Below are 72,089 nucleotides of genomic sequence, written 5' to 3'. Positions count from 1 at the left end.
AGTATCATCCTAGCCAAGTTTCATCTTAAGAAGAGAAGGATAGGGCTTTCAAAAGAAGTCTAAGGATAACCAGAAAGAGATATGATCTGCAGTGAGTTATTCTATGTCTATTACTTAGCCGTTCTTTATTTAAGATCTCATTGAATCTTGTCTGAATTATGAGGGCAGGGCAAAGAGGAGGAGACAACTTAAAAGGTATGTTTAACTAAAATCCTTCCAAAGAGGGTTTTGCATGTGTTATCCAACATAAACATATTCCTTGCTCTGTGCCCACACTTTCTGCAGTGGTAATAGGGACATCAGATGCTCTGTAGGTATTGCACTTCCAGCTTTGGGCATCAGCGTTCTTCTCAGTGCTGACATTAGTGGCCCTATCACCCTGGACAGGAGCATCATTATCATTACTAGAGACATCAAAAGCCTTAGCAGTAGATGCCATCACTTTGCTTTGTTCATTCAATTCTTCTCATATTAAAAGAGCATCCACCATAGGTTAGGCACTTGCAAGATGTTGATGATGGCCTCTGCCTCACTATTTTATAATTATGAGAGTGGGTAGAGACAAACAGTTGATAACAGTACAGGATGGGTGATGTTAGTGGCTATGCAGGGTACAGTGGGAACACTCAGGAGGCACACTTTGCCCAATCTTGGCAGTTGGTGGTGGGGATGGAGGTGGGTTCCTAGAGCAACTTACTTTAAGGTAAAATCTAAGGATTTTAGAATTTTAGGCTATTCTAGATGGAAGAAGACAATGGGCACTGGTACAAAATGAAGAAAGAACATAGCACTTCTAGGCAACTGAAAGGATTTCATTATAGCCAGAAAATGGGTTGTCCTTTGGTGACTTGATGAGAGTTCAGACTGGCAGAGCAACCAGGGGCCCAAAAATTTGAACTCTATCCTCAGGGAAACAGGGCACCACTAAACAGCTTTAAGAATATGTGTGAAATAATCAGAACTGTGTGTTAGAAAAATTTGTATCAATGCCATATGAAAAGAACAGATTGAAGAACAATCTATAAGGGACTGTTGTAGTCATCAAATTGAGAGGTTCCCATTTACAGGTTATTGCTGTAGGCAGGACACAGGAAATGATGACTTGGAACAGAATTGTGGCAGTGATGGTTGGGTAAATAATTATTTTATTGTATATACTTTAAAGTCAAAACTGATAAGATTGGCTGATGAGTTTAATGTGGGGTGTGAAGGAAACCTAAGCATCAAGGTAGATACTGAAGATTGGAGTCAACTTTTTAGATGAGGTTATTGGGAAGATAAGAGTTGGAATGATGAACTAAGGAATATGACTAGATCAGGAAGAAAGTAATGGCAAGAGGGAGATTATAGATGTGATGGAGCTAAAGATCTTAAGGGTTTTAAAACTCTCATGAAAAGGTTACAACCAGAGCTTGGAGGTGGAAGGGAGAAATTGAGATCAACTATAAGGTGCTAGTTGCAAGTAACTGAGCATGTCATTATATGTTAGTTGCACATCAGGGATTTTCAGAAGTACCTGGGGTGGGGGGATATGTAATTGAAAAAGAATATATGAAGTTCCTCTGATTGTGCATTGAGGCAGAGCCAGAGAAAATTGGTTCTTATTATCATGGTCCTCTTTTGAACCCTCTTCTGGAATGACAACAGAACACAGTTATCCATAAGTAAGTTTTCTAGTACAGATGATCCTCTCTTCCTACTCTTTCCCTGATAAGGCACAGGTCAAGGCTAGGGATTCAGGAGGTAATCAATAGAGCATTTTGGTAAATAACTGTTTGATTGATTTATAGACAGAAATGAGCCTGTGTTTTTATGGTTCAAGAAAGGGATAGATTCTTTCAATCTGCTATTTTGATTGCTGTCAAAGAAATAGTTTGATGAAATTTTTTAACCCTCATAGAGAAGGCACTTGAAAGGAAGTTTACAAACACATTATTGCTGAGATGTGGAAATCTGAGTAGGTATCGGTTTTATTTTAGAGATCTTCAACTCAAAAGTGTCTCTGTCTGCAGGTTAAATATCAAGACACTGAAACAGAAGCCAACTCAGACTACTACCCCACACTCCCCAATTACATCTAAAGTATCGAAAGGATTAAAAACAATTCAAAACGAAATAATGCAAAAAATGAGAAAACATCTTAAGCTATTTTTTAAGATTCTAGGAAGGGAAAGAAATTCTAAACACAAATGTGCACCTGCACACACACACACACACACACACACACACACACACACAATCTCTAAAATAAATTCAAGGTAACTTAAAAAGAAACCCCTATCTCAAATGCTGAAAGTTTGGTAAAGAAAGAGTGTGTTTTTAGCTTCGAGATTTTACTTTATGTCAGATTCTCTAAGGATGGGAGATGACCTCAGGCATGGATTCTGAGATAGTGTTCAGCACTGCTTTTTGGGTTTGTTTTTCTTGTTTGATTTTTTTCTGTGCCAGCCCATCTCACTCCTGGGTCCTTTAACTGATACTACTTTGCCACTTAATGACATTTCTTCTGCATAGGGAAGTTAGTGAGGAATAGATGGAATCAACTAAATACTGCATTATAGAAAGCATGTAAATTTTTCCAATGGATATAGAATAGTGATACTAGTAATATTTTTGATCACATATTATCTGTCAAACACAAGTCTAGGTGTTTGGTATAGATCTTCTCATTTAATCCTCACAACTGCATAATTAGGTAGGTGGTGTCATTCCTTCCATTTTACAGGTGAAAATCTGAGGCACAGTGCTTGTAAATCCCTCCCCCAAAGGCCCATAGCTAGCATGATGTATTAGCCAGGGTTCTCTAGAGAAACAGAACCAATAGGAGGTAACTGTAAATAAGAGATTTATTAAAGTGTTTCACACAATGGTGGGGAGGCAAGAGTCCAAAATCCGTAGTGCAGGCCTGGTAATACCGATGAAGTTCTTCGATGAACTCCACACGAGAGGCTGGTTGACATGTGAATGTAAGAGTACAAAATCCATAGGGAAGGCTGAGAGGCTGGTAGAAGAGGTGAAAATTCTCTCTTCTCCTTTAAAAGTCTTTAACTGATTGAACTAAATCCAGCTGATTGGATTTTCTCCTTGTAAGAAGACAAACCCTTAGATGATTGTAGATGTAATCAGCCACAGTTGCAATCAACTGATTGGTAATTTAATAAATCAGCCTTCTGGTTTATCAACCAGCCACAAAGTATTCTTGCAGTAACCTTAAGTCAGTGCTTGCCTGACCAGACAAGTGGGCACCATCACCTGGTCAAGTTGACATCTGAACCTAACCATCACAGATGGGTAGCATCAAAGTCAGTACTGACTAGAGCTCGACTCCTCTCTGCTTTTCTCTCCTAAAAGAGCATCTCCTAAGTGAAGGCACTACTAACTTGGATATGTTTGAAACATGGGTTCTTATGTCTCAAGAGCTTTCTGGGTGGACTGATGACATGTACTCATTATAAGACTCAACTGTCATACTCACACTCAGTATTTCTGAAGTTCCTAAAACCTGAGTGACATTGTCTCTACCTTTTCAGAAGCTAGGTGGCTAAGAGCACAAACTTTAAAGTAAGACATACTTGATTTTGAGCCCATGGATCTATTATCATCGAACTATGGGATGCCATTACCTTTTCTTATTAAGCCAAAATGATTTCATCCTTAAACAATATCTAGCAATACAAACCACAGAATGTTTTGTAAGGATTAAATGATAAATATATTTATATAGAGAACATTTTGAATGATATCTGACTTTTTGAAAACTATAGGTTATATTATTATCATTGTTGTGTTGTTTATATTTCTAAAAATATAAGCAATAGTACAAGGCATTGTCTGATAAGTTCCAAGCTAGTGGTATGAACAGTGTATGCTCCAGGAAGCTGAGATCTAATCCTCTCCCTTTCACAAAGCTCTCCCTGAGGGAGTCCATGGTACAATTTACAAAACACTCCCCATGTGATGTGTTCCTCTAATCTCCAACTTGTATCTATTTAATGCCCATACTGTTTTCTTCTTTTTAGATTTAGAGATATGTTTTCAACATGGTTTATCTTGTATGGTATTTTAATCTCTGATTGTTATTTAACTGCTCATCTATTTAGTTATTGTCTCCCAATGATTTGCTGGTTCCCCAAAGGAAGGGACCACATTATTTTCATCTTTGTATCCTTTATAATGTTTAGCACATGAGAATGCATTTTAGCATATGACAATGCACAAAACAATGTATTTGCTACTTTTGATTCTATTTGAGTTCATTTTCCTAGATTTGATTTTATTGTAGGTCTGGGAAGGGTTTCATACACAAGAAATGCCTCCCATTCTTCTGTGAGCATGATTATACAATCCTGTATATCGTTCCCACTGAAGATTTAGAAGATGTGACTTGTTCTAGAAATAAACTAACAGGCTTATAGAACACAGGAATGCATATTTGAATAGATGATCACCTACTGTAAAAAGAAAACAACAGAACAATCTAATATCTAAAAAATATTTGTTTTATATCTATCCAGTCTAAGATATTGTAAAAAGAACCATTTTGAAGACTTAAAAAATTCTAATATAAAATACTTGGTAGAAATAAATACCTGATGCTTTGTCCAACCTGGTAGAAAAACACTTCACTCTGCTCATTTATTCAATGGACTGGACCTGAGGCTGTGTCTACATAGGAAGAAAAACAAAGACACTCCCCAGCAAAATAACTCAGGACAGAACATTCACCTCTATAATTTAACCTAAATGAACTTGGTTTTCTTTGATCGTTTTTATTACTAGCATTTTTTTTTTTGGCATTAGCAATCATTTAACACATAATCCCCTTCTCAATATCTATGATAATCCTATTATAGACAGGAGGGTGGAAGGAGGCAGGCATGGAAACAGGAGATGCACAACTTGGAGCTGACCTCAGCATTTACAGTCAAATTGAGGAGGTGCCTTATGGGACAGAGCCATGTATGCTTATGCTTGATGAAGAAATTGTGAGTTATGAGATGTTTAATTGAGGTAAGATCCTTCTGTGTGTAGACTATCAGGCAGTGTTCCTTAGAAATACCTACTTGGCACAGTTAAGAAATGAACTGAGCTTTGTTAAAGTAATTAGACATGACGTTAACTGGATTGGCAAAAGAGACTGAAGCCAAACCTACCCAACCAAAAAGATTGCTCTGTTTCCTGTATAGCCCACAAACAGAGATTTTCCCATTTATTTGCCATTAAAACAGTCTACAACAAATTGAAAGGAAGGGGAGTTTTAATTCTTTACCCAATTTATCCAAACTGCATAGACACTTAGCTTTTCAGAGTAATGGTTCCTTAGACTATTTCATTAACTCAAAAGGGTACTGAACTGTTTCAGTATGAACCTGGGGAGAAGTTGTGCTGCTTATGGGGATTTTCTATTTGTCATGTAAACAAGATGCACAAAAGGAAGCGAACCCCACTAGGTGGTGGTCCTGGTGTTACAATGCCCACATGCCCATGCAATTGAAAGTGCGTTGTGGCATGTGCACTGGTGTTTTTGTTATCACAATCATATGAGGACAAGCTTCTTATGGCCCTTCCCACTCTGTTAATAAGGAACATTTCCCAATAATTAGGGTTTGAAAAGGGCAAAATTATCAATGTAGAACACACACACAGAGCATGTTTTTACGTTTTTTGGTTTATTTGTTTAATTACCATAGTTGGATAAAGAGGCTAACTTTGAATAAGCATGAACTCTATGTTGATCACAGCACATTGACTCTGGCTCTAGGAATAGGTCCCTCTGCTTGTTTTAAAGGGGACAGAGAGGTAGTAATATGCCTGAGATTCCATGGCTGGTTAGTATTAGTGCTGAGATCTGGACCTAATCCTGGGGCCCTTATCCTTTCTAAGATGCTCTTTCTTTTCTCAAGTTATTCATAAGTAAAGCAAGGAAATTAAATTCCAGCCAAAATACAGATAACAAATAAACATGGCATTGCTTATGTTCTGTTAGAGAACAAGAGGAGAGTATATAGTTTGAGGCTGAAGTGCTCTGGAAAGTGAAGACTTAAATTTTGAATTCCAGAAACATTAGAGTTACCAATTTCTACAATAGACCACCATGCCAGAAAGTTTAAGTGTTTCATTCCTTCTCACCTCCTTTTGGGATCATTAACAATTATTGGTAGAATTTATTTTTCGTACCATAAGGGCTCTACCATCAAGTGGATTAACTATGGAGAAGACAAGTATGAATATAAATTGGAATGGGAGAAGTCAATGGGAATTTGGAAACTGGAATCAGCACTTTATCTTGTCTCCACTGAATTCAGATCAAAATAAGTAAGCACATCCAGCATCTCCATTTCTCTGCATGCTCTCGTAGCAACATAAATACTAATTGGTTGCTATGGTGATCTCAAGCTTGTAGCTAAAACTGAGGTATCTAGGTAACAGTGTCTGAAGGTGAGAATGATGAATGTTTTCACTGTGGAGTTTTGTAGGGATATGGTGCTGTAGTATGAAAACTGGCAAATGTAGCCTCAGCTCCAAAAGATTGGAAAATTTGTTAATTTTACTCTCATCATTTCTGACTAGTTCAATTCATCTACCTATAGAGAGGCTGGATTGCCTTCATATAGTTGGTCTCTGCAGTTGACAACTTCCATAAACTTGCAGTCAATGAGAAACACCAGTTATGGGCAGAATTTAGCACTTAATACACTTTTTATTTTATTGCTGAAAAGGGTTCAGCAGCACTAAGATGATTTAAGCCATCAATGAGATGCAGTGGAAACAGCCTAGTAAAATCACAGTTAGTTCCTGCCTGTTCTCCATGACTCATGGGTTTATTAAGGAATCTCATTCTTTAGGGCCCAAAGGATGAACAACATTCCTCTAAGTCAAGACCCTTTCATTTTTAGTGGTGGCTGCCACCAATCAGCCACATAGTGTGTCACACAATCTTTCCAAGCCTCCGCTTCCTCATTTATAAAGGGAATGAAAACTGGGCGTCACTCCCAGAGCTGTTATGGGGATTAAGGATTGAATTATTCTAAAGCACTTTGCAAATACAAGTGTTATATAAATGCTAAATACTAACCTATGGCTTTGATTTCATTAGCTCTTCACATTTGAAAGTTATGAGGAGAGCTCAGTAGTTATAAAGGTTCAACAAAGAACTCTCCCTTATAAAAATGAAATGCATGTGCATAGACATAGGTATATTTATATATGCATATCAAGGTATAATATTTATATGTTTGATTCTTGATTTAGGTAGGGATGATCAGGAATGGAATGGAACTTCTCTGTTATCCTAGAGAACTGGCAAGTGACCTCAAGAGGAATGACAGTGTCATTATGTACTGAAAAATTAGGAGTTTAGAGACTCCCCCAGGCCTTATTTAGAAGCAGGAGAAGGAAATCTGCCATCCCCATATCACATCTCCTACTCTCCCCTTCCTGTCCATCCTCAGCCTTATAGGAGAGAGAGAGGAAGAAGAAGAGAGGCCTTTCTAGGATGTGGGTTAAGAAGAGTACAGTGGCTCTTCTGCCCCTATCTTAAATCAGAGGAGATGAGAGGGCAAACATCTACCTCACCGGAGCTAAGAATGGTACTGAAGGATTCCCCCCACACCCCCCACCCCCGATTCTTACAGTGGAACATGGAAGCAACAGGAGACTTTTTTTATTTTTTTAACATTGTTAGATACCTATGTGAGCCAGGAAATGTTTGTCTCCTGCTGCTATTTGTACCGGGGAGAATAGAATGTTAGGGGAAAAGGTGAGAGAAAGGACCTTACTGAACAGCCTGTCATTCTATTATTTCACTCAGCAAAGATGAGTTTCCCTTCCCTAAAGTGGATAGATAAAAAGTAGCCAGGTATGAGCCATCTTGCCAGTAATTGACCCAAAAGAGCAGGCCCCTGGGGAAGGGGATTAAGCAGCAAGAGGCTCTGGGCAACTTCCAAGGACTGGAGCAGGGGAAGTTTGGTGAAGTTATATCACACTGACTAATTCAAAACTGTGAATCATTCAGTGAAGAGCTCCAGCGAGATGCCCCAAAACACTCATACTGAAGTCCCACAGGAGAATGAGTATGTGAATGTCCCTATAGAGAGGGCATTGGTGCCAGTAATTAACCATCACCAGACAGGTCATGTATTATTGATATTTTCTGTTTCTCCTCTCCCTCCTCTTCACGTTTGAGCAGTAGAAACCAAGAAGGCAGAAATGTGGAGGAGACAAGTATCCTAGAAGCAGACACTTCCATGATCCCAGTTGTTAGGTCTCTCATCAGCCCACCTGAGGGAGAATGGGAGGAAATGAGCATTAAAATAGATAGGAAATTGAACATTTAAGCTGGATGGAACTGAACTTTTTAGACCTTAAATGCTTAGAAGGCAATGAGATCTTCCAGAAACATGATGGTAATGATGGGGATGGGATATTTGGCAAATGTGCAACAAAGTCAGTGATTGGAAAAATAAACCTGGATTCTGACAAATGAATATGCCATGTGCATAAATAGAGAAGTTGAGAGATTCTTCATACCAAGCATATGGGCCAGCATAATTTCTGGTTGTTGCACAGCTCAATTCTGTTTTACAAACCAAAATAAACATAATGGGCCTCAACAAGCAAGCACTGCCTTTGTGAGTTCACTGTGTGCGATTCACAGTCAGCCTTATAATGTGTACTCAGCTCTTATAAGAATAGGGCTTAGAAGAAAACAGACACAGTTATGAGCCTGAGATAAGAGGAAAATTCCAAACACAAGTTTAGTCCCCTTTTTCAAATTAAAATATACATGATAAAATATAAGAAACAAATCCATGGTTACATACTCTGAAAAATAATTGGGACTTATTAGGTCCTTTTAAACAAAGTTAGTGTTGGTCTAGGTGGTATTTCTGTAGATTTAAAGTGACATATGAAATGAAAACCTTTAAAAACTGGACTGAGTACTGCAAGGAAGGATATGTGACAAACCAGTAAATTATATATATATATATATATATATATATATATATATACAATTTATTCTTACTAAATTATATATAATATATATTCATTATATATATATTATTCCTACTATAATGAAATTAATATTTTGAAATAATGCTGACCAATTATTAAGACTGGTACTTTCATTTCTTGGTGTTTAATTGGCTTGATGATCTTCATTAGATCACTGAGAAATAAAATGGTCAGTTAACTGTATATAAACAAAAATAATGAAAATAGATAATGTTGAATGCTTACTATGTGATGGATGCTTTGTTAAGACCTTTATATATATTGCACTATTGAATGCTCTCAAAAAAGCCTGTGAAATGGGAACTATTTTTCTCATGTCATAGAGGAGCAAACTGAAGACCTAGAAGTTTAAGTGACTTACCCAGATCACAGGGAATAAGAAGTATGACAGGTTTACTGGTTTGGTTGTCTAATTGAATAGACCTTTTTGAATTCCATTGTTCAAGAGCAGATGACTGAAATAGAGACATTACTTTGCTTTTTCCCAAGGCCTATGACTTTGGACACTCCTCACTAATGTATGGCTTATCTCTCTTCCTTTACCCCAAGGCAGCTGATGCTACTGAGTAAATCAAAATTACCCATCAAGACAGATTGGGACCGCTATAAATTTATGAACACAGAACCTCATCTGGGCTCTCAATGCTGCCCCTAAAGCCTGAAATGACTTGTAAAAATAATTTAATACCTAAAAAACAAGACTGTTAATGACTTTTAAAGTTCGTCAAAACCTGTTTTCCTCCATAACTTGGGAAGATTCAGGACTTTTGCAAATGTGCTGTTACCTCTATACCAGTATCAGGGAGTTTGAGCAGGGTTTTTCAGGAGAAATGAGTACAGAACACTGAGAAGCTGCTATGTAGCCCTCATCCTTCTAAGACAGATGCCATTCTGCCCTCTTGTATCCTGTATATTGTGTGTGAGTAACTTTAAATCCACACCTTTAATTTGTAATTGTACAGATAGAGATACAAAATACCCATTTGGGTATTACCCAGGAAAAGATGAGTGAATTTTGTCCTTACCTTTTTTGGTATATATGTTTGCATATATACATGTATATACTGTGTGTATGTGCCTAAAGATATTTTCGAACTTTGAAGAGTTCTCTCCCATGTGTCCTTTCCCAGGGACAAGGCTATACCACAGCTCTGGATTTAGTGGCAATGAACCTAGGGAGGGAGAAATTAGTGAAGGCAATAACTGAAGACTTTGAGAAGGGCTTTTTTGGGGGGATATCACCAGTTGAGAGTCTTTACCATGTTAATTTGAACTGTAATTTCTCTTATTGGAAAACAATTTTTTTTTTATCATTACAATGCATTTCTTTAGTATGATACCATAGTTGAAAAATAGTCTCAAAAATATTTCCCAATCTGTTTCTCTGAAGTTCAAGCAATAAACAGGTTCATCAGCAATGCCAGGTTTAGAAAATTTAAGCAGGCTTCTTTATTACAGGTCATCTCGGAATGTTTACAATGCTAATATGCATTTTGAGTCTTCTGGATGGGATATGACATATCACGATATGTATCTTGTTCTTTTCTTTTTCATTCAGCAAATAAAGTGTTGAGTGTCTATTCCATACAAGGTCCTACCCTGGGCACTGGGATACAATAAGAAGCAAGACAGACAGACTCTGCCTCAAGAAACACCGTCTAGTGTTGAAAGATGTCCAACCAACAGAGAAGGCCTCCAGGGCAGGTGGTTATCTTTCTGTATTGTTTCAAGCCACAGAAGATGTTAACTAGAAAAACATTTGTGAACTGAAGAGTGGCATTATCACCAGGAAGCCAGGCCTCTGCCTACCTTTCTCCTTTCTGATAATTAACTATCATCTCTGCACTTTCTCATCTTCTTTGTATTGATCTTTCATCATATAATGGCCACAAATAGTAAAAGGAAGGCTTAATAACAAACATTAAAATGAATAAATAATTACAGTCACTAATCTTCCTCAACCAACTGATTATTTGTTCAGTGATATTATTACATAAAACGAGGTTTGCATAATTTAAAAGGACATCAGCATTCAGTTTTTATAGCTTTTCCCTATCTGTTCTTGCTTCTGATACCCTTTAAGAAGGAACATAAAGATATGATTATTGCTGCATAAGTAGGGACAGAAGCAATGGTTCTATATAGACAGGGGCATAATGTAAAGCTCAAATACTTATTAATTTGGGATACTGGATGCAATCTTTACATTTTAAATTTCTATATTTTAACCCACATTATAATGAGGGTGATGATGACCTCTGTAACTGGTTATGATCTTATCACAAAATACCATGTTTCTGTCTAAATTTGATACTATCCTATAATCAATCTTTCATTGGCATATGGCTATTTAATGTTGCAATTTTTTTGGTATTATAAGACTAAAATTATTCAAACAGGAAATTTGTGACTTTCTATTTCAACAAGTGGAGCAAATTGCATATGATCTTCTTGTAGCATATTTAAAAAAATAATTTCCACATACTCCCCTTTAAGAATTGTTTTTGTGTTTCCTGAAGTAGAGCCTGAAGGGCAGAAATGGTGCCCTGCATTTCCCATATTCAACTTGAACTGGTTATGTTTACATGAGCAGGATCAAGGGAAAAAAAAACTGTTGAACTGTTTCAAAATACATGGTAAGAGTCATTTTTTTGAGATGACTGGCTTAAGGATCCCAGAGTTCACTTTTGCAAGATACATGAAATAGTCACTGAAAAACCTATGAGTAATGGACAGCATTAAAAAACAAAACAAAACAGACATTTGTTGATTACCTAAAATGTGTCAGGTATTTTCTCTATTTCTCTTTCTCTACCTTTGCATAGCCATGTTTCCCTTTCTCCTTCTTTGGCCAGCCACCTTTGATATCCCATAGCCAGCATTCTTATATAACACTGGATGATTAGGGCAATCCATCTTGGCTTTTCTATAGTCCCAAATTTACATGACCTGCTAGCAAAATTACACAGCTAAGTGTCCTGATTCTCCTATTTCTAAATTCTTGCTGGAGAAATTTGATTGGAGTAACTCTAGCTTCTGGTCCTGTTCATAGACCCCAAATCTGGCTAACCCATGATACACTTATCCCTTATTATGGCTGGAGACCAATCCCAATGGCCAGGGATTCTCCTAGGAAAGGGTGTAAGTTAACAAGAGTCAATTGGCATGTTTGGGTTACAACTAACAGGAAGACTTCTGGCAAATTGGCTCTGCCATCAGGCGATAGCAAAATGGCTAGGCTTTATATCTAGTAACAACAACACAAAGAGGAAGGACCATCTTTATCATGTAACTCTTTTTTAGGGGCAAGAATAGCTTTGCCTAAAGCACCCCACCAGATTTTTTCCTATGTCTCATTAACCAGAGATGGGTCAGAAGCACACTTTTTAACTCACCACCCACATGGAAATACCAATTACCATACCAATTACTGTGCCAATTACTGTGATTGGCTGACAATTCACAATATATTCCTGGGCTGAGGGAGGTGTTTCATAACCATTACTCTTTTGAGGGAGAGGTGGGTGCAAACAACATTGGAATTCTATTAGAACAGGAATCCTGAAATAAATCTAGTACTCTTTGCCATGTCATTCCACCATTAAATTTTCTACTACTAAGACTTAATATCAAGGCACTACTTGGTGAATTCCCCTGGTTGACTGAGAGCCATAGATGTTAGCCCAAGAAGAGATAACCCAAGCTTAATAATGTTACACTGAGGTGACTAGATTTTATAGAAAATGAGGCTTATTGTGAGAGTGTATGAATTTGTGTATAGCATGTTTGTGTGCTTATTTAACAATCTAGAGACCTTGGGCAATGCACTCTACCACTCCTGAAAGACTCATTTGCCAAGTGGGGGATATCAATTGCTCAAATCCTCCCCCGGAATGTTATTAGGAGGGAGGAAGATTACAGAAGAACTTTAAAGGTGTGAAGTAGCATGCAAATGTAGGGCATTATCATGCCCATTTCTCATTAACACGCTGAAATGCTTCACACAGATACAAAATGTCCACAGGAAAAAAATAGTTTCATAAAAATAAATAAATATATGTAAAATAATGGTTTGAATAAAAACTGGCTGGTTTGAGATTTGGTCTTATTTTGAAATGAGGTCAGCCTGGTTGGGTTTTGAATTTCAATAGGGAAATTTTGCATGGCTCTCTGAGTTACACAAAGATGTTTTAAATGTTGGGAAGAGAAAAGCCCCTCACAGATAGCAGCAGGAATCACACTGGCAGTCTTAAAGGAAGTAGAGAAATAAATGCAAAGTGAGGAGAACAAATACATATTTTCTCTCAGGGTGTTCAAAGAGTGTGAGAATAAAGGAGATGGTCATAGAAGATGGCTAGCATTGCTCCCCCAGGAACAGCAGGGCTCCCTGCTGAAATGAAAGAGAAAGGAGCTGGGTACGGGAAGGGTGCTCAGATAATTCAGGACCAGTGTGGAGCAGTGACAGGAACTCTGTGCCAAGAATCTGATCTATGAGCATTTTGTCTTGACCTTGCTGTTATGGATTCTTTTGACTTTGGGCATGGCATGTGCTATCGAGGACTTGTGTTTCCTCAACTATGAAGTGAGGGGTTTGGATGAGGTTAAGATAACTCTGAGCAAATCTGGTTTATTGCAGGTCTGGTCAGGGACTATGCATGCTTGAAATTCCTTGAATACCTTTGTTGCTACTTTAAGAGAGCTTCCACTTGGACCTCAGCATACAGCTAATGGGGCTGTAGATACCAATTGTCTTATTGAAACATGCAAAAAATGTTGGAGACCAGTGGTCTTCTAGAAGTAAACAAAACATCATCATATCTTAACATAAATGTAAGAGGTATTTAAATGTTTGAACTCTAAGGCAGCTGGAGGAAAATAACTACTCTATTGCAATGTGGGTCTTTTTATAACTACTGTACTGGAATGAGGGTCTTCAAAAGCACCTGGAGGGATATTAGAAATTGCATACAGCGTGATCTGCCCTGAAGAATGTGATTCAGTCTGGTAAATTTCAGAGCCCTGCAATCTGCCTAAAAAAGATATCCCCAAACAATTTCTATGAGGCACCAGATGACAGTCCAGGCATGATAGGGTTTTCAACTGGGAGGGAGGATAAAAGACCAAAACTCGATCAAAGGAGTTTTTTTGCGAGGCTATGCACAGGCAGGCTGAAGCCTAAGATGGCAACAGCACTGAGCAAGGGAAAGGGTACAGCTTATATAGTATGGTTAATGGGATGTAGAGAAAGGAAGGTGGTGGATTTTCATTGTCTAGCCTGGTCACGGAAACTGGCAGGTTTTTATCGATTGGTTTAGAAGCGGAGGTGGACCGGGGGCTAAGTGGGGAGTTAGCAGCTCTTTTTTGGTAGGGTTTAAAAGTTAAATGCCACTGTAGCCATGCAGGGTTGTAACTGCCCAAGGGCGAATGTTGGGTACGGGAAGCTTATCACAAGACGACAGTTGCCAGAGGGCAAGGGGAGTCATGGGCTGCAGTGGGCTCCATGGGTTTCCCGGATATCATGGGTTGGGGAACGTATGGGTTGGTCACATCACAGGGAAAGTTGTTTACTTTATGATGCATAATACACGGTGAAAATTCTTTTTAGAATTCAGGGATAAGTTACAAAATATTAGGTCTATCGATTAGACATAGTTAAACGTTATATTTTTAAAAAAACATATAATTTGTCTAAAATTGGTTTTTTTGGTGTTAAGATTATGGATGAATTTCAAATTGTTTCTTCTTATTTAGCTCAGCTTCAAGAAATTTCAATGACAAATTTGACACTCAGTCATTGCAACTATTAGATAAGTTTGATTGTGCATTTTGTTTTCCCCCTTTCCTTTAGGCTGATTTTTGATTAGCATGTTATTATTTCAGATAAGTCTTTCACTATAAATGTCTTTAATATATTGTTATAAAACATAGGGGAGAAAGGGAAAAAGAGGAAGTAAAGGCAATGAATAAGAGGAAGAAATGATCTGTTCAAAAGAGGAAAAGGAAGGAGAGAAGAAAGGAAGACAGAAAAGCAAGAAGACCATAAGGCAAAAAGGAAGACAGGAAGTAGCCTGGTAATACCATGAATTCAGAAACACCTCTGTTTAGAGAGGAAAGGAGCAAGTTGCTTTTGGCAAATGTAAGGACAGCTTCATGGATGAGAATTAAAATGTGGGATCAGAGGATGTTTCATATTCTAGGTTATGAAAATATTGACACAGGTTTTCATAACATTTATCGAACAGGCATGCTATGATTTCTCCATAGCAATCATTTCATTTCAGAAATATGGTAACTTCTAATTCCAGAAAAGGCAATATTTAAGAAATATATAGGTTGTTAATAGAACAATTGTCTACTAGAAACTTCACCTCCATTTACTGTAATGCTTTTGAATTAAGTCTGGGAGTTGCCTATCAACTAAAATTACTAGGACAAAATAATAGTATTGCTCTATTCTTAAAATTATTTTTATCAGGGAAATAAAAGTTAAAAATCAGATGCTCAAATATCATACAGGTAATGACCCCGAAATATCCTGATTTGCAGTGTGACAGCCTGTGGGAACTTTTCTAATACTTCCCAGTTGTGTAGTTTCTCCAAATCAGTTTTGCATAAATATAAAGGCATGCAATCTGCCAATTAATATTAATGTGCTCATTTGCAGGTGAGTTGAACTAACATGGCACATTTGGGACTGGACTCATTGACCCCTTTGGTAGTGGTGATTCATTAAGTGATCACTCCTTGAGACAGCAATATCTGCTTGAACTGCTATTAACATTTTGAGACCTTAGCAAGGTATTTATTACTTTCAAATAGGAATCTACATCAAGGTTAGCTAAAGACAGATTTTCACATATATGTGAAATATATATGTATGAATATACAAGTAGAATATAATTCACACACACACACACACACACACACACACACAAGTAAGGTACAAAAATGGGGCGACTTGAGCTGAAACAAATAAATTTGGAATTCTCCAGCTGAAGAAAGAAGGTAGTAGAATTTGAATCAAAGGTGAGGTTGTTTTTCAGAAGAATAGTTAATAGGGCCTTTGTTCAGAGTTTGAAATCCACTCCTCATTCATCATCCTGTTGAACACATTTTGGGACCAAACAGCAACTCTAGGTACATTTTTGGGCAAATACACAATAATGCAAAGGACAGGACAGAAAAACAAAACTCTGTTGTCGTGGAGGCCGAACAATAAACAAGTGAGCAGTTGACTGCTTAGAGTGCCTGGTGGTAAGACGGGGGATAGAGTGAGACAAAGAGTGGTCTAGTGGCTGGATGGCTGCTTCGGGTAGGGTGGTCAGAATGGTCACTTCTGGTAAGGTGACATCTGATAGACCCAAAGATGGGAAGAATGAGCACTGCAGGTAACTGGGAAAGAAAATCCCCAGAGAGAAAGCAGTCCGTGAGAAAGGCCTGAGGCAAGAACCTGTTAGGCTTGCCTGAGGAATGGCTGGAGACCCCAGTCCCTGTGAGGTATGGGAAGGTCAGAGGTGAAGAGCCATAGGGTTGCTCTCCTAGGTCCTTGTCGGCCACCATAAGGACTTTGGCATTTTCTCTTTAGACAGGTCTGAGAGGAGCACTGGCCAGTTCTGAGTTTTGTTTTTGAAAGGTAACTTTGTCTTTTGAGTGAAAAATAAATAAGGACACCATGTCAAGATCAATTAGGAAAAACACTAGAATAAAATATTGGTGCTAGGGAAGGGTAGAGATAGGAAGAATGATTGTATTCTGGATATATTTGAAAAGTAATTCTAAAGGATTTTCCATATGCATTTGGGAGTCACATATGAAGTAAAGAGGGGAGACAAGGGTGGCTGGATAACTCAGTAGTGCTGCCTTTTTTCTTGCCCCAATTGCTAAATAATCAAGATCTTAGGCCCCAACTTTATCCTCTTCAGGCTGCACTGTTACAAGTGACATGCAAACAACGTTTCATGTTCCACGTGAGCCTTATTTTCTATGTGAAATACGTTGATGATCATTTAGTTATATTTCTACCCAACACAGGAATTTTCATTCAGTTACTCTTGACAGATGTTCATCTGTGCATGCATTTGACTGAATTAAGCAGGTTTTAAAATTGAACAAAGGAAGCCTATATCTTATTCATCTTTTATCACTACCTTAATTCACCTCTTCTCATAAAATACCTATATGAAAGATTATATTTATATTATTTGGCTGTCAGTGTTATGCCAGATAATTTATCGCATTCATATCCCCTGAAAACGCTGGGGAACAGTCCTTTCTTCATATAGGAGGAAAACAAGGGTCGCAGAGACTCTGTCATATAGAACTTGAAAACTCTTGGAAAAAGATTTTCTTCAAATCTTATGTGTATGTTTGAATCATCATACACACATACAAAGTCATGAACAGCTCAGTAATTTATCACAACGGGACCATCTATGTAAAACCATGCAGGTCAAGAAAGAGACTTCATTCCCTAGGAAACCCCATTCTGCACCCAATTAATATTCCTTTCCTCCCTGAATATCATCATTAGCCTTGTTTACAGAGCCACTTCCTTGCTTTTCTTTATCTTTTTACCTCATAAGCATGGATCGCTAAACACAACAGTTACATTTTGTCTATTTATGTTTTAATATTTATTTGAATCAAATCTTACAAAGGCACTGTTTTGTCTGGCCTTTCTGGCTCAACACAAGCTTTGCTGGACTAATTCATGTTTTTGGATGTAGCTATAATCCATGTATTTTTTTTGTAGCCTATAATTCAAGTATGTGGCTAACAATTTATTTGTCTATTCTACCACTAAAGATGTTTAGGATGTTTCCTGTTTTTGACTGAGTGAATAGTACTGCCCTGAATATTTTTACATATTCATGTGCAAATGTGCACATGTATTCGTGTGTTGAAGTATATGTGTCTAGAGCTCTGCTGTTGGTGCAGATATGCAGAGAAATCTGCTGGTAGTGGATTTCCCAGGTTGCAGGGCACGTGTGTCTCCAGCTTCAATAGATGATGCCAGACAGTTTGCCAATGTATTTGTACCGATTTGCACTCCCAGTTGCAAAATAGAACAGCTCTGTTTGCTATAAATTCTTGCCAACATTTTATATTGTCAGTCTTTTTAAATTTTAGATAATCTATGAGGGTATAGTAGTATCTCATTTCCATGACTATTGAGTTGCACAATTTTTTTCCCTATGTCTATATTCTCTTTTATGAAGAGCCAGTTAGAATCCCTGATCAACCTTTCTTTTGGGTTGTTAATGATTTCCTTATTGATTTGAAGTATATATTCTGGACTTCTTATAAATTCTGAAATCAAGATCTTTCTCAATTACATCAGCTCCCATGCAGATCTTGTCTTTTCAATCTTTTTTTAATAACGACTTCTGATCAAATTGATCATTTTTTTTTCCTTTAAGGTAGTGCTGTTTGAATCCATTAAAGAATTCAAACAGTGTTTCTTCATTGTTCAATGGAGTTAATACATGGAGCCATCATGGTTTTGTGTCTACTTTGTGGGTGTTTTTTTTTTTTTTGCAACTGAATGGTGCACTTTATTTTTGGCATTTTAGGTGAAATATAATCATTGTAAAGCCTGTGTTTGTATAGTAAGTTTCATAAACCAATATAAAATTAAGGCAAACAGGAAAGTATCTACAAATACAGATATCAGAATTTCTTGAATTCTAAATATTAAACAAATGCTAACTTAAAGACCACTTGATTAGCTTTCAAAATTGTATACATTCTCAGAGTATGAAGTAGAAAGTTGTTAGAAACATTAAACTTTGCTGTAGTAATAACCTACATTACTGACATTTTCAAGTTTTTGGTTTCACGAAAATATAAAGATACAAATGTTTTTACAATTACATGAAACTCTTATCTCCTATGATATCATGACATTTAAATTCTATTTTTTTCTGATATTACCATAGTTACTTGTGCTTTCTTTTGGTTACAGCTTATTAAGAACACCTATTTCCATCCTTTCCCTTTCAATCTATTTGTATCCTTGGGTCTAAGATGTCTCTTATGAGTAGCATATAGATAGATTATGCTATTTAATCTGTTCTGTCAATCTGTGTCTTAATTAGTGAGTTTAGTCCATTAAAATTCAAAATTACTACTGTTAAAGCAGTTTGTGCTATAGGATAATAGCATCTTATCCTGTAGTTTTTGTTGTTTATAAAACAAAAGCAATGATGTATATATTTATATTTATACATCTCTCTATATATAAAATAATATATATATTCTTTTCCCTCTCTCACTTTTTATCCTTGCGGGTGAATTTTAATTATGTTTTCAACTTAAATAGTTTTAGCACTTCTTGAGTCCATTTAAGTAAGTTGTATTTTTCTAGGGTCTTGTCAATTTCATCTCAATTTTTTAATTTATTGTCATAAATGTGCTTGTAATATCCTTATATGATCATTTCAGTATTTGTGGCACCTGTATGAACATTCCCTGTTTTATTCCAGATATCGGCAATTGGTGCCTTCTCTCTTATTGATCAGCCTCTCCAGGTAATTGATGATGTTGGGCACACACACACACACACACACACACACACACACACACACAATAAAATCACATCTTTTTGCTGTCCCCCAGATCTAGGAGGCTGTTACAAGTACAGCCCCCCCCACCCAACATTTCAGGCACTGCCACCAGACCTGACAAATGCCCTTCTGCATTCTCTATGCTTCAGCCATCTTCTCTACTTGGGTCTGGTAATTCTGTACTTTTTTATTAACAGTCCCATAATTTCAAACTTGTTAAATTAAAAAGGTGAGGAGGTGGGTAACACTGGCTCAGTGGCAGAATGCTCCCCTGCCATACCGGAGACCTGGGTTCAATTCCCAGAGCCTGCCCATACAAAAAAATAAATAAATAAAAATAAATAAATAAAAAGATGAGGTGGTGTAATTGTCCTGAGTGGAAGCATGCTTATTGAGGGTGCACATTTAATTCTAAATCTCTTTCATTCCAACACTTTGTTGCTTGTTACCCTACTACTCTACCAACACCAAAATCAAATCAATACCAGGATCCTACTCTTGATAATATTTTGGCTATTAGTTTTTCTCACTTATTTAAGTCCATTTATCTTATCTCCTTCTGTATTCCATGTGATTCTGTGGTGGATATAAGTTTTATTCATAGGGTCACCCCCAGCTACCTCCCCCTCCACATGCATACATAACACAGCTATGCATATTGTAGATAGCAACCCTTATTGAATAAAAATAGATTGAACTTAATGAAAGGCACAGTTTTTAAGATTTTTCTTGTTATCTAGGCCAGCCAACTACTTCACAATCTGGGTCTCCATTAGCTTGAAAATCCCCAGCCTGAGGAAATATTCCATACTGGTAAGTTGAAAATTGCTTCCAACATAAATCCACAAACATCCCTCAAAACCATCAGTCTGAACAACTGTAAATGGAGAATTTGGTTTTGGGGAGAGAACCTAGATCTCCTCTGTAATGTTCTTTGTGGCAGCTGTGCAAATATTTTCAGGATACAGCAGTCCAAAATAGCACCCTCCCCGCCTTTAATATACATCCCTTTCTTTTTTCCATAATACGTCCATTTTGACTAATCTAATCTACAGCCCTTGGCTTCTGATGATTGTTCATATCATCATTATTCCAGGCTAAAAGCCTTTAAGTAAATAACCAAGACTTGAAAAAATGTCGAGGATAATTCTTATATAACACAAACTTCATTATGCCATCTATCATCCCCTCCTCTCTCCCCCATCCCTTTCACTCTAATTTTTTTGTCTACTTAGTGACATTGTTTCCTCTGTGCTTTTATACCATGTTCAGTATAAATTATATAATTAGCAGTGAAAAATATTTTGTTGTCTTCCTGCATTTATTTATGTTCAAAGGATCATGCAAAGTTCTGCTACATTAAAATTTAATTCAAAAGAAAACGAGTTTTGTTCATTTCTCAATGTAATTCCCTTTTCTGTTCAGCTTGTATGAATGATAAAATATTATCAGCCCATGTTTTACTATTTGGTTTCTAGGCATTTGTGTAAACTAGTTGGAAAAAGCAAGTGTTGCTTTGTTAGGCTTGTGTTGAAGGAATTATTGTAGAGACATATTTTATTCAAGGCACCCTGTCACCATGTAGACAGGGACCCATCCATTATTTAGCAGTTAATTTGTTAATCGATTAACCAATTGGTGCAGGGATATTTTTCTTAGATTACAAAAAAAGCAAGGAAAGAAAGCAAAAAGACAAAACAAAACAAAAAACAACAACAACAACCCTGCTCTGTAGGGTAAATTTGAGGAAATTGCATCAGAATTGAAAATGCACTGGTGTTTACAGATCTAGATTGAATCTGACACAGATTGGCAAACATTGAAAAAAAGGTCCCTGGCTTGGAGCATAAACATTTTGAATCTCACCAGTCAGGTGTTAGATCTCAGAAAGTAAGTAAACTGAATTGCCATTCTGGGGCGGAGGTGGGAGGTACAAGGAGGGAGGGAGAAGCAACCCCTGGTTGTCCAGATTTCCTCTCCAAGGTCAGGGAAAGGTGAGGGTGGGGGTGAGGCTTCCACTCGCTCTATTATAGACCTCATGCCCCACTTCTTTCTCCCGGTCTTTAACTGGAAGTAGAAGCAGGGTAGAGAAAAAGACTATGAATACACACTCTGACATCTTGAAATTGACAATTAAAATTAGATTATATGAGTGATCAGATGGTTATATTTACAAAGCAATAAATCAATCGATTAAAATTGCTATTAATAAGTATTTTAAAACAGAAATACAAATCAAGCCAATTTAATGTGGCAAGTTCATTTTTCTCTCTAGAGTAACTTGCATTTGTTTTTAAGCATATTTTTGCAAGTGTGTATGAGGCGTGAGTGTGTGCACATGCGTGTGTCAGAGAAAGCACAGGATTCTTTATTTCCTCCACTTATTTAGTTTTCCATTACTTCTTACTGATACTGTGTGCCTTTCCCATGCTATTGCTTCTTTGTCACTAAGGTAGTTTGAAGGGAATCAGATTTGTGCAGTATGCTGTGGTCTCTCTTCAAATTTGCACTATTGTATCACACCAAAGATAAAACTTTGTAAGTCCACTCCACAAGAAAAATAAGAGAATAATAAATCCAGCTATTTGAAATGGAATCCCATGTTCTATCAGCCCATGGTGCTGGTTCAGATATGCATCTCTCTTTTCAAATCTGTCCTTCACTTATTTTCCCCTGCAAAGAAAAAGTGAGGTGGAAGCAGCTCTATTCCTTGAGTCCAGCTCTCCTTTCAGACCCCACCCCTAATACCACAGGTCTGTGGGGTGAAATGTCAGAAACATTTCCAGAGGTACAGAAAATAGAGTTTAGTACTTGCTTAGTCTTAAATCATGAGATGCTAAAAGGGGACAGAAATTACTGAGCTTTTGCTAAGTGTCAAGCACCCTGTTTGACCTCCTGTATTCATTGTTCCACTCATTTTTAAAAACCTCAGTGACAAGCACTGTCTCTTTACTTGTAGCTATACAACTTATCTCTGATAAGGGTAGTCGTGAGTATATTACTTTAGGAAGTATGAGTAGGAGAAAAGAGTATACAGAAAGGTGTCCTGTGCAAGAAAAATCACATTTTTCATAACCTTCTAATAGGTGGGAGTGGGCTTGGGTGAAAGAAGCTTTCGAAATTTGGTCCCATCGGCAGCGGCAGCCCCACCTTTAGAGACAGTTCTGATCCTAAACTCAGGTGCTATTTTTAAAACATTATTTCCCTGCTCATCTTGTTCCTGCAACTTGAAATGAGTATCTCCCCTGACTCTGTCACTTGGCTTCTGTTCACTGCTCTGTACTGCTCAGGGACCAAGTTTTCTGAATTTCTCCTCACCTGGATCAGTCATTCCTTTCTTTCCCCACCTTCCTCCTATGCATTTCTATTATTGCTGGCATCATTCTGTAATTTAATTATTATCTCATAACTCTGTTGCCCCTTCTCTCCAGCATTCTCACAACATCAAACCAAACAAGAGTTTCTTTAGGCTAACCTCTGTCTTCCAGCCCTAGCCACTCTGAGCACCTAGTGTGTAGTAGGGTCAAACATCTGCAAAGAAGTGTAAGGAAATTCAGAACTATTTGAAGAATTCCCTTGGGTTAATAAAGAGTGCAAGTTCTCTGTTATAAAAGGCATCCTCTTTCAATGAGTTTGGGACATCCATTTAATCCTGCTCTTTTCTTCCTAGTGCACGCTCTAATATTCAAATATCTTTCATTGGTTTGCAATTCATGACCAGGTTGAAAGACAAAATAAACTAAATAATCTAGATACTTAGTGACTAGAAGAGAGGAGCTCAAACTTTGGCACATATCAGAACCTGAATGAAGGGCTTTATGAAGCTCGGATTGCTGCTCCCCACTCCCAACCCAGAGATTCTGTTTCAGCTGGCTGAGGTTAGGGCCTGGGAATTTGCATTTTATATGATTCAAGTGACACTGATTCTGCAGTTCCTGAGACCACACTTTGAGAACCATTGCTCTAGAATTAAATTTGCTGCAGCTCACAGTCGAGGACGTTAGAACCTTGCCTGAGCCTCATTCATAGGCATGGTCTGGAGGCATTTCTCCACCCCTCACACCCTGGGTGGGTGATGGCCTCAACCATTGTCTCATCTTGCTAGGACACAACAGAGATGAGCTAGGCAGTTGGCTCAAGCAATAAGGAAGGGCTTGGAGTTAGTTAACCTTGTTTAAGCTAAATTCACAAAAGAAGAGTTCCTTACAATACTTCTTTACTTGGGAATTATTCCATCAACCGCAATTCACCAGTGAAGGACTCCTGGTGGCTATTTTTGTAAATGGGCATCATTCCCATGGGTGTGGTTGATTCGTCCAGGAGTGAACAAGTGACTAAAGCTAGACCACTCATTATCTTCTGAGAGAAATTAAAATTGACCTCAGAAACTTCTGTCTCCATGGGGCTTTATTTGGAATGATGAAGTTAAAACCATGGAACTGTGCCCAGCCTTCTTCTACTAGGTGGGTTGGTATAGAGAGCAGGCATTACAGAGCTAGAACGGGGAGGAAAACTAAATACAATGGAACAGATATAAACAAGTGGCCAGAGAATAGTACTGAGATTTCAGACCTGGGATCTAGGGCATTCCTGGGACCCTACTCGATACCTGCTCTTGTGCTCCATGACACATTCTGTACACTTATGGTGAATTCTGCTTTTTGCCTAATCAGCCTTGATCTAGTTTGTATTACCTTTCAATGGGCACACCTAAATCATACATCATCACAGGACAGCCTTAAGTCATAATTTGAAAATGCAGGAAAAACCTTTGTTAATTCTCATATTTCGTGATATGTTATTTCGTGATAAATTATCCATTGATTATTTTTAAAAAACTGGTTATTTTGTGATAGGAGTGTTCTGTGATTGTGACTTTTCTTGAAAATGACTTAAGCCATTCCACTGACTGTCTCCTGTTATAATTTTTGCTGTAATATGTGACATGACTAACGGCCAACTAAAAAAATGATGTCCTATTCCTTACACTTCATTCTAATAAAAAATATAGTTTTGATATATAATATGAATTTGATTTCAGGACAAAGAATTGTGAATGGACAGGTAACAAAACAATTGGTTTAGAAGAGCAGAAGGAGGATAAAAGTGGGAAGGACTTGAAGAAGTTATCAGATGACATTTGAGGAGTCCAGGAGCAGTATTAGTGCCTGCAGCAGTTATTGCACATTTCTGTCATTAGGCTGGGAACGATGCTTACGGTGGACTTTGGTGTTTGTTTTTTATTCACTTATTATTTGATTCCCAATGAACCATCAACTTTTTGAAAGGCAAGTTCTCAGTATCTTACCTAATTATATCCTTGGAGACATAACAGATACTCCTGGTACAGAACTATGAATACTTGGATAAAGAAAGAATCAAAATAATGGAATCTTAGAATTTGGTGCTTGAAGTGAGAGGTTACTACTGCAACATTTACCTCCAAATTTGCTATTTGATATTTTTATACTGTTTGCTGTGATCAGTTCAGCTGAATTGACTAAGAGGCCTAGTTTGAAAATGAGTCAGAGAAATGTTACTGTTAATTATTTTGAAAATTTTTTAAACTTTCTCAAAAATACCCGAACTAATTTATGTGTGTATTTGCAACATAACTCTCTATGTGTATGTGTGTGTGTGTGTACATATGTGTGTATGTACACATACACATATTAATATGAAAATAATGCTCTAAATTATCTGTATTATTTGTACTATTTGCTCCTTTCCCTATGTACGTGTGTGTGTGTATATATATATCCCTTCATAGAATGTGTCTATAAGAGAAAAAGAAAGAGTTGTGCATTCAGTGGAGTTTGTTAGATATGCACGTGATATCTATGTGCGTACGCGCACACACACACACACACGCCTGCCTATATACCACACATTCTCTCATGCATTATTTTCAATATCTGTGATCAAGAAATTTCACACATACTCTATTCATAGATGATGTAGCAGAACAAATATAATTATAATTACCTACAATCAATAGAGCCATTCCAAATGGTGAATAGAACATATGAAAAATGGTGATTTAAAATACTCTCACAAACCACAATTACAGAGACATCAAACTCTCCAGGAAGGAAACATGTTTATTATCACAGAGGCAACCTGGGTTGAGTTTAATAAACTTTGTGTCAAAGTTGAGCTTCTCATCTAAAGTGAATGGAGAGTAGTTCATCTTTATCCAGTCTTAGCTTCTGAGAAGTCAGAAATGACAATATCCATTTTCAGCTGGGGAAACTGAGCCCCACAGAGAGTACCCATTAACCTAAAGCCATGTTGAGCCAAGAATTGATCCCATTCTTGACCTGGGCCCTTGAATTAGCCTTCAAGGCAAAAGGAGAAACTGCCAGACATCATTAAGCATGATTTCTTCCTCCAACAGGCTTTCAATCTAAACTGTATTTTACTTAGAATCCACACGCAGGGGGAAAGCAGCGGCTCGGTGCCCTGCTAGAAATGAGCAATAACATTCAAAAGAAAATTGGAAGCTGAAGATCTAATCATTAACAACAGATGGTTCAACTTGAATCCGATAAACAAGTTTTGTTGTTTGCTTTTCTTTCTCCTTTACTCACTTGAAGTACGTGCGAGTGTGCTTGCCTGTAAAAGGGCTGCACCTACGTCAGCAGCAAGGATGGCTCACCTGATGGAAGGAAAGAAAGCTTTTACGGCCAAATTGGAATCTTCAACTTGAAGCACTCTTGGCATTCTGATGTACATTGAGAGCAGGCACTAGTCCTATTTGTTTTCTTTGTAAATGATTAGTGAGGATGCCAGCATCCCTTAACGTGCTCTGAAAAAGCCTCTGTATCTAGTTAAACTGCTCTTCTTTGTCTAGGCTCCAGTCAGGGCACTTGCCTTCCAAAATCACAAACCCACAGGGCATTTGTTGTGCCTGCCCTGTATCTGGCCTCCACTTCTCTGTGTTCTGTATTAGAGAAGAAATAGAGGATGACATGTGGAAAGCACTTCCCTAAAAAATGTGATACACATTGGAACTGTAGATCCAGAAGCATCATAGGCATAATAAGCATGCACATACAGTCCCCAAATTGTAGCTTCAGGGAAGCAGTCAATCAAGTTGTAGATTTTCCAATACTATGTAAATAGATATGCCTTGAAATCCTTCCAGAGAATGAAATACCCTTCAAAGCATGTAGGTAAGTAGTTCCGATGTTATTTTATGTGCAGCATTACTGTGTCCTTAAACTCCAAATGGGTTGGAGGAAGTAGGCAGCAGAAGCAATACAGTTTCTTTTTTTAATTGACTTTGTTTTTACTAAACAGCCACACACAAATCCAGAAGACCATGAAGAACAATTCTTTATCAGACTCTAGTCACATATTATTCTTTAAAGCTCCCTTAGGTAACAAATCAACTGAGGGACTTCTTGTTTGTTTAGCTGAGCTCACCTCTTACTCTATTTTGCTTATTCAAAAGTTGATCTGAGCTGCCATTAAAACCTCAAAGTACCCACCAGTCAGGCTTCTGGAGCCCCACAGAGTACCTCTCATCACTCTGAAGCCCTTTTCAATTCATTGCTCACCCGGAGGGTGCCTGGGTTTGTCAAACTCCTCTGCTGTCCTCTCTCTTTTCTTCACTAGACTTCAGTCCTGATGGTCAGACATTTATTTATGGAATGTTTTCCCTCCTGAAAACAACAGAAGAGTGTGGAACAGAAGAAATATGAGAACTGAAGCTTTTCCTGCCTAGCCTCAGGGTCATCACAAACATGAAAAAAGTGTTTTTGCATTGGCAAAATCAGTTCATCTTTGTGTACTTTTCCTGCTGTATTATTCAAAAAGGTGTGGTCTCTTTTCATCAGCTTTAGTCACTTTGCAAAAGCCTACCATCTGCAGGGACAGACTGTAAGATCTTCACCTTACATACATCTGATGAAGGACTCATATGCAAGTTAGATAGATGTGTATTCTCAAAAGCTATATATAGTTTATTGACTGAAAGTTCAATTAGCAAGTAAAATAAGTCATCAGGGAAATAACCATATTCTTTGAAGTGCTAAAATTAAAAAACCAATACCACCAAGTGTTGGCAAGAATGGGGGGAAAGTAGAAAGTGGAAATCTTTTCCATTGGTTAACCATTTTGGAAGATTGCTTGATAACATCTACAAAAGCTAAATTTGGATTTTTCCTATCACTGAGTAATCCCATTTCTAGGTATATTTCCAAGAGAATTTACTATTTCTGATTCCTTCCTTGCAGTCATTCCACATATGGAATTCTTTGCTTGAAAGGAAAGAGTCAGTGCTAGCAGAACTCTTGACTGAGACATTCTTGGAGCACCACTTTTACAGAAGGAATAAGGCATGGGGTAAAATAGGGAAGGGAAGAAATGCACTGACTTCAACAAAGGCTTCATCCAACCTAAAGAGCAAAGTCAGGCTCCAACTTTGACAGGGTAAGGTAGGGAATATTAGTCATTCTGGTCCAGTGACATCAGCCAAGGGCACCAGGGTTCTGGGACAGGCAGTGGAAGCACGGTCCCAGAGTTTCTGCACAGCTCTCAGACACCAGAGTCAAGTAAAGTCCAGCCCTAGAGAGGAGGAATGAAGAATAATAGTGCAGGTCGTTTCAGGTCCCAGGGCACATTGCTGGACTTCAGGGCAGGCTCCCTGATAAGAGCAGGTTGCTAACATGGGTACTAGAATCATGGGTAGAAAAACCTGAGGAGGTAGGATGCAGAGCCAAATGCTCACTTGGGCAAAGATGAGACAGAGTTCACCCAGACTCTCCAGAACTCAGGAGCAGCAGTAGCAGACTATCACCCACTTTCTTACTAATGGAGAAGAAAGGCTTATCATGTACAGCCAATTAATTTGGGGATTAAGCAACAGTAGGACTGTAGGTTGTAGGTTTCCAGAAAGCAGACTTGGCAGGGAGGGCAAGGACAGGCTGGAGCTGACATTGTGATTAGACTCTTCTCTATTTACATGTGGAGAGTTAATATAATAGATTAAAAGTACAACCCAAGAGCAGATACATTTTTTTGTTTACTGGATGCATGTGTTCCTTGGTGGCTGGATTAAGGTATCAACCAAAATTGATGGACCATCTCCTAAATTACAGATGATGCCTGAATATGTCACCAATGTCACTAAATTTAACTCAACTTCAGAACACAAATTAGGACACTTTCTAAGGAAGAGAAAATCAATGGGTAGAATTCTCAGTCTGCATATATTCTTCTAATTCTCAATCTTGAAGTAAATTGTGCACTCCCAACTATATTTAAGGTTAATTGCCATATTTACAAAACCACCTATAAAAGTTCTAGGTTACTAAGGTTCACCTACGCTTTTCAATTACTTGTTGAGTTATTAGCTGATCAATAGCTAAAATCAAGAGATACTTGACAGAGAGGAAAATGAGAATTTTTTTAAATTGTGTTACTTTTACCTTTTCTTTCTTAATATCAATGTATCTAACTTTGATTTTCAATAAAATTAAATTTTATTTCAAATAAAATTAATTTATATACATTCGAGCAAATCAGCTATTCCATACAACATTGCTGGCTACAGTAAAATGACTCATTACAAAAAATTATTTCTTTTCTCTAGTTATTTGGATAATTGATGCTAGATTTTTAAATTAATTTTATTCACATGCACTCCATATCCACCAAACATATACTCCCTCCCCCTGCCCTCATCCCCTGATAACCTCTAATCAGCTTTCTGTCTCTATACCTTTGCTATTTTTAGACATCTCTTGCACGCAATATCATGCAATATTTGTCTTTATGTGTCTTGCTTATTTCATGGAACATAATGTTTTCAAGTTTCTTCCACATTGCTGATAATCTCAGTATTTAAACATTTCTTATGGCCAAATACTATTCCATGTGTGTATGTACTACAGTTTATTCATCCATTCATTTGTTGATGGTCAACAATTGTTTCCATCTTTTGGCTATCATGAAAAAAAAATGCTGCTATAAACATCAGTGTATTAATTCAAGATTTTGAGCTTCTTAAGAAAATAGGACAAGACTTTCACAACCCCAATATTAGAAGCTCTGGATGGTAATGGAAAGGATGAATGACTAGTTATAGCTATGTTATTGTTTCCAACTCTTCCTGCTGCCATTAAGCAAAAGGATTACCCATTACTACCTAGTGTCTTCACTGCCCTTTTAATGCTGGACTTGGTAATATATCTAGTTTTGACCAATAAAATATGGAAAGACCTGACATGGACCATATCTGAGCAGAATCTCTGAGCGATATTGCAAGTTTTCACCAACTTTCTGGATCATGGAGAGAAGAAGCCCCTCTGAGCCAAGCTAGGCCAATGACCTGTGGCAAGAAAAATTACATACCTCCTTGCTGTTATGTAATTTGAGAAGTAAATAGACCTTTGTTGTTGAAAGCTGCTGGGACTTTACATAGTTGGTGAACAGATTTCATTCATCAATTGAATGGGCAAAAAACATTGAAGTGCATCACCAGTTGAGTGCTTAGCTTTACCCAAAGCTAAGCAGTTCGGTAGGGCTGTCCTACTTGTAGTAAACTCAGTAGACAGTGTGAGTTATCTGAATGTGTTGATCAGGAAGCCCACAGTTAGCATGTAGTTAATCATAGCATAAGGCAACTATGCAATATTCTATCACAATTTAGAAGTTATTTCTCAATGACTTCTTGGTTGATTCAATTTTTTTCCTAGAGTCTTAGCAAAGTTCCCCCAGCTAAACACTACTTCTCCTCCTGCCATTTTCATTCTACCACAGTAATAAGCAGCTTTTTCTTTAAATCAGATTTAGTGATGACAATGGCAGTTCTAGTTAAATTCCTGAAGAAACTTGGGTCTTAGAAGATGGAATGCCTTAGGTGGCAAGTATCAAAAAGCCCAACTCAAAATAACTTAAACAATAAGCTGGTATATAAGATTTTGTAACTGAAAGACTTTCAAAGATCAAGTAGGGCCCACGTTTCTCTTCTCTCATGCCTTCAGTTCCAATGCATTGTGTGTGTCGGTTTTGAGCTGAAACTTGCTGTCATCATGCTCATATAAAAATAGCCCCAGACAAGAATTAAGGCCACATTCTTCTTCATCTACATAAAATAGAAAAGGGAAAAAACAAACCCATTATACTTTAATTATGAAACAGAAACTCTTCTAGATCAGTCTGATAGATAGAATTTTGGTCAAATGCCTTCTGTTGAGGACACCAATAGCAGCCAGGGAAGCACCATCCATGGAAATGCCATACATGGTTGGATCCACCTGGGCTCCTGAATCCATAACTGACAAGAGGAATGATATTGCCATAGGTGGCTTGGATTGAGCAGGATTTGCTCATGCGCTAGGAGATGGAATCAGATTTCCCTGAATCACATATGCTGTGTGGATGATGGAAGAATATGGAGGGTTCTGTCTGTATAGGAGAAGGGGTCATAGGTGCCAGGTAGGCAACCAACAGGGTCCACTCAACAGGTGCAGCTGAAATAATGAGAAGAAGATCAAATAGGGTTGGTAATATTTGGTACTCTTCCCCCAAGGTTCTCTTGTTTGCCTTTAGATTAAAGTGCACATTCATAAATGAAACATTAACTCATCTCTTCACTGTCCCTTGAGTTATCTATAGTTTCACCCCTTCATGATTATAATATTCCTTCTCTGAGAGAGAACTTTCTCTAACTGATCTTCTTATTTAAGTTCTTCAACTCCTTCAAGACTTTGTCTCCTCCTTGGAATCTGTCCTGTTCAATTCAGCACACAGTGATCTCATCTTCCTATGACCCATGTACCACTTGTCAAAACTGCTAATTTATTAATTACTAATGTATTCTCCTGTGACATAATCAGAACCTGACATTGCTATATCATTAACCTTTGCATGTGTATAAGCCTTGCATTCCACATCTCACTATATGTTTTGTCTCTAAGGGAAGGGATCATGTCTTTTATTAAAAAATATTTTATAATGCTGTACTACACATAGAATCTATAGTAATGTTTTACAAAATTTTTTAAAAATGCATTTGTTTAGTAAATATTAAGGGATAGAATTAACTTCCTGATTTTTAAGGGTTGTTATCAGTGCCAGACTTTGCTTTCAAAAAAGAAAAAAAGAAACCTTTGCAGACCCACTCTACAGAGCACCACTCAGCAGACCAAAGGAATGTGGGAAATCTGCAGGCAGCTGTGGAAAGGTGAGGCTGACAGCAAATGCATTGCTAGCTGCTACTGACAAGCAAGACCAATGCTCTGGTACTTGATATCTTAGAAGATCAGTCTTGTTTCAGGGTGTTTCCTGGATGGAGGAAGCTGTCTTTCAAGCGATGATTTGGGGTCCAGGGTTCTGCTACCCTGTGGGTCTCAAATCTGCCAACGATGGGGAGGAGGGGGGGCTGGAGATACCCAGGTGCAACTGCAGTGACGGCCCAGCCATGAGCTCAGGGGAGGAAGTCAGTCCAGGTACCATGAACGGTGAACAGCCTCCGTCACAGGGTCCCTGATAGAGTAACTGGAAACAGTTCTGATGAATAGAATTTGAAAGTAAACATGATTATCTTTCATTCCCTTAGAAGAGAATGAACTAAGGGGATGAACTTCCCTGAGAAGGATTGAACTAACAGGGGTCTCCACTTTTACCCAAGGAATCATAGTAAGATTTTCACAGGTCTGGTTATTTCTAGAACTCAGGTGCAGTTTGAATCAAGGATAATGGATCACAGTTTTGAAGACTACCAGGATCTCCCTATCGAGATTTCTCCTCTGGCCAAATCCTCTTAGATCATAGCTAGTGTGAGGAAGCCTGCAATAACAGAGTGAACAAAAAAATAGAGAGATTGCATATTTTGCTATGTTTTAATACATGAAAAAAGTATCAACTCTTTGGACTTCACTAATTCATTATTCAAATATTTAGGGAGCACTGTTTTCTGATTTGAAAAAGAAGTGAGGTATATTGTAAGTCCATTTCTATTTAGCTCTAAGTAATCCCTCTCTTGAGATCACACAATGAAGCAACGTCAAGATCAGAGCCAGAATTCTGCATTTCAGAGTCGATGTCTTTATCCACCTTGCCTCCAAGGGGCCCTCTTGGTCACTCTCAGTTTCTTCCCAGATCTCCTAAAGACCTGTGGCTTGAAGGTTCATGATGGCTGGTGAGAAATGGGGCTGAGACTGTTGCCACGAACTTCAGCAAAGGTAATTGGCCCTTGTGTACACACACACACACACACACACACACACACACACACACACACACACACCCCTTTGGCCACTACACACACTGGATGGCCTTGCTTACCTGATTTCATTAGCTAATATGCTTCAGACATTGCTCATCAGGCTCCAGGCAGGAAGGTTGTCATTCTTCACTCTTGCCCGTAAGCCTACCCCTCTGCTAAGTGTTCCAGGCACTGTTTGAATCAAGTGACCCAGTCTGGGGGATTCTGTAGTGAGTGTTGAGTCTATTTCCAGTATTAATTTGGTATAATTGATCTTGGAAAAGGCAATTAGGTGCTGTAAATTATTCTTTCTCAATTAAACATTCAATCAGAACAGAAACAAAGAATGCACTAAATGTATTAATTAAAATTTTTTCTCCATGCAGAAAACCAAGAAAGAGTGTGGGCTTCCTCCCTAGAAATGAGAAATCATCTGTAAGAATGTAACAAAAAATAAGAAATATTTTAACTTCATTTGTCAACATAATAATAGATATGGCAGTATTTTCTCTGTTACAAATCCATTGTAATAATAATGAAACTTTATATGAGTTTGCTTTTATTTAATTAGTTGCATCAGTATGTACTGTAATTATTAATGCATCAAACTAAAAATGATGAAATAAGGTTAATCTGCAACTCTTAAAACGTATATTTTATGATACGAGTAAAAAATTATGGCAAAATATTGTAAATAATGTAATGATAATTTAAAATGTTGGGTTTGTTAGAATTCATTTTTGGTTGAGGAGAGAAGAAAAAAGAAAATATAACTTTCTCAGAGGATTTCTTTCCTTTTCTTCTTTATTTTTTTTCTTCACCATTTAATAGGCATTTATATCATAGATAGTTAGAACTGAAAGTTCCCAGGCAGTACTAATTTACCTTCAATGTTTTCTTGATAAGGACACTGAGGCCTCCCAGGAGTGAAATGATTTGTGCGAGGTCAGCCCAGCATCCAGTTTATTAGAGAACTTGAATTAGAACTCTTATTTTATGAACTCTCAGAAAAGATTGGGCTCTTGAACTTCATAATGCTTCCTCCCATTCTCCAGTAATGATTATGAAACATGCATTTCTCTTTGATTCTCAGAAATGTCCCCCTATGGCTAACACAATTTACTTGATAAGTGAGAACATAGCAAAATATAAAAGTTGCATTGAGTCATAGGGAAATAAAAATCTTAACCTATTCTGTGCTACTAAATACAGCTGATATTTTGGATGCTGAAGGGTGATATTTTAAACAAAATTGACACTGTGCTGGTTTTATGGATTTCTAATGTGTTTTGGGTACACTGGGCATATTGCTGCCTTAGCTTCTGCTGCATTTAATACTGAGATTTGGAAATTTACACAAATCAAAAGCTGCAGGCCTCCTTCTTCAAAAAGCAGGGACAAATACAGTTTCTTCCATCTTCATTTTATTTGCTGACTGAAATACTATATCTCCCAGAAAGAAAAAAAATGCATGTTTATGAAATTGATTTAATATCATTTTACCCTTTTCATGGATAGCTTATCAGGTAAATTTTCCTTAATTTTTGGACGACTTGCTGAAGTCTTTCTCTATACTTGGAACCTTAAAAAAAGAAAAAAAAGCCTGGCTTGTTGTGGACTTAAGAATGGCACTGTGGAATGACACATTTGGAAAAACAAAAACAAAAAAATTAAAGCAGGCAACGGCAAAATATAAACCCAACCACCACTAAAACAAAAACAACAAGAAATAAACCCAACCTAACCCAATACAAGTGAAATTCAAGAACAATATGGAGTTTTACTTGTTTTCTTGGACCACTTGAATATCTTGCCCATTGGATGTATCACTTTCGTATTTTCCTTTAAGAAGAAAATTACCTTTCATCTTTCCCCTTTGGCAGGTTGATGTGAGAAGGCTGGCAAATATACTGTGTGTCTCCCCATCTCTGTATCGCTCTCTCTCTTTCCTAATTTCAATCATCTACAGAAGTTCTATTCCCCACAGTAGATGCAGTGTAAAAATGCTTCTGTATTCGGAATTTTTTTTTTTACATGGGCAGGCACCGGGAATCAAACCCAGGTCCTCGGGCATGGCAGGCAAGCACTCATACCTGCTGAGCCACCATGGCCTGCCCTGGAATTTCATGTATAGAGGCGATAGTCATGTTTTAGGAACTGCAAACCAGGAAATGTAGTTTGAATATAGTTTTATTTTTACATTGCTATTCAAATCTATTAAGAATGCTGTCATCTTAAAAGGAAAAAAAAAAAAGGAAATGAAGATAACAGAAGAGGCAAAAAAAAAAAAAAAGAAAATAGCCCTCAAAGAGCTATTAATTAGGATTCTAACCAATGCAGAGCCTTGGTCTGCATCTTTTGACGCACTTGGTGCAGGCTATAGCTAGGTACAAAAGTTTTTCATGCTTTGAAAGAGCTACTAAGTGCACAGAGGATGACTGCAGGAAGGTGTCGAAAGTGGCGCTGGCATCTCCTAAAAGCCTCAGCTGCCTGCACCTTCAGGAGATCCCTGCATCTCTGCTGAGGTGGGTCTGGGCCCAGCTGTGCCACAGGGTGACCAAGCAGATGGGTGCTGGGGTCGCCTTCAGAAGAGTTCCGTAGTTTGGTTGGTGTTCTCCCGTGGATTGAGACCTTCTGGCTGAGTTTTATTCTGAGGACTGATCCTAGATCTTGATGACCTGGGAAGCATGTCTGCTCGGCTCCCCCAGGCCGCAGGCCCCAGCTACTGTCTTCCAACAGCCTCGGCGGGAGCACTCCCCACTCGCTGGGGGACATCTCTCGCTCCAGCGGCAGGACCTGTTAGTGGTGGGATGTGCTTGGTTCTCAGGTGTGCCTGGGACCCTCAGGTGATGCCCAGCTGGAGGCCATGTGTCTGATGATGTGTTCATTGTATTTTGGTGTTTTCTTTTTCATGATTTTGTTTACTTTAAAATTCCTCCAAGAACATAAACATTAAGTCAGAGTTAGACTTTTAATGAATTGCATATATTGGAAGGGAAAAAGATAACCACGTATATATAGATAAGCATTTAATTAGCTGTTGTCTAGATAGTAAGACCATTTTGACCCCCTTCCCTTGGCAGAGCAGATGGATCTGAAATTTCTCATGAAGGGGTCCTGAATCCAGCACAATGTCGAGTCTCTATGCAATGGATGCACATAATATGCCCTAGCAAGGTCCCATTGTTACAAGAAAACCCATTGTTTCGGGCTCATAATGTCTCATCTTTTGGGGGCTTTTGCTTTTTAGAAACTAATATAAATTTCAATTATGATGCTCACTGACTTGATTTGTTTAGTTACTGTTTTAAATATATGCATATAACCTACCATGGATATTTTGATAGTTTGTAGGAAAACAAAAATGGAGCAGTATATTTTTAAGTGGAGTTGACTCAGGAAATTCTGAAATCTTCAGTCACTAATTTAATGTATCCATAAATGAACATTTATGTGGACATCATCCTGTTCCACTAAAGATTTGTGGCAGCTAGCAAAAATGGAGAAGGATGAAATAAATAAAATAAATAAGGTAGTTGGGGCAAAGGAAAAGTAAAGCATACATGAAATGGCCTTCTAATGTTTGTGAAAGTGATTGGCAGATTTGGCTCCAAGTTCTTTGCAGCTTAAGCAATGAGCATTTAGGTACCATGTATATTATGCATATTTATGAAATATTTGTTGATGATATGATTGCTGATTTCATAATTTTGGTTAAAATATTATCAGTGCCACTGTAACAAGAGTACAAAAATCAGATCAAACAGTTTTTATGGTGTTTAAATACATCAAATATAGTGCATTCTATGATCTTGTCTCATTAAGTTCTAAATGCACTGCTGAAGCTAAGAGAGAAGTACCACAGCTATATAGTTCATTCATTGCATTAAAAAATAAGACATGTAGCCTAAAATCAATCAAAGAATTCTCAGAAATGCAAGGACTTTTCTAAGCACCTAAACAGCAATCACTTTAAACTAAATTTAAAAATAAAAATAAATACAAAGTAACAATCAATTGTAAGTTTCAAAAAGATTTTCTTTTGATAAATATCTATTCATTACCAAATGGATTGAATGTTCTAATTGACTTGGCCTATCAGGATATCCAAAGAACTAGTGTTTCTCTGTAGTCAGGCAGAGCTTACCTGAGGTGATCACTCCAGTCTTTTGATGTTGCATGAACATAAGAGCTCCTCTTTTGTGTAATCTTGTAAAACTTTGGAGAGAAAACAAACAAATGGACAAGATAAACTAGAAACTGTAAGTTAAACTTGGAAGAGAGGAAACCAGAAGACTTGAAGAAGAATAAGCTAGCTACCAGGGATGACATCTCAAAGTTTCTGTCCATTTTCTGGTTGCATTTACCTATTAAAAAAAAAGGAAAGAAAGAAAGACCAAATCTATACCATGGGCGTGAGAATTCAGAGACATATTGTGTAGTAGGCTGAATTATGTACTACAGGGGAGAAGAACCTAAAAGCGTTCTTACTCTTAATCTCATTCTGGTGGTTGTGAATCCATTGTAAATAGGACATTTTGAAGATGTTATTTCCAGTTAAGGTGCAGTCAATTGAATCAGGAAGGAGGCTTTTTGGAGAGAAAGCCACGGGGAGGAGCCAGGTGCAGGAAATCAGTGGGAACTGGAAGAGAAGTGAGATGTATGACGCCAGAGCACTGCCATGTGGCTGGGAAAGTCAGGGACCTATGGATGTCCGGCAGCTGGTGCCAGAACACTGTGGTCTCTGCGGACAAAGCATCGTCTTGCTGATGTCTTGACTTTGGACTTCTCCTAGCTTCAAAACTGTGAGCCAAACATTTACCATTACTTTATTGTATGGCATTTGTGATAGCAGCCTAGCAAATCTAATACACAGAGGCTCTTGTAAGCTTATGTTTCTTTTTCAAATTACTCATTAGCCAGCCTAGCACATGTAGTTAATAACCAGTTACCAACCTTTCCCTTTGATAAATACCCTAATATTCTCTGGGTCTTCATTTCTATATATGTAAAGGTGAGGTTTATAGAAGCAGCTACATTTCCTCCTAAGAATAATATCCAAGGAATTCAAAAGAACAAATATAGCTGTAAAAGTAGAGTCAGCAACATGTGGTCACAGCCTGATTGAAGAAATTTGCATTCTAGTGACTTGGAACCCATCATTAAGAATTTGCAATAGTTAAGAATACTTTGGACGAGAGGTCAAGAGAGTTTATTTTTGTGTGTGTGTAATCAAGACTCAAAAAAAATGGATGGGAGCACATTTTATGGACCATTTTAGAATCACTGGCATACAAAATTTTGATATGCTAGTATATATACACTATTCTTAGATTTTTCATAGTAAATATTTGTTGAGCAAATAGAAGGTTCAAAGCACTCTGCTTAGTGCTAGGGACAAGAAAATGAAGAAGATAAATTCTGCACCTTCAATGAATTTACATTCCATGTAAGCAGAGCATTTTAATAAATTACTAGGTTACTGATCACTTGATTTTGGTTGGGTTAATGAGGAGAAAATGCAGGGTGCTATGAAAGTAAAAAAATGAAGGGATCTGAAAAAGTCAGGGGTCTAGGGAAAGTAGTGAGTAAATAGTGAAGCAGAGCAGTAGAACTCATGTCTTCATCAAGAGAGGTTTACAAGATGGACTGTGTTGTTCTCTTCTAGTACTGTAAGAGGCACTGTGCTATTCTGGGGTAGTGAGGGGTGGGAGGAGTCAATGACAACCTACTTTCCCAAGGCCCCTCTCAGACACTTCTATGTCAGCCCAGCAAAAAGGCATTTTCATTACTCTCTTGACTCTCAGCTCGGTGAGGACAGAAACTGTATTCTGTATACCGTGTTCCCCCCAGAAGGCTGGTTTCAGAGGCTTACACATAAGAGAGGCTCATTCAATGATTATTTAATGAATGGTTCTTCCTACAGATTTTGGAAAAGCATGTTTTCTGAATCACTCAAGACAGGACTATCAGCCTTCCAAGAAATCTCCTGATAGTAGGAGATCTTTAAACACTCGTATTGGAGAAAGTGAATGTGATAAAACTTCTTTGAGAGATGACTATAATCTCATCCTTCTGGGTTTGCTAACTGAGGTTATGCTATGGCTTATTTTGTTAAACCTACTCTTCTATGTGTGTTTGGCCTATGTGAATTTCAAGTGCACAAATCATGTCTATTCTTCAGTCCATCATTGCATCTGAACACATGACCAGCAATTTGCACATTTGTTGATTTGGTAGGCAGGAGAATGCTGGGGAGGAGACTTCCATGGTCCTTGACAAATCAGTCATGTTCATTTATTTTTGCACCGCCTTCTTTCTCTTGAGCATGTAGAATAAGAAATGAATTATTGGTAGGTAACTAAAGGTTTGTAATGATCCTGAAAACAGTAGAGATATATCTGTCCCGGATGTTCATTTGCTAGTTTAAGATCAGCAAGCTCTCAGTTGCAAAAGTCATGAATATGTATGAGTAGCTCAACTGTTGCTCTACCTCACTTTCTTCCTGGTGGGTAACTCTTGAGAGCAGCTGCCTTCCAAAGCCTTTTGAGCAGTGGGGTGGGGTGCTTTGTTATTTAGTTTTGTCAGATACCAGCACATTTTTTTTATGGATCTTAGGAAAATATCAATCTCTGTCTCTCCTTCTCCTTTACTTCTTTAAACTCCTCTCCACACCCTCGTATAAGCATACACTGCCCCCCTTCTCTCTCTCTTTTTTTAAGAAGCAAATATATGAGAATGGGAGGTAGGAGTTTGCACTGGCAGATTTTTGAAAGAATACATTTCACTGCTTTCTCTCTTTCTTCACTCCAAAGACATCCCACATACACAGATGTGACAACTTTTTTTTAAAGCTAATTTGAGCGAATGCCTGTCTGGCGACTTACTCTGGGAATAGTTACACTTGCCCAAACTGAAGTTCTGCCTTTGTAGAGGTGACACTGACAGCATGTTATTACTGCATACTCAGAAAAGAGACACTAGGAGAAGGAAAATGAAAAATAAAAGATATGAAAATGAAGTACTCCTGGTAGTGTTTTTGGGGATCTTTGTTAATGGGATTGGAATAGAAGTGTTCACCCAAATGTGACTTTGCATTTGTAAAAAATAGCTGTCTCAGAGACATCTGGCTTTGGCTGGATTAGTCTTTGAATTTGTTTGTTTTCCTTAATAAAGACCTTCCTTGAATGTGGTAAAAAGGAAGCAAATATAAGGCTCTCCATTAAAGGTGTTTGTGGAAAAGGGGGTTCCTACTGCCAGTTTGATTTTTCTACTTTATATTTTCTGCTGAGTGCATAAACATTTGGATCTAATTTCTTGCATTGTTCTTTCAAAATAGATGCCATATAGCCAAATTCATGATATGTCAGTGTTACGGGTTGAATTGTGTCCCTCAAAAAGAAATGTTGAAATCCCAGTAGCTTAAAATATGCCCTTATTGCAAATAGTCTTTGAAGATGTGATTAGTTAAGATGAGGCCAAACTGGATTAGGGTAGGTAACAATCCAGTATGACTCATGTACTTATAAAAGGAGGGAATATGAACACATGTCAAATAGAGGAAAGAATGCCATGTGAAGATGGAGCAATGCATTCACAGGCCAAGGAATGCTGAGGAATGCCAATAGACACCAGAAGCCACAAGAGGCAAGGAAGGATTCTCCTCCACAGGTTTCACATGGAGCCTGGCCCTGATTCACCTTGAAGACTTCTAGCCATCAGAACTGTGAGACAATCTTTGTTGTTTTAAGCTACCTAGATTGAGGTACTTTGTTACAGCAGCCCTAGGAAGCTAAGATTGTCAGGTAATAAAATTCTTACCAAACGGTTTGATGTCAGCAGGTGAAGGTACTCAGGAAGGGGAAAGAAAGCAACCTTTCCATTTTCTGGGGTGAACATCTCAGTTTCATATAACTCACTTCTATGGAGCATTGAACAAGTGCAGTCCTTTCCTTGGTACTATACCTTCTCTGTATTTTCTCTCCCCTTCTTTCTTTCATTTCCTTGTGTTCATCCTTTAATCAATGCAGCTTATATTTATATTTTCACTTATTTAATGCACTGAGGGATATGGGGAATGCATAATACATTTGTGGGGACCATAAAGAATATTATATGCTGCTTTTGCCCTCAGGAGTTTGCAGCTATTTGAGAAGACATGATATATATGCATGAAATATTGAATAAAGATTCAAGATTTGAATGACGATATAGGAATATAAATCAGATGAGCAATAAGTAGTATCAGCATTGAGTTGAGAGATCCGTGCAGACTATGTCAGAAAAAGTTTTGCTTAGTTCTTCGGCTGTTCCGAAACAAAATGCTTATACATACTTCCAGATTTTTCTTATAATGCCTTCCTTGTCTGTTTTTCCAAATGTTTTCCAACTATTACTTAGCTTTCAAAATTTTAATTAAACTTCTTCTTCTTTATCAAGAATTTTTTCCAGCCTGCCAGTATTTCTTCTTTTCCTGAATTCTTCTACTTCGGTAACTCTACCACATAATGAAACAATAGGCACCACATTATCTAATTTGGGCATTGTTTCTTATGTACAAATTTAATCTATCCCTTTCTTTCAAAATTTGTATCGTCTTGAGAGAAAGACTCCATTTTATATTCCATGTCCCACTAATAGCACCAAAATATTGTCTGGCCCACTCTTCTTTTCAATGAGTAATTACTGAATTGTTTTATATTCTAGAGACCTTGTAAAATTACTGTCTTTGAGGATATTAGGGTCTCTTCCAGGTCCAATATGCAATGAGGTTTTGTTTCTATGATTTGAAGGTAAATCATTCTTAAGCATTACAAACTCCTCCTATTTGTAACAATCACATTAGAAATAAAAGCAGTTTGGGAGACATATTAAATTCTCATGGAGTTTAGTGCCGAACAAAACTGGCTATCACTGACAGCTGCAGTATTGACACACAGTATATAGAATTTTAGAGGAGTTTCAACTTGTAGTTAAAACTTCAGGTTTCAGATAAGGTTGTGTCTTTGTTTTTTTCCCTCTTTTTTTATTGAGATATTCACACACTGTATGAGATATTCACACACTGTATGATCCATCCAGAGTATACAATTAGTGGCTCACAAGGTTGACTCTTTAATATTTATTTTTCACTATTTTATTTTAAAGGCCTTTCAAAGTCTATCTGCTAGAGGACAGGCAGGATGATGATCTTTAGTGCTACTCTAGACTCTGTTGTTCTAAAATATTCTCCGAATACCAACATGCATACCCATATGCAAACACATGAAATGACAAGGTATTCAATGGAAGGTGATTTTTTTTCCTACAGACCCCCTGTCTCTGAGATCAGCACCCCAACTTCCTGCCTCTCTGTGCCTCATGGACTCAAGTCTGGCCAAGAAACCAGAGTGATTGTGGTTCCTAGGAGAGTATCTAAAACGACAGTTGCTGAAAGGTTAGAGCAAAATCTATTAGAAAAGAAAAGTTGAGGGAAATCAGGTGAGCTCATAGAAGAAAATAAGGAAAGATTGGTTCCCTTTTGGGATTAGGTCTAATTAAGGTGAGCAAGCAGCTGGGCCTGTTTGGAATAACAATTGTGCTAGCATGTCACTTTTTTCTGCTTAGTTGAAATTTATATAGTTTGGGAATGGTGGATATAAGAAAATTAGAGCTCATTTAGAATCTGTTGAAAGGACAGTGTGCCTTCATTATTAGTTTTGCATCTGAATTTTCCTGGGGCAGTCCTCTCTCTGTTATAGGTAATGGATTTTTCCCCAGATGTAATTGGATGAGTTTAATTTTTTCTTTCATTACCTGTGGAGGAGGCCTATGCCCCTACTTCCCTTTGTGTTTTATTAGGACTGTAACCCCTATTTAAATAAAGTCTTTGATTGTGCTTATATATGTTCAATCAGCACTTTCTGATTGAACAGTTCTGGTCACACAATGCTCTTGCCTAGCATTTTTTACTAATTACATTTCACCCTAGCTGGGTATGAGGAAACCTCTGATGGTGTGTGTTTGCTACTTTTGATTATGCTGGTGGCTTAGTCCATCCATAGCAGCACAAGGGTGAGAAAACAGGAGATTTTCAGACTGTAATCTGCTGATCTTGAACGGTGACCAGACTTGGACTTCACTTCTGCTGAAGGAATGGAAAGCCCAGTCCTGTGCTGGAAAAGGATTAGCAATCAGCTCTTAAAAAACAAAACCAATCAACAAAAACTAACTCTGATTTGCATGTTTTGCTGATTTCCATGGTGTAAATGCTCCCACCATGGCTGACTTCAAGCTACCAATATGACATCATTGAATGTAGAGTTGGCAGTAGATGGGCTCTAGTCAGGAAAACCTTCAGTCACATTCTTGCCATTGACTAAAAATCCCACTCTCTTCACTTTAGGATGACAGTGGATACTGGCTGTTAATCTGATTCAGTTAGATTGTGATTATAAAAATTTAAATGTAAGAGAATGTATTCATGTTCTGTAGCCAAAGACATTTTAAGGTGATCTTTCTGCTTTGGTTGAGAAATAGGACATATAATTGCTAAACCAAATCATTTTAAATTAAATGAGAAACTGTTTAAAAATTAAAATGTTATCCTTTTCTAGTATATTAACACATTTCTTAGTAGAGGTACTGAACTAGGAGAGAGAAGACCCAGGTTTTGTGCAAGCCATCATTAATAGCCTATATATCCTTGGGTTTCACATTTATTATTTGGGTGTCAACAAAATTGACTTATTACTTTAGAAAGGAGAATAATTCATTTATAGCCTGTCATAGAAACCTCCTTTTCACTTGTATACCATTACTATTTCTGTTCTCTGAACTTTCATGACATTTTATATTTATCTGTCTTAAAGCAGATTTGTAAGAGAAACTTGGGTAATAATGTGGTTCCTTAAATTATGTGTATAATATAATTTACACTGATGGGGATTTTAATGTACTAGTAGGGCTTTATGGGTTAATAAAAAAGTATAAACTTAATTTTATCCCTAATTTCCCTGTTTAACTAAGTATTCTCTGCCCATATCTCCTTTATTTCCCTCTTCCAACTAGCTAGACATAAAGTTACTTCAGTAAAGTTCAATAAATATTAAACTTCAGGTACCAGGCTATACTGTGGGCACTGTAAAGGCAAAAAATGAAAAAGAGATACTTGTGAGTTGGAAGGGTGTTCCACTGAACTGTGATATTCTTCTCTGCTTCCCAGTCCAAACCACTCTTGCACTGTGGCATGCAATATTGGAGGATAGATCTTAGCTCAATCCTAGATGCAAAGGGACATAGTATGCTAGCGGTGCTGAGGAGAGAGGAGGTCTGTGGCTGAGGGATGCGGAGACTTGGGCTTTGATTGAATCTTATCCCTTCCCCTCTCTCAGATTCTGTATTTTCACTTGTCACGTGGAAAAGGTAATGCCCTACTTTGCTTCCCGGTATCAAATAGAGTATGCAGAAGTAAAGCCCCTTAAAATATTGAAGTGTTATAAAAAATAAAATAGCTTCAGGCTTTTAGTTGCTCTTTGTTAGCCCAATGACTGATCAGGCAGTCCATCTGATCACAGATGCTCAGTATAATTTAGGAGGCCATGGATGATTTAGGAAGCTGTAGATGATTTCAAAACAGAATTGGGTCTGTTTCCAGCAAAATGGTGGACTGAAAAGTGCTCATGTTCTACAACTACAACAAGCATATGAAAATGTTAAAGTATAAACAAAAATGTTCCATACATGACATAATTTGCAAGAAAGAAACAGAAATATTCACACTCCTGAAGCAAAGAGTGTGTAATGGGAATGAGAGGGCCAGTAAGAACTCAGGTCTGGGACTATAGTCTACATATAGGACAGAGGACACAGCCCTAGGCCTGGGCTAAATTGTGATTTCCTAAAATAAAGCTAGGACCTGCAGGCTACAACCCAAAGAAAACTGTTCTTCATGCTATTTATGTAAGTGAAATGTAAACCATAAAGAACCAAGAACAAATTTGAAAATAAAATGCTGGTTAAAGCTATATTGGCAAATACAAGGCAACATAAATGTGGTCTACCTTTATTAATAACCAGAATATCTTATTGAAGCATCAGTAGGTTAAAAAAGCTTATTATACAATTCTAAAATGTTCAAGTTGTAAGGAATTCATTATAATGCTGAGCAACACAGCTCCAAACTATATAAATAAAAAATTGACAGAATTATAAGGTATACATTAAAAATTATAAATTAGAGAATTTTAATATAATTCTGAGGAACTTATAGGTCATCACACAACAACAACAACAAAAATAACAACATAAAGCTAGTAAATGTAAAGATGATCCATTCCAAGCAATTATATATTTTGAGCTGATGTAATATCTGGCTGGTACCAAATGAGACTTTTAAGTACATTCAAAGTTATTAGTAACTTGAGGAAGAAAAAATTGTCATTATCAACAGGTGCTATAGTTGTTGGCATAGAATACCCAAGGAAAGAGAATCCACAAAAATTCTATTATAACTAATAACATTCAGCAAAATTACGGAAACCATAATGATCAATATAAGAAACTGTGGCAGTGTTCCCATATACCAGTAATGATTAGATACTTTAATTTCTAAAAAGATAATTTATACTTGCATCTATTAAATAGCTAGCAGTAAATCTAGCAAGGTATGTGTGAAATTTACAGGACTATATATATTTTTAATTATCAAAGAAATTAAGATATGACCAAAATCACTGGAAGATCTACTGGGTTCATTAATGGGAAATTTTAGCATGACAAAGATGGAGATTTCCCCATAAATTACTCCATAGGTAGCACACAATTTCAAAAACTCCAAAAGATTTTTTTAATGGAATTAGACAAGTTGATCATAGAATTTATTTGATAAGGGAAAGGACCAAGAATAACCAAGAAAAATTGCTGAAAAGAAAAATAATAATGGGGAGACAACCCATAAAAATTCTTTCCAAAGCAGAGTTATTAAAACAATATAATAGATTATTAGACAATAGAACAGAATAGAGGATGTAAAATCATAACCACCTATAATATGGGAACTTACTATGTGGCAAAGGAGACATTACAAATGAATGGGAAATGAGACTTAATTCAATAAATAGGTTCTAAAAATTGATTTACCTTATTGAAAGATTAAAGATTCAACTGGATTAAAATCTGAAAATACTAAAAGTTCTAAGAGAAAACTTAGAACATCTTTATGATAACAATGAATAGAGATATTTCAAATAAAATCTAAACAAGTATACCAAAGAAAAAGATTGATACTTTTGTCTTTATTAAAGACGATATAATAAAATACTGTCCCAGTCTTTCCTAGGAACTGATATGGAATTAGTATGTAGAACCCAGAAATGTTCCCAAATGCTTAAGAAAGTTGTTTTTTTAAATGAGGAAAGGATTTGAACAATCAGTTCAGAGAAGATACATAAGCACAAACACAAGGGAAGGGAAAAACTCAACTTCACTAGTAATAAGAAAAATTCCAATAAAAAAATGCATAATTTCATAACTGCGAGATGGACAAAATTAGATAAATCTGATAAACATGTCTTGGTTAAAATATTAGGAATATATATTTTTGTAAATTGCAAATTGCCATGTATTTCATACCACTGTTTTGTAGAGTAATTTGGTAAAATCCAGAGTAGTCGAAGCTGCCTATACTTTTTGATTCATACATTCCAATTCTTGGTGTCTTCCCTCAGAAAACCTTTGTTTGAAAATGGGTTCAAGGAGGCTCATATGATGAATTTCATTGTGATGCTGGGTAAGTAATGCTGAGGGAAAAAATGCAAGGATATTTTGCTCAGTCTGTGAACATATAAATATCTAACACTCTCCTAATGAAGCAGTAAGTAAATGATCTCTATCAATTTGTATCAACATGGAAAAATCTAAAAATCATAATGCTGAGTAAAAGATGAAAATTTATAAACAGTTTTAAACACCCAGAACAGTACTATATAAAAATGAACATATGAAAAAAGTATAAAGCGTGTATGAGGATATATATATATATATATATATATATATATATATATATATATATATTACTTTTATACCTATATTACATTATATATATAAAGTTCAGAATTTACATATATAGGTAATTAATATGTATATATAGAGAGAGATATAAACTCAAGAATAGTGGTTACGTTTGGCGAACAGAGAAGAAGGAATGAATGGGGTAATGTTTAGTTGTGCTTGTATTTATTTCATTAAAATAAAAGATGGAGATACTTGCTTCATACCTTAAAACCCACATTCTTTTACTTGTACCACTGGGCAGAGCTCAACAATGACTGCCTTTGTTTTTGGTGTCCCTGAAATGGAGATTAGCTTTCAGAATGACCAGGGAGCATGGACACCATCAGGGGTTCTGCACACACTTGCACTGCAAAGTCCTGGAAAGCAGGTTTCCTGCTGGAGGCAAGCTTCATTCAGATCATATTCAGGAGCTATTTGAATATCACAAGCAGCAGGGGGCTCACCGTGCAACAACCATCTCTTCAGTCTTAAATCATTTGTTAGAAAGTTATTTTGCTGAATCAATATCTGACTTTATCCTCTGCCTTTGGGTTCTCATCAAACTTTCTGGAGAAAATAGCACAGCCCTTCTGATATTTGAATCTATAATCCATGCCCCCTTAGTGTTTTCTCTAACTTTTTTTTTTATTTTTTAACATGGGCTTGCTCTGGGAATCGAACCTGGGTCTCTGGCACAGCAGGGGAGAATTCTGCCACTGAGCCACCAGTGCACCGCCCTCTCTTAATTTGTTTTTCAACAGACTCCTACTCCACTTGTAGACCCTTTGCTACCTTCTACCATCTACAGACTCTCATTTGCTTTTAAGCATGTTCTGGAAAAGAGTAAAAGTTCCTATACAGAGGGGTCTGTGACACCAACCTTTTTAAGTCAGTCCCTTCCCGCACTCTGCTATCTAAAGCAGTATCTCTGACAGAGCAAGTGCTGATATTTCAGCTCTGATACTTTTTCATCCGTCATGTTATTAGAAAATAAGTTAGCAGTGGGTGGTTATGGGAGATCTCTAGAAGAAAAGCTTTAGCCATTACCATTTTATTGTGCATACAAACAGCCTACATCCCTCTATACATATGTATATAGGCAGGAGACTTGGATGTTTTTTTTTCATATCATGAATAATTTTAACACTACAGACGTTTGATTTTGAATCAACAACCAGTTTCAGACGAACATAATTGCAGCCAAAGAAAGTTTCTAACTAAAATTAGTTACTTTTCATATTTAACAAACCACTGCCTGCTGCATTTCCTGTGATCTTGTCTTTCATCTTCCTTTCATATGGTCACATGTAACAATGACTCCTCCACTTCCACGGCTATTTTCTTCTTGGCTTCTCTAAGTGTAAAACCTGCAGTTCCTCTTTTCAAATGACTTGCTTAAGATGTGCGGAGGAGCTGCCAGCCGAACTAGCACTCAGGCTCATCCCTGTATTATCCTCTGACCGTGAATCTCTTTGCCCTTTACATAGGTCCAAGAAGTGGAATGTGAGCTTGGGTAAAACAAACACTCTGACAGTAAGAACTTAAAGAGCTCTGGATACAGTCTCAGGCAGACAATGCATTGGGTGCTTTCAAGAATTGTATCTCATTTAATCTTATAAAATTCAGCATGGTAACCATAAGTATTTGCACATTGCAGAGGAAGAGCTTAAACAAATTTCTCCTGGCTTACCAGTGAATTCTTAATTATGATTAAATCATTTGACCCTTTGGGCAATAGACAACACTTCACCCCTCTAGGTCCTGTTGTGGCCGTGACTCTGATGACCAGCCCTCTCCTGGTGCAGTCAGTATACTTCTCCTAATTGCAGTGGCCTTAGCTTACATGAGTTACCTATTATCAGACTGAAAATATTGAAGAGTAAGCACTGGGCTAATTGAACTGGTGGCATCCTGCTCTATAGATAAGCTTTTCCATGACTGTGACTGATGAGTGAAAGCTGTGACAGGGATTCCACTGAAGAGAACTTCTCTTGGGTTTCACCTCTCCCTCCGCTATCTTCTTACATCATTATTTGCATTTGGTGAGGCTCCTGTTGGAATCGGGGCCCAGCTTTGGAATTCTTGTGTTCTCAGCATCAAATGGTCCTTAAGTCATATTTCCCATGTAAGTGTCTAACACCTTTTTTGGGAGGCTGAATGCTACTGGGTCTAAAATATAGTCTCTGCGTATGGTCTCCATCTAAGCATCTGACTTCAAATTCCAGCTCCACCGCATACTAGATCCGTGACTTTGCACATTTCCTCATCCTTTGGACCTTAGTTTCCTCATCTGTAAATTGGAGATAATAAAAGCATCTATTCACACAGTTTGGGGAAGAGGAGATATATAAAGCTCTTAATTTAGTTGAAAAAATAAATTATTCTGATTAGAGATCACTTTTTGAGCATGACTACTAATTTCAGGGCTTTCTCTACTGCAATTTCTCATGGTTCTTATGAGACCATAAATATTTGACATTTGACAACATCTTATTTTATTTGCATGCTAAGCAAAAGGAAAGTGTTCTATAAAGCTGTATGCAATTGAAATACATCTTGCATAACACAGCTTGCATCTCTAGAGAATGATGCTAGTTATGGTAGATTTATCAGCCTCAAGGAAACGACCATCAGACCCATTTAAGAATGTTTCTTAGTCACTTGACCCAATATTTGTGCCTTCTTACCCCTCTCCAGTAAGCAAAGGAAAAACATTTTTCTTTTTTGGCATGGGCAGGCTCTGGGAATCGAACCCGGGTCTCCGGCATAGCAAGAGAGAATTCTGCCACTGAGCCACTATTGCACACCCCAAACATTTTATTTTATAAAACGTGGACATGGGAAAATAAAAAAATAGGCAAAAATCCTGCTCTTTCCTGAATCTCAATTTTCTCATCTGCTATCAAGGGAGTTAAATTAGAACCTTAAGAGAAGAAAGCTAAGTTTTCTCCTGCTTTAGATCCAAGCTCCTGTGAATGTGATTGTTTGCCATTTTATTAAGATTAAAAGCAAAAAATTTGACTTCACTGTCTTTTTTCTTTAAGAAGAGAATTCTAAAAGACACATATGATTCATTGAGTTTACTTTTAAAATTGCTTTTAAAGACAAATATATGTTGGGAGAAACTATTCCACTTCAGAATTGAGTCGTTTTACATTGTAAATCATGGTTTCTGGTGAATTTAATTTTGTTGCCAAGAGATAAGAATGTGTCCTTGGAACAGTTTCACAGAAGCATGTGAGAGGACTATGTGTGGGAGAGAATTTCCTGCAAAGGGAGGGTGGCCATGAAAGAGGATGAACCCTAGGTATGTTCAGAGATTTTACAAACTGCCTGTTGAGACAGATGAGTAGGACTGGCTGGGAAGGGTGTGAGAACTTGGACCATTACAAAAACCAAGAGATTTTGTGCACTATAGAGACAGGGATCTGACCTCATTAAATTCCCTTTTGAATCTCTGGCTTAGCCCTTCAACTGTATCATTTTTAATTTATGCACATGCTTATGAACATGATCTAAATTTTTTTTTTTAATTTCTACCCTGCTCTGTTTTGCTCTCACCACTAAAGTTCTTGTATGTACTGCAGACCTGGACCTCATTGCTGAGGAGATCATCATTTTCCTCCTTTTACTTCATTCTTATAGCAAACCCCACATTGGCAACTTCTACCTCATCAGAAACTGGGAAGACTGCTTCTGCCTCTACTTTCTCACTTACCTTTCCCTAAAGGAGTAAGAGTGAGAAAGCCAGCCATCTATTGAGTGGACTTGATATGTTGTTTGGCACTCATCTTAGGTCCTTGGCCATGGTCAGTTTCCATGCAGCTTGTGGGGGAGGCACATATCTCAATGTTTACTTCACAGATTCCCTGTCCTCAGGAAAAAGATCCCAAAATCTAGACTTGAAGACAGATAGGATTTGAACTAGGAATAGTAAGCCTGACATTCTAGGATCTCCATGAAATGGACCTAAACTAGGGCTTCTTAAAGAATATTCTGTTTAGGTAAACAAAACTACTGCACCTCAAACACATCCAGTGCTTTCCTACTAGTTTGCCTTTATTTAAGATATTTCTTCTCATATCTTCTATTTTGATAGGATAGGAACAAATTATTATTTAAATGTTCTGTTTCTAAAATGGTGATGCCTTAGATATTAACTCCCTATTCCAAACTATAATTGCATGCTCTCTTTCCTATTTGTAATCAAAATTGTCTCCTTTATTCTGTATTTTAATTTATAGAACTATTTTAGCTCTTCTACAAAGCTGCCAGTTTCTGGAATAAGGGAACCAAAGTTTGTCTATTATATCAACACTTCCTAGGTCAGTGCCTTATATGCAGTGAAAACACACTGGTTTACTCTATACTAGGCAAATGAAACTTTAGTGCCCAAAAGCTCCAGGGAGACTGTAGTCATGGCAAATGGAAAAGATGTGCCAGTGAATATTTTGACAATGGCCACCTTACTTTACACTAGGTTGTTCAGGCTTTTGAACTATAGCTCAAAGTAGTGCTGATTTTAAGAGAGTCTTATTTTAATGTCTAACGCAGTTCTACCAATGTTAGTATTCTCCATTTGGGACTTGGTCTACAAATGACATGGAAACTGTGTAACATATCAAAAACAACAACAACAACAACAAAAACCCTCAGAGACACTGTCATGTTGCCACATTATCATATTTTCCACGTTCAGAAATAAGACAGGAGTTTGGTCAGAAAGAAACAAGACAAAACAAAACAATTCTAGTGTAAAAACCCCACCTTCTCCATTCTCCTTTTCCTCTCAGCATTCCTATGGTGCTTTGGTTCCACATATGTGCCCTTGCTTTTTGGTATCTCTTACCTTAGACGTCTGCATCAGGCTATTTTTCCTAGTCATTCTGGTCTACTCGAAAGCATCATTTTTAAATTTCACCTCTTGACATCATTCTTGTCTGGAAAGTACTTTCATTTCAAGATGGTGGACCAGGTTTACTATATTCATGGTAATAGTAGAAAACATTTTCGAAAGAATAATAAATCTGCAAAACATTAAAAATGGGGTAGTAATCTCTAGGGAGGAAAATTAAGTGGGATCCCTGAAAGGAGGAAAGCAGAAACGACAGACCAAAGAGGAAGCCACAGCTCAGGGCAGGATGGAGAAAGAACCTCTGTAGAAGTCACACAGTGTGCCATGTCTTGAGGGGTGGAGCCTGGCTTAAGACAGGGACAAGAGCAGCAAGCAGTATGTTCAGTTGGGGTCCAGAATGAGACTGTTAACATGCGTTGGCTCCTGCTCACTGTCTAGGTGGAGTGAGCGACAAGTAGGGTGATTACTTCAAGGAGGCAGTTCATGGTTCATGATCTTGGATTGAAGACAGAGCAGTTCTCCAGGTCTAGAGATGCTTTGTGGGAAATTAAAGGGCACCTAAATCTTTATAGCTACATTTGTTCTGTTCTTTGTCTTTCTGACTCTCCTTGGAAACAGTGCAGAAAACAAGGCAAATAGGACCTCGGGGCCATTTTCCCAATAAGGTAGCCAGATCTAAAGATGCGTCAGATGACTGAATAGATTATTTCAGTTATAAAATGAAGACTCATACAAGACTATCTACAATTCATAAATAAAGATAAGATACTTGCACAAAGGAAAGTATTTACAAGCCAAGGAAAACAGTGATATCCTGTTTTAATAAAAAATATCCTGGAACTAATCAATTATTATATTTCCTCTATAGAAATAGGATCAATAAAAAAGAACTAATTTGCTTGAATACAAAAATATATATATGCTGGAAGAATTAAATATTTACTGCATGTCCTAATCTGAAAGGTGGGTATAGCAGTAAAAGAAAAGAGAAAATCTATTAGAATTTTAAATTAAGTTTAGAAGGTTGTTGGATACAAAGCTAATATACAAAACATAATTGAATTTAAGCATTCCCAGAAAAAGATATTTAGATAATTGTTAGAAATAAACATAACAGTTTCAATAACATTAATAAATAGTAAATATCTAGGAATAAATCTAATGAAAGATATGCAAGGCCTCTACCTAGTAAAGTATAAAACAGTACTGAAAGAAATTTAACAAGCTTTAAATAAATTCAAAGATCAACCATCTTCTTAGACTAGCAATCTTAATGTTGTAGAGATATCAAATTCTCCCCAACTTAGTGTTTACATTCAAGGAAATCTAAATAAAAATCTAACATATCTTATTGAGAACTTGACAATCTGGCTCTAAAACATATATGGAAATGAAAAGTGCCCAGAAGCTCTGAGAGAATCCTGGAAAAGAGCAATTTGGTGGGGCTTGTCTACTACCTAACTCAAAAAAAAACAATCAATTCCAGGTGGGTAAAATATCCAAGTGTTAAAGATGAATTAACAAAATTTTTAGGAGATGATATAGAAAAATAACTTTGTAATCTTAAGGTAATGAAAAAAGTATAAAGGGGTACAAAAAGCACTAATATAAAGATATATATATTATTAGAATTATATAAATGTGACTTTAAAAACATCTGTTCACCAAAGACATTAATAAATGGGTAAAAATCAAATTTCATTGTAGAAGACATTGGAAACATGTAACTGTCAAAAGTCTTATAACCAAAATATATTAAAAAAATTCCAAAAGCTATTGCAATAAGGATGAACATTTAATAGAAAAAATGGCAAAAATATTTGAATAGTTACTTCATAAAATAAAATACCAAAATGGTGAATTAACACATAAAACAGTGCTCAAATCTGTTAGTAAGCAGAGAAATGCAGTGAAAATCATAATAAATAGCACCACAGGTGCATCAAAATTGGCTAAAACTAAAAAGAGAACATATATTGATGTTCCCTCTATTTGTGTTAGATTTAAGCAAATATATTAGAAGTTGGAGTTTTTGTTTGTTTGTTTTTTTGTTCTTTTGTTTTATTAATATTCCCCTAGGATGCAGTAAGCTTTTGTAGGTTTTACGACACCTCAAAATCTTTTGTGCTATTTAGCCAACTGGCTTTGAAGGTATTAGCAAGAATTTTTTCCATTGTCTGTTGGAGAACGTTTCCTTTTTTTTTTTTTAATTTTATAAACCTTTTTAACTTTTGAGGGAAAGAAATTCTCTAGTCCAGATTCAATTAGAGACTTAGATTTTATTTTTATTTTTTTAACCTTTTTTTGGTAAAATAATATGATAAGATTTGACATGGTAGAATTTGCCATACCTATTAATCAGTTCCAGCCACTCTGGAATTGATAATGACACAGAATAGTGAATAAAATAATCAACCAATTCAGTTCCCTTAAAGTCATCAGTCCTTTTTTTTCTCCATTGAAAAAAGGTTTAGCAATTATGTCCCTTTCATGAATGCCCTCTTATTTCCATTGCTAATAAAATGTGGAAATCTTTTGTTTTATATTCATGACCTATATCTAATAGATGATACATGTCTGAAAGAGAATCACTTGTTACCATGTGGTAAGTCAGGGGCCCATATTTCTTAGGAAGGCATTGAGTAAGCACTTAGATTTGCACAAGAGTTTACAAAATTATACGTTAATTTAACTTCTATCTTGTGCCAATGATAAAAGTCACTACCAACAAGAAGACCCACTTGTTTTTTATCTGCTCTCTCACACCTTTGAGCTTAGAACCCACCCCCTTCCTGTTATTCATCACCTATTAAATAACATTTGTTTTTAAAGTTTTGTACTTATTATGTACTAATTCATCTCACTCCCAACCTTCCACTGAGTCTGTTTCTATGAAAGTATGGCTCTATTTTATTGTTAAAAATTGTCTAGGTAAATAAACTAATTTAAAAATGGGGATAACTAGCCTTGGCTACCATAAATTTTGAAGTTTATATACAGTTCTGCATTGGCAAGGTCTTACATGCAATTTTTATGGCTGTTAGGCATGTTAATAGCAATGCCATCAAAACTTAGAGCAAAATGAAAGTCATTCATATATTCCAGTTATGATGACATGTTCACTAAATTGCCCCTGAGTGTTTTCTGGAGTGGGAGTGGTTTAAGAAATATGGTCTCAGAATTGTAAAGAATAAAAAGTTTGAAAAAGAAAGTGGACAACACAATGGAAACATTTGAACGAATAACATCTGCCTGTTTTGTGTGGCACAGGTGTTCTCACAGCATGGATCTAGTCACTTGTCCTTGTCTTTCCTCTCAGAATATAGGGAAGTGTATATCGCTGTCTGAACTGTTGTCTAACTTACATTTCATTAAATTTATATAATTCAATCAATAGACGCAAAAAAATAAGGTACACAATTGCTGCCCCTGTTGTTTTGGAACAGAATTGTTTACCTTATTCACAAACGTTTCTTCATCCGAGCATCAGTAATAAGGACTTTAGTTTAGTCTGTGACTTCAAAGCAAATATTTTTATTCCTGAAAGCTAGACAAGGGCTATCTTAGCACATGCTGACTGCATAACTGTCTAGAATTATGGCAAGGTAATGTTAATTTTTTCAAAATATTTTTATTCCTAAAAGCTAGACAAAGGCTATCTTGGAACACGCTGACTGCATAACTGTCTAGAATTATGGCAAGGTAATATTAATTTTTTCAATCCAGATCCCCGTATCTTGTTAGCAGTATCTCAATACATTAACATATTAGCAGTATCCCATTGCATTGTGTTAATATTCATATCATATCAGAGTTTATTGTTGCTTATACAGTGTTAAAGTCATATCGCATTAGCGACTTTCATATCAGATTAGAGAAAGTGGATCCTAATAAGACTTTCATATTCAATTACTAACGTAACAGTTTTGTCTTTCCAAGTCATTTCTAACCCTGGCCCAGAGTACAAATTGATGAATGCAGTAATAAAGCAATCTTTCTGGCTGAAGATGGATGGCACCTGGGACTGATGGGGCTGTGAAAATAAGACTTGAATAAAGGAACCACAACTGCCAGGATAAAAAGTTATGCCCTTTGCCTACACAGTATCTGTTCTGAAGCAAAGACTTCATAAACTAGAGATAATAGAAATGCAAACTGTTATTTTGGTAATTTATACCTCAACCATTATGCTGTCCAATTATTTGGGCCAGAATTAAAAAAAACAAAAGTAAGAAAAGCACAAATGGAAAAGTTCTCATAAAGGAGTTAGCAGCTTCTATTCCTTAATATGTTAAGCATCCCCCAAATTATTTGAATTAAGAGGAGACTGTCACCTGGCACTTTAATGGGTGAAGGAGATATGTTGGGACAAAGAAATGCTTCTAGGGACCCCTCAAATAATTCTACATAAGTAGTCAAATTATTAAACTTAGCATCCATTGCAGGATATAGAGAAAATAGAAATAGAAAACTGTGAACATGCCCATATACTGATTTCACCTTGTGTATGCCATGAGCTATGTGTTTTAGCTTTTATACCCTAGAACCCCTTCCAAGCATTGGCTGTATCACAGGCACCCAGGTGTAGAAACCTGTGAGTTAGGGGGTACTATGTAGGTGCTGCAAGCCAGGATCAGAGGACTGCTCCATCCAGAGCATCACTTGGCAGAGGAGACCAGGATTTGGCTCAACAGTGAAGCCTCCATTGGCTAAGAAAGTCCATGTGTACAGCACTGTTTTGTGTGTCTCTGCCTAGAATACCCTAACCTCCAGTTTATCAGATAACCTTTCTAAATTTTCTCCTGATTTGATTATTTTTAAGCATAGCAATTTTTCCTTGAGTCCTTTACCTACCTCTTCTCATTTCCTTCTTTCAGCATATTAACATCTTCCAACTATCTCGCTTAAGAAAAAAAATAATTTCTTCTCCCTGGACTTACTATTTCTCTCTATTGTCATCCAACTTACTTATAGAACCATACTTTAAAAAATACTTAGACTTTATAGTCTCAACATTACTCATCAGCCTACTGCAGACTAGCAGCTACTCTGAGCACATCATTGAATGTGTCCTCTGTGATCAGCAGGCCTGTGATCAGCAGGCCTCCAGGTTGCTGAAATAAAGTATTTTATTTTATTATTGCTGGTTTGAAAGTAGTATGTACCCTAGAAAGCCATGGTTTCATCCTGATCCAATCGTGTGGGAGCAACAGTTTCTTTGAATCCTGATTCAGTATTGGATGTAGAAGCTTTTGATTATCTCCATGGAGATATGACTTGCCTAATTGTGGGTGTCATCTTTGACAGGCACTATAGCTTGCATGTAGGGGTTACTCAGCCCCTGGGAACAGGGACAGGGACTCACCGTGGGAACAAAGGCTGGCTCCACACCACCCCGTTGATGAGATGGGGGAGGTATCATCAAAGGCACCATAAGCTTCTACCAATTTTAAAGTTGCATTTTCTTTATTTGGCACTTACCCAATTATTGCAACTCTTTATCTGTTTTCTGTGGACCTGAGGATGATGGATCTGACAGTTTTAGCTAGTTATTCAAAGATTCTGAGGGGGAATGGCATCCTGGAGCATCTGATATCACCCTATGATCGACTGAAAGTCCCCCAACTTCCTTCCTTTTTCTTTATTAAGCCTCCCCTGGAACCCTCATAGCTTATGATTTCTTTCTCCTCGTTTCCTGAGGGAATGTTCATGTGGGCACTCACCCTTTCTGCATGGTGTTAGTAGCTGCATTTTTACCATTTTAGCACTTCATTAGTAGCTGTATAATAAATAATGCAAAGTCAAGAGTTGTTCCTTACCTCTACTCTTTTGTCTCTTCACTTTGCCTGGACCAGGAGAAATCCCAAATAAGTGCTCATTTGGGCAATGTATGTAGGTAGGTTTTCTCTTGATGTGGGAATCTTATACATTTACATTTTCCTTATATAATTATCAAGTAAATGGCATTGACAGATCCTCCAAGTCACTAAGGGAAAGGATGTAGTAGTTTAGTTTTTTCTGAAACTCATAAGAAAATTTATTTGCCTACTTAGTTGTGAAATTTCCTTATAACTCTTGTACAGCTCATCTTAGCTAGTATTGTGAGGACTTCTGGAGTATGCCTCCCATCTCTTGGATACTTTTCTTTGGTAGGAAAGAAAAATTTAAAAAAGGATATGATGCTGTGTTCAGGATTAATCAGTTCACCTGCATCACAGCTGATATCCCTCTGAGATTCCTGTTACCCTCTGCCCTGATAATCTTGTTCTCTCTCCTTTTCATACAGACTAGTCCCTTTTGCCAGGTGTCCCTTGCCTTCTAGTAGGTGATGGATTCAATGCTCTGGTTATGTAGAATCAAAATCCACACTAGTGCAGAGCACAATGGAGATTTAGAGTCTTTCTGTTTAGGGCCCCAAAAGATTCCAGAATCTCTTTTTGTTAACATTTTTGTTAACATTTTCTTCCCTTTTTAAAATTCCAAATAGAATATTTCTGAGACTTGAAATTCTTCATCTTTGAGCCAGAGATCTTACCTTCAGCCCAGTTGCCCTTTAAATACAAATAAGAACTGGTTTTGAATGCTACCTGTTTTTCATTTGCCTGGTCTACTTGACTGCTTAATATTTTGTGGGCTGTACTTGAATGACAGTTTTCTTCTGTTATCCTTAGTGAATAATTTTTTTGTAGCCTATGGGAATTTGAAGATGTATTTCCATTTTGTTTTTATGTCCTCTTTAGGGCCAGATTATAAAGGTTATAGAATTAAAATTTGGATTCTTTACATGTATTTTGGTTAGAATAGCATTATTTGAATTACAAACAGTTGTTTCAAAAGTAGGACCTTATGTTTTAATTCATTCAAGGACTCCTCTTGCCATTCAATCAGTTTATTTGTATTTATATCACATTGTTCAGGCAGGGGCATGTGTGTGTATGTTATACACACACACATACACACAAATATACACACATACATAAATTCTCTCTTTCTGCTATCCCCCATCCTCCCATCAACTGGGTGAAAATGGTATATATACTAAAGCAGACCTGGAAATAAACAAGCACTTGGAAATTTTGTTTTTGTATGTACTTTTTTATTTGAATTATACAGCTAAGGAATTAAATGGTATTAATTCGTGAACTTACTATTTGGGAGGGCTCAAATACCCACCTATAAAACTTACCAGATGTGTGAAACAGTAATCGTTAGTATAGAAAAAAATTTATAATAATTTCCAAATAGACAAGCCAGAGATATGTTTTAAAAATGAGAGAAATGAATGAGGCCTGGATTTCATAGATAAACTGGAATGTTCTCTTATAACATTGTTTTCTTGGATTAGTGTTCTCTTTTTTGACCTGTAATAGTAATTTCTTTCCAGAAAGACAGCAGGATGGAAAAGTGTAAGATTGTGGAAGTGATTTGCTGAGATCACTCAGCAAACTTGTTTATCAGAAAGATATACATACTAATAAAGGGTCTTGAATGACAGACCAGGAATCAGGGGTCCCACTTGATGCTTTGGGGATAGAAAAGAAACAGGGGAGACTTGAACTATACTCTGAGGGTGGCAAATTACACCTGGCCAATGTGCTTAACTGGTATTACCTTCATGGAGTCAATGAGATAAAGAACTGTATGATTGCACCCAAGCCTTGCAGGAAATCTCCCAAGCAATACCTCCTACAAGCGGTGCTAGTGGGTTAACTGGTATTGCCTCCCTGGAGTCATGGAGGTAAAAACATTTCATTGGTATAGTGCATTGGTTAAAATTGATGAAAGTACATTTTTATAATTATATTATTAACAATAGTCCATGATTTAACCTAGGGTTCATTGTTTGTGTTGTGCAGTTCAATGGATTTCTTAAAAATACATATTTTAGTAACATATATACAACCTAAAATCTCCCCTTTTAATCATGTTAAAATACAATTCAGCATTGCTAATTACGTTTAAAATGTTGTGCTATCATCACCACCAACTATTCCCAAAACTTTTCCATCATTCCAAATAGAAACTCTGCATATTTTAAGCCTTAATTCCCTATTGCTTATTCCCAGCCCATCTTCTGGTCACCTGCATTCTAGATTCTGACTCTGAGTTTGCTTATTGTAAGTATTTCAAATCAGTGAGATCTTACAATATCTGTCTTTTGTATCTGACATATTTCACTCAACATGGTGTCTTCAAAGTTCATGTGTCAAATGTATCAGAATTTCATTCCTTTTTATGGTTGAACAATACTCCATTGCATGTATATATATATATATATATACACACGCACACCATATTTTCTTTATTCATACATCAGTTGATGGACACTTGGTTCCTTCTATCTTTTGTCAATTGTGAATAGTACCATTATGAACATCAGAGTACAAATATTTATTTGAGTTTCTGATTTCAGTTCTATTGGTGATATATTTAGAAGTGGGATTGCCGGGTCATATAGTGATTCTGTACTTAGCTTTCTGAGGAACTGCTAGAGTTGTTCCCATAGTGGCAGTACCATTTTATATTCCTACCAGCAATGAAGAATTGTTTCTGCTTTTCTTAATAGTAACCTCTCTAGTGCCTATGAAATGGTGTTACATTATGATTTTGATTTTCACTTTTCTAATGACTAATGATTTTGAGCCTCTTTCATGTACTTTTTGCCCATATGTATATCATCTTTGGAGAAGTGCCTATTCAAGTTTTTTTTGTCAGTTTTTAAATTTGTTTGTCTTTTTGTTGTTGAATTGAAGGATTTATTTATGTGTCCTGGATATTTAATGCTTATGGGATATATGGTTACCAAAAAACTTTCTTCCATTGTGTAAGTTGTCATCTAACTTATGATAAAGTCCTTTGAGGCACAAAAGTTATTTTGCTGAGGTTCCTTGCAAGTATATATTTTTTCTTTGGTTGCATGTGCTTTGAGAGTAAAGTTTAAGAAACCATTGCCTAACACTGGATTCTGAATATGCTTCTCTATATTTTCTTCTAGAAGTTTTATAGTTCTGGCTCTTACATTTAGGTCTTTGATCCATTTTGAGTTGTTTTTATGTATACCTATATGCATGCATTGGCACATGCACATATATGGTGAAGTGGGGGTCTACTTTCATTCTTTTAGAAATGAGATCCAGTTGTCTCAGCATCACTTGTTGAGGAGACTTTTGTTTTTATCATGAAATAAAATATACATACAAAAAAGCAATAATTTCCAAGTACATTTTAACATGTCATAGAACTGACTTAAAAGTTTGGTATGGGTTACAGTTCCACAATTTTTCATTTTTTCTTCCAGCTGCTCCAAAACACTGGAGACCAACAGAAATATCAATATAATGATTCACTAATATAATGCATTTGTTAAATCCTATCTTCTCAGTGATACTCTTCTTTCTCTTTCAATAATATATATACATAAAAGCAATACATTTCAAAATACATCACAACAATTAGTGGGTAGAGAATATTTCAGAGTTTGGTATGGGTTACAATTCTACAATTTTAGTTTTTTATTTCTAGCTGCTGTAAGGTACTGGTGGCTGAAAGAAATATCAGGATAATGATTCATCAGTCATATTCATTTGCTAAACCTGACCTTCTCTGTATAATTTCACCATCACCTTTGATCTTTCTCCGACTCTTTAGTGGTTTTGGGGCAATGCCCCTTCTAAATTTTTTATGTTGGAAGGGAAAAATGTTGATAATGGGGTTAGGGGGATGGAAGTAGTTGATGTTTTTGGAGAGGCTGGCCTCTCTGCATTTCAGGGCTTATCTGGTACAGAGACTTATCTGGAGGTTGTAGGTTTCTGGAAAGTTGCCCTGGTGAATGGAACCTTTGTAGACTCTGATATAATGCCCTAGGTATTCTCTACAATTGGCAGGATTAGTTTTGGTTGGGGTTGGTAAGTTATGATAGATAGCAATGTCTAACTGAAGCTTGCATAATAGTGAACTCGAGTAGTGTCTCAACTCTATTTGAATTCTCTTAGCCACTAATACCTCATTTGTTACACTTCTTTTTCCCCTTTTGATCAGGATGGTATTGTTGATCCCACAGTTCCAGGGCCAGGCTCATCCCTGGATGTCATCTCCCATGCTGCTAAGTAGATGCCATTTCCCACGTAAGGGGGGAGTCAATGGCTTTACTTGCAAAGTTGGGCTAAGAGAGAGAGAGAGAGAGAGGCTATTATCTGAGCAATAAAAGAGGTCTTCCAGTGGAGACTCAGGCATACCCATAGGTAGGCAAGGAGACTATTTTTTTTTTGTCCCACTTGAGTGACTTTGCCCTTGTGTTACTTTTTTAACCTCTTTGAGCTCAATCTCATCTCAAAAGATATGTACCTTATCAAATTGTCTCCATATTGGACGGATAATCAATATAAAGTTAAAAAGTATAATGATAATTATATGATAGGGATTTCACAAACGTGAGACTTTTTAAAATCCCTTTTCCTGGCACATCCACTTTGATGCATACAGTGGTGAAAGAGCCCTGTTTTATGGAGTAGATTGGATTTGTATTGAAGTGTTTCTACAACAAAAAATGAGTCATCAAAAGGATCTTCCCACTGGCTAAATATTTTATGTTATAAAATGTAATGTTTAGTCATTAAAAGGAAAATACAATGGTTAGTAAGGAAAATGATAATATATGCTTATTATTTTGTAAAATAGAATGTAGAATGTGCCTGAAAATGTGAGGCAATATTATTTACATTTGAAAAAGCATCATTTGTTTTGAAAGCATAAATAAATTAAAATTTATAGTAGCACACGGAAACAATGTTACTAGTAATATCTGTTTTGGGAAGTGTCAATGATCCCTCATATTCTCATTGCCTTTTTATGAAAACCTTCTTTCTAAGATGCAAAGTTCCCAGACCTAGCCTTCCAGCTTTGTGACTATTCCCCCATGTCCCACTTTGTAAATGTTCATTTGCTTGTAATGGCAATTTATGTCACTGTGCATTATACGGATGGCCTAATTCAAGGCTAGTCATCCAGTGGAGATATCTTTACTAAGAGGGAAGTTGGTTAATGGTTGGAACCTGGACGCTTTATTGTACCATATTATTGAACTGTATTTTCTACAATGTCTTTTTACTGACTGCACCTAAAAACATTTCATTATGTTCAATCATATACACTCATTCTCATTAGAAGGTTATCATTTCCCCTGTAGATCCACCTGCCCAATGCCAGCAATGCTGCAGGTTTCATCCAATGTAATGTTAGAAGTGTTGATTATTAAATGAGAGTCCTTTTTAGTCATTAGAATTCTAGTGGTTAAATAAATGAAATGTGTCATCCTTCATTGAAAGAAATGGTGTTCTAGTCAGGGCCTAGCCTATGCAGAAGTGGAAGGCCCAATTATATGATTAGAGGAGCTCAATAAATCTCCCACCCCAGTCTTTCATATACCACCTGTATCTCTTTTACAGGAAAGTTAATTCTTGAAATTCCTTAAAATAAACCTCACGGACTTTTATTCTTTTCATTTCTCTCATTCATTCATTCCTTTATATTTGTAAATGTCTTGGGGCAATAATTATATTGTATGACTTCTGCTTGGGTCACCACGTTAAATTACTCAATGTTGTCGCCCCACTCTTTAATGTTGACAATATATAAATAATCACAGTGCAAGATGATAAGAGCTCCAAAAGCTATATAAACAAAATGCTTCTGGAGCACCAGAAAATTCCTGAGACTACACTGAGGAAATCACAGGTGTACTTGAGAAGGTAGCCACTGTGGACAACTTGACAGAGGAAAAGCGATGAAGGTAGTTATTCAATGAGTACCAGTATATAAAGAAGTTGTGAGAAATTCTGCAGTGCTTAAGCAAGAGCAAATATATTAAAATTAGATTTAGTAGCTTTGTGCAGTAAGAAAGTTAAGGCTGTTTGGAGGGGGTGCAGTGATCACTGATGGGGCAGATCAAAAATGGGTTGGGGCTCAGGGATGGAGCCTGACTCAAGATTGGGGTAAAGATTTATGTTGTAACCATGTTTTGGTAATGATAATAATTGTTAATATATTTTTGGAGCAATGATATTGGCATAAATACCAAAAGTTTTCTACATCAAATTGGTATCATAAAAAAAATAGCTTTAATGTATGATGAACCTACTGCATGCATCCTAGCTTCTTTTCTCCCCTTCTCTTCATCAAGTTATAGAAAGCATTGAATTAATCATTATCATCAACACTGCTGATAGGGTGCTACTGTCATGAACTGAAAATCTTTTAAAGGACTGTATTGTTATATTATCAAAATCCTGTTCTTAAAAGGTTGACTAGAGATTAAATGCTGGAGAAAACAATTCATTCCTTTCTGTCACATTCCCTTTAACATTTTTAAGGCTTATTTCTAAAATTTTCATAGCATTGATTAATTTATTCATTTAATTATTAGAGACAAAATTTCGATGCTATTTACTACCAAGGATTCACCAAGTAGTTACTTTACTTAAAATTGCATATTTTGTAGGCACATTATTATTTTTCTAGGGCAAAATGGTTTACTTTGAACAATATCCAGCCTAAAATCACTATGATCACTTATCATTGCTTCCAATTTAGGGTCTATATCACTTATTTTTATTTGTACTGGAACTAGCACTGTGGTATCTTATAAGGAAATAATGGTCCTTCCTCTAGATTTTCCCTGGTTTTAGCCCTGTGTGGTGGTGATCTGGCCACCTTATTTCAGTTGTGAATTCTATATCCACCAGAATATTTCTCCTTGCTTTTCCTATAAGTCTCGTGGTAATTCAAAGATATCACTTTTTGTGAGAAATTTTGCAAACTCCCATTGTACATACTTCAGAATACCAATTTTTGAAATTGTTTCTTTTCATTCTTTTTCATTTGTTAGGGTTCACCTTGATCTTTTTTCAGTTTGTTTCTATTTTTTCATTCTTAGACCTAACCACAAAGCTAACACTTGTTTCATCATATATTTTACAGGCCATCTCAAACCTATTTTGTAATGAAATGAGATGATCATAGTAGATAAGCATATATCTTGTTCTTATATAACTTTATGCATAAGAAAACCCGACACTTGCCTTGCCAATGTATAGGTGAGGCATCCAGCCCGACTGCGGTGACATAATTGGGTATGCCACCTAACCAGAGTAGAAGCCGGGCAAGTAAAGCATGTGTATCAGCTGCCAATTTGGCCACAAAGCCCTGTGTTCTATGTGTGATCAGACCTGCATAATTTAATAAATAATAGCAATGATGATGACAGACAGGAGAAGAAAATTATAACCAATCATGAAAAAAAAAAAAAAAGCTACCTGTATTCAACAAAATCATGACAGAGAATCAGGCTTGACACCCACCAGGGAATGCTGGGAGTTTAACAATTACGAGCTGCTTCTCTGGAGACTGGAGGCTGTGTCTCCCTCTGCATAGTTAATGAAGTGTAATTCATTTCTCCTCGCCCCCATCTTCAGAAATCAAAGTTCAAGCGTCCGTATCAGATGCGTTTGAAAGGCGAGGTCTTCTCTCCTCTTGCCATACTGTGTCTCCTCTTCAGGGAGCATTCTCCTGTTCTATTAATTATTGTGCTTCGATGACATTATTATTCATGAGCTGGCATCTCAAAATACTTGACTTAGCACTGGGTCTGGAACTAATATTAATAAGTGCAAGGCTGAGTGGTGGGTGAAGATTTTCTTTTTATTCTTGTTTTTCTTTTTTTTCCTTTTTCAGTTCTGTACACAAAGAAAGGAAATAGTTTTATTTAAAATTTAGCTGCCTTACATCTCTAATCAGAATTTGGTCTGCTGACTCCTTAGGGGCAGTCATAGAGAAATGTGCCTACAGGGCATTCCTAAGAAATAGAAAAACCCAATTCCAGCTTTCTACAGATTATCAACATAGAAAACAGAGGAAGAGATTCATTTAATTTGTTAAAATATTAATGCAACTCACAACCATATTTATATTTTTGATAGAGCATCTTTGTTCACTTGTACAGAATTGGTGATTACACACAGAGTCCTGTATGTTAAAAGGAATATCGATATTTGTAGTGAGATTATATCATAATGAGATTTTTTGTAAGCAAACGTGGTAGAATATATCCATTCAAAGAAATGGATTTTGTCCCTTTCAAAATAGCCTAGCATGAAAGCTATGGTATTCGTTAGGAGGCATTTAGCTATAAATAACCAAAAACCCTAGCAGTGCTCTTAAAAAATAGGGGTTTAATACTATGTAATTTGCTCTATAACTATTTGTTAAACTGTACTTTGAAATTTATCACTTTTCTGCATATACGTTATATTTCACAATTAAAAACATTAAAAAAAGAAAAGTAGGGGTTTATTTTTCATTCACAAAATAAAATTTGTCAGCAACAGTTCACCTGTTCTATAATACAAAGTCATTTTCTATTTTTTTGTATGACTGTCCAGAGCATGATGACTTTTGACTCTTACATGTGGGCCCAAGGTCACAGGCAGGCTGACACATCTTCAGGTATACATTTATATTTAAGGAAGAGAAAGGAGGGACCAATAGGGCCAGGATGCTTTCCCTAGAATCCTTTCTTTTAACCAGGAAATTAAAAGAAGACCCTACCCAGACATTTATCCTTCCATCTTCTAATCAGGAACTAGGTCTCTGGCCTCTCATAACTTCATAGAGGTTGGAATGCTCTGTGACTTTTTATCCCCCACTGCGGGAGGTGAGCAAGGGAGAAGGGTACGGAGATTGGCAGTGGTACTGACCCCCCCCAAAATTGCCTGCCACAAGCCTATGGTTATTCCAACAAAGTTTTATTATGTAAAATCTTCTTCATTACCTGACTTCATTTTCAAACAGAAATTTTCCTTGGAACGGAGACCCTGTATGCCTTTGTTTAGTACTGTCTTATTTAGCAGTTTGTATAGTGCCTCCCAATCAGTGTGCTGAATTAATAGATTCATGAGTGGATACATGAAATAACAGTTTCTCTGACTATCAGCAAAGGGTGGGGACATAGGCAAGTGATAAACCAGGGCCTAAGGATGTGAAGCAGAGGGAACATTTCTTTAGTGTATGGAGTATAGCCGACTACTGAAGCTGGAAAGAGAGCGTGACGTCAACAAACCATGTAAACTCATTCAGCCCATGTCCTCCCAGTTTCCCCACAACCCAAAGAATAGGGTCATTTCTCAAAATTATCATGGCCTGAAGCTGGACCCATGGGTTTGATCCTTTTCCCTATCAATCTGTCCCCTTGTCACCCCTGCTGTTTCTTACTCACAGTCTCCTTGTAACTGTTTAGTCTCTAGGGCTGAACACTAGCAGTTCCAGCTGATGGGAAAGTTCCCCCATAAAACTCTAATTAGCTTTTCATTAACTTCTTTCTCTAATAAAGCTTTTTGTTGTTGTTGTTGTTCCTTTCTCTTAATGCTTATAAACTACATGTCAGACTCCAAAACAATGCCTCTACCACTGAAATTGCTTGAACTGCCTGTGAGTTTATTGAAACTCAAGGCTTTTCAGAAGTTTGCAGTGGATTAATTTTTGAGAAGCTGAATGCTGGGGCTGCCTTTGTCTTCCATGTCTTTGAAGGATCTGGGTTGGCCTCCGTTATACTTACTGCATAACAGAACTTCATGGAATGGCAAAGACGATGGATGAGAATGAAGGTGGGAGCATGGCCAAAATTCTCTGGAAACATTAATCCCACCACGGACAATAGAAAACTATAGATGTGCAGACTTACCTCTTTCCTGGATTTGTGGTTATTTCCTGCCCTTCACTTGCAACTCCTCTGATCTCATGTTATGGTTCTGCCTTACCTATGTTTTCCCAGGGTCTTCAGTGTCCTTTCTTCCCACTGTCCAAACAAAGTATTTAAATTACTTCTGCATGTTACATATTTAGAGCAATCATAATCATCATTGAGGTTAATCGGTTCAGTGATAATGGTGAATAGGACAAACATTACTTCTCTTTAATGAAGTTAAAATAAACTAGGATACTATGAGGTTAAATGAGATCAAGGTAATAGTGGAGCCAAAACCCAAAGCCATATTTTCTCAGTCTTCAATGATGGTTTTCCCAAGCCTGGCAGGATCAAGGACGTCTGATCTTGCTATCATTTGAAAAAGAAGTGACCCCATCCTACCTCAAAAAATGCATTAAATCTTGTATATTAGACGCAAACTCAGTTTAATTTTAAGCTGTACCTGTCTACTATAGGAATTTGACTTTTCTAGGTGTGTTTTGACAAACTAGCTTAATAGATCCAAGAGGACATTTTGGAATGTTCTAGACTTTTAGTCTCCTAGGAAATATGTTTTCTTAAGGCAGCTCCCTTAAAACGATGTTTAAAGAGCTCTTTTTTTTGTTTTTTCCTATATGGGCAGGTACCGGGAATCGAACCCGGGTCCTCTGGCATGGCAGGCAAGCATTCTTGCCTGCTGAGCCACCATGTCCCATCCAAAATGATGTTTAAAGAGCTCTTTTTTTTGTCATTGTCATATTGCTTTCTAATAATACCACCAGTAGGAAAACTATACAATCATTGCAACAGATGCCATAAAAATGATTTAATAAAATTCAACATAAATCCCTTATTAAAAACAGTTTAGAAAAGTAGGAATAGATGGAAATTTCCTTAAGTTGGTTAAAAATAGAAGGCTATCTTCAAAAATATGAAATTAAGTGTTATCCTAAATGAAGAAAACTTGGAAGCATTTCCTTTAAAATACAGAACAAGACAAGAATGTCAACTGTTTCTATTTCAGCTGAACATTGAACTGGGGACACTAGCCAGAACAAGGACAAAAAAAGGCATAGACTTGAGAAGGTGGACATATTAATCACTATTTGCACATCATATTATTGCTAAAGGGAAGATACAAATGAATCTATAAACAAAAAACTCTAAAAATATTGAAAATTTTATAATACGACAGGATTATGAGCTTTATATGCAAGTGTCTATTGCAATTTTACACATGAGAAAATGTAGAATAAATCAACGTGCTTGTTAAAATTACAATTTTAACTGTCCTACCCAGATATATCAATCTTTTGTGAAGAGAGCATTTAGATTAGTCTTGTAAGTAACTTTCTTGTTTGTCTGTTTTTTAATAAAGTTTTAAAATTACCAACAAGAGAGGAGAGTCAAGCATTATATATTTGAACTAGTAGCAAAATCTTAAATCGCTATAGAGAAGAGATAAGGGTAAGATACTAAGGTCTATACTTTTGATTTTTGTTTGTTTAGTGAGCTAATGTAGATGCGTTTACTACTGTTAAACTTCTTGGGCATTTCTAGAGCAAGATTCAACTTGTTTATCAGAGATTATTGTCTTATACATTGCTGTATTTTCAGTGATGATGCTTTGCTAATAATTTTACACTAATGTTTAAGATCAAAACTGGCCTTTAGTGTCTTTGCTCATTTTGTCCTTATCAATATTTCATATCAAAGTAATACTATCATCATAATTTAGGTTGAGAAGTATATCCTTTCTCTTAAGGCTTTTGAAGATTTTAAAATATTTGTTTGAAAATTATTTTGCTGATGTTTCTGCTTAAAATCTCTGATACTGGAATTTTTTTGAGTGTGGGAAGATATCTAACTCTTTATTTATTTTATTCCATTTATTTGATCCATTCAAGTTTTGTATTTCTTATTGGGCTGTATTGATAATGCATCTGTTTTTAAGGATTTACCCATATCATTTTACTTTCAAAGTTTATTTTTTATGGTGTTTATAATAAACTGTTTTCTTTTTTGGTATTCTGTATGGTGGGGATCACATTTCATTCTTTCTCCATGTGAGTATCTCCCCTTATTGCAGCATTATTTGTTGAATTTTTTCGGGGTTTGGTTTCGGTTTTTCATTTGTTTGTTTGTTTGGTAAGTGCATGTTTATAATAAATTTTTAGTTTTAATAACTACAAAACATAATTATTTGCTTATTCTTTGTTCCTCAGTTGGTTCATTTCCTTTTATTTTTTTTTGTGATAATCTTGTCTAAAGTTTGCAAAGAACCAATTTTTTGCCTTTTTGTTATTCTCTATTATTTGCTTAATTTACTTTCTATTTTACCATGTTAGGTTTTTATGTTTATTATTCATTTTATTCTTCATTTAATTTCTTTGACTTTTCTTTGAGGTCTTGAGATGGAAGCTGAACTCAAATTCAGTTTCTTCTCTACAATAATATATGTAAGGCTATACATTTCCATTTATAGATCAAAAATATAAATATATATTTGATGCTATAAAATACTTTATTATTCGAATGATACCAAACACTACTTTAGCTGCATCCTACACTTTGATACCCTGTATTTTCATTTTTAGTTGGTTCAATTTGTTTGTTTGTTTTTCTAAATTTCCCTTGAGACTTCATTTTTAATCCATGGATTATTTAGAATAATATTTAATTTTGAAATATTTTTAAATTTTCCAACTATCTTGCTGTTACTGATTTCTGGTTTCATTGTATGTGTTTGGAGAATATACTTTGTATTATTTCTATTCTTTTAAATGTGTTAAGCTTTATTTTAATTTTGGTGACTATTCCATGTGAACTTGAGAAGAATGTGCATTTTGCTCTTGGCAGATGGAATAATCTATAAACTTCAGTTGATCAAGCTGATTTGTAATATGATTCAACTTCTCTATAGCCTTACCAATTTTCAGCCGGCTTGATATGTCACTTACAGAGAGATGAGTGTTGAAGTCTCCAAGTGTAATTGCAAAGTTGTCTAGTTAAGTTCTATCAGTTTTTGCCTCATGCATTTTTGAGATTTCTTATTAGTGGCATATGCATATAGGATTGTTATATCTTTTTGGAATATTGTTATTTATTATTATGTAATATTTCTTTTATCCCTCATAATCTTCCTTGTTCTAAGTCTGCTTTGCTGTAAGTAATTAGCTACTCTACTCCTTTTGATTAGTGTTAGTACTCTATATTTCTTTCCACATCTTTGCTTTTAACTTACAAAGTCTTTATATTTAAAGTGTGTGTTCAGAGTTCTCCAGAGAACTAATAGGACATCCCTGCTCGCTCCATCTCTCTTTGCCACACACACACACACACACACACACACACACACACACACATTTATTTATTTATTTCTCCATCTTTGAAATTGAAAAGTTGATTATAATATGTCACAGTGTGGGGTCTGTTTTGATTTATGCTGTTTGGACTTTGTTGAGCAGCTTGGATGTATATATTCATGTCTTTCATTAAATTTGGGAAATTTTCAGCCCCTATTTCTTTGTCTAGTCTTTCTGTCCCTTTCTCTGTTTCTTCTTCTTCTGGTACTTCCATAATGCATATATTGTTATGCTTGATGGTTTCCCACAAGCCCCTTAGGTTATGTTTATTTTCATTCTTTCCTCTTTCTATTCCTTAGACTAAATTGTTTCAATTGTCTTGTCTTCTAGTTCTCTGATTCTTTCCTCATCCACCTCTTCTCTGCTATTAAACTTCTCTGGGGAATTTTTAATTTGTTACTGCTGTCTTTTTTTTTTCTTCCATCCTTTCATATATCTCTGCACAGTCCATCACAGAAACCACTTCCCACATGTACATAACAAGATCTTAAAATTTGACTGGCACTATTGAGGAGCTTAAATTTTAGTTTTAATTGATTGTGTTAACATCAATGTAAGTTTAACAGCAAATTGAGGCTAGTACTTATGGTATTTCACAGCACAGATCTAGAATCTTGGAGGGGACTGTTAAAACTGGTGTTTCTGAGGAGCCGAACTTTTAGTTTTGTTTGATTTTTTTTTTCCCTCTGGCATGGCAGGCGAGCATTTTTTTTTAATTAATTAAAGAAAAAAGAAATTAACACAACATTTAGATATCATTCCATTCTACATATGCAATCAGTAATTCTTAACATCATCACATAGATGTATGATCATCATTTCTTAGTACATTTGCATCGATTTAGGAAAAGAACTAGCAAAACAACAGAAAAAGATATAGAATGTTAATATAGAGAAAAAATAAAAATAATAATAATAATAAAAAAAAGAAAAGGAAAAAGAAAAAAACAAAAGACAAACAAACAAACAAACAAAAAAAAACTATAGCTCAGAGCAGCTTCATTCAGTGTTTTAACATAATTATATTACAATTAGGTATTATTGTGCTGTCCATTTGTGAGTATTTGTATCTAGTCCTGTTGCACAGTCTGTATCCCTTCAGCTCCAATTACCCATTATCTTACCCTGTTTCTAACTCCTGCTAGTCTGTGTTACCAATGGCATATTCCAAGTTTATTCTCGAATGTCATTTCACATCAGTGGGACCATACAGTATTTGTCCTTCAGTTTTTGGCGAGACTCACTCAGCATAATGTTCTCTAGGTCCATCCATGTTATTACATGCTTCATAAGTTTATTCTGTCTT

At 36.6% G+C, this 72,089-nt stretch overlaps 1 long non-coding RNA gene across 1 annotated transcript; it reads right to left on the bottom strand.

Moving 5' to 3' along the window:
• Positions 1–35,143: 35,143 nt before the first annotated feature.
• LOC143662634 (uncharacterized) lies at positions 35,144–58,081 on the bottom strand. Its single transcript, XR_013165498.1, has 4 exons — positions 57,890–58,081; positions 57,502–57,668; positions 36,944–37,014; positions 35,144–35,731 (listed from the first exon to the last, which is right to left on the bottom strand). It is a non-coding gene; the product is annotated as an uncharacterized LOC143662634 (long non-coding RNA).
• Between the last annotated feature and the right edge of the window lie 14,008 nt (positions 58,082–72,089).

Source organism: Tamandua tetradactyla, chromosome 18 (assembly GCF_023851605.1).
Source record: "Tamandua tetradactyla isolate mTamTet1 chromosome 18, mTamTet1.pri, whole genome shotgun sequence".
Lineage (NCBI taxonomy): Eukaryota > Metazoa > Chordata > Mammalia > Pilosa > Myrmecophagidae > Tamandua > Tamandua tetradactyla.
The sequence above is the reverse complement of the archived record's forward strand: the minus strand, read 5'-3'. Positions and strand labels throughout refer to the sequence as shown.